Source organism: Rhododendron vialii, chromosome 1a (genome assembly GCF_030253575.1).
Source record: "Rhododendron vialii isolate Sample 1 chromosome 1a, ASM3025357v1".
NCBI lineage: Eukaryota > Viridiplantae > Streptophyta > Magnoliopsida > Ericales > Ericaceae > Rhododendron > Rhododendron vialii.
Window position 1 is genome coordinate 18,764,335 of NC_080557.1, and position 72,089 is coordinate 18,836,423.

General features: G+C 40.3%; 2 protein-coding genes, 1 long non-coding RNA gene, 1 other non-coding gene and 1 pseudogene across 6 annotated transcripts; 3 read left to right on the forward strand and 2 right to left on the reverse strand.

The window, feature by feature from the left end:
• Positions 1-28,375: 28,375 nt before the first annotated feature.
• LOC131297890 (BTB/POZ domain-containing protein At5g17580-like) lies at positions 28,376-30,072 on the reverse strand (annotated as a pseudogene).
• Positions 30,073-32,559: 2,487 nt separating this feature from the next.
• On the forward strand, positions 32,560-32,668 carry LOC131308593 (small nucleolar RNA snoR100). The gene has a single exon (XR_009194492.1). It is a non-coding gene; the product is annotated as a small nucleolar RNA snoR100 (small nucleolar RNA).
• An 11,463-nt stretch (positions 32,669-44,131) lies between these two features.
• Positions 44,132-54,218, forward strand: LOC131297956 (uncharacterized). Of its 2 annotated transcripts, XR_009190427.1 has the most exons (4): positions 44,132-46,034; positions 49,733-51,035; positions 51,068-52,322; positions 52,607-54,218. It is a non-coding gene; the product is annotated as an uncharacterized LOC131297956 (long non-coding RNA). The 2 variants fall into 2 exon arrangements; XR_009190426.1 differs by lacking the exon at positions 44,132-46,034 and having other exon boundaries at positions 49,204-51,035.
• Positions 54,219-61,850: 7,632 nt separating this feature from the next.
• Positions 61,851-67,594, forward strand: LOC131297964 (pentatricopeptide repeat-containing protein At1g08070, chloroplastic-like). Of its 2 annotated transcripts, XR_009190434.1 has the most exons (4): positions 61,851-62,220; positions 62,327-64,130; positions 64,256-64,433; positions 66,732-67,594. XR_009190434.1 is itself a non-coding variant. In XM_058323200.1 (2 exons), the coding sequence occupies exons 1-2, from the start codon at positions 61,950-61,952 to the stop codon at positions 63,919-63,921; spliced, it is 1,866 nt and encodes a 621-aa protein (XP_058179183.1). In that variant the 5' UTR covers positions 61,851-61,949; the 3' UTR covers positions 63,922-65,087. The 2 variants fall into 2 exon arrangements, 1 of the variants encoding a protein (XP_058179183.1); XM_058323200.1 differs by lacking the exon at positions 66,732-67,594 and having other exon boundaries at positions 62,327-65,087.
• LOC131297972 (transcription factor bHLH10-like) lies at positions 65,296-69,178 on the reverse strand. Its single transcript, XM_058323214.1, has 2 exons — positions 68,317-69,178; positions 65,296-67,023 (listed from the first exon to the last, which is right to left on the reverse strand). The coding sequence occupies exons 1-2, from the start codon at positions 68,830-68,832 to the stop codon at positions 66,490-66,492; spliced, it is 1,050 nt and encodes a 349-aa protein (XP_058179197.1). The 5' UTR covers positions 68,833-69,178; the 3' UTR covers positions 65,296-66,489.
• Between the last annotated feature and the right edge of the window lie 2,911 nt (positions 69,179-72,089).

A 72,089-nucleotide genomic window follows, 5' to 3' on the forward strand; every position in this document is an offset into this window, starting at 1 on the left:
GCTAGTCATGTGAAAAGAAAATAGTGAAACACATCTTGGTTAGTAGGTGTTTAGACCACTAGTCATGTGACGGAAGAAGGGAAAAAAGTAATACAAATGATGGTTAGTAGGTGTTCAGACTACTAGTCATGTGACGAGAAAATAGTGATTCCTAGTAGATGTAAAGGTTATTGATCACTTAGTGATAAGAACTCTGAAAGTGTGCATTTGATATATTCAAATCGATTCTAGTCAGTTTAAGTATGGATTAAAGTGTACGAGATAGATCCGAAACGTTCTTGTTGCATCAAATTGGTGTTGCCTAGGTCTGTTATGGAGCAAATCTTACGTACTAGGTATGATCAGTATTTGTTGCCTCGAATGAATTTCTTCCTCACTTCAAGTGTTGGTTAACATTATAAATCTAGAAACTTGCGTGTCGCATCGGTTGGAAATAAGAGGATCTTGTTGGTTGATGAGATGGAAATAACAAAGCACTTCCCACTTCCTAGGAGTGCCTAACTATTGACCACAAAAAAAACACATGGGGGTTAGTAGGTATTTTGACTACTAGTCATGTGAAGGAAATATAGTGAAAAACATGACGGTTAGTAGATGTTTAGATTACTAGTCATGTGACGAAAGAGGGAAAAATAGTGAAACACATGACGGTTAGTTGGTCTTTAGACTACTAGTCATGTAAAGAGAAAATAGTGAAACACATGACGGGTAATAGCGTTTTAGACAACTAGTCATTTGACGGAAGAAAGAAAAATAGTGAAATACTTGACATATAGTAGTTGTTTAGACTACTAGTAATGTGAAGAGAAAATAGTGATTCCTAGTAGATGTAAAGGCTACTGATCACTAAGTGATAAGAACTCTGAAAGTGTGTATTAGAGATATTGTAATCGATTTTGGTCGGTTTAAGTATGGATTAGAGTGTATGTGATAAATCTGAAACGTTCTTCTTGCCCCAAATCGATTTTGCCTCGGTCTATTATGGAGCAAATATTACATACTTTGATAAGTATTTTTTGCCTCGAATAAATGTCGCCCTCGTTTCAACTGTTGGTCAATATTATAAAGCTAGAAACTTGCGTGTTGCATCGTTTGGAAATAAAAGGATCTTGTTGGTTAATGAGATGGAAGTAAAGTAGCGATTTCCACTTCCTAGGATTGCATAACTACTGACCATGAGAAAGACACAAGGCAGTTAGTAGTTATTTAGACTACTAGTCTTGTGAAGGAAAAATAGTGAAAAACATGACGGTTAGTAGGTGTTTAGACTACTAGTCATGCGATAGAAGATGGAAAAATAATGAAACCCTTGACGGTTAATAGGCGTTTAGACTACTAGTCATGTGAAAAGAAAATAGTGAAACACATCATGGTTAGTAGGTGTTTAGACTACTAGTCATGTGACGGAAGAAGGGAAAAAAGTGATACAAATGATGGTTAGTAGTTGTTCAGACTACTAGTCATGTGACGAGAAAATAGTTATTCCTAGTAGATGTAAAGGTTACTGATCACTTAGTGATAAGAACTCTGAAAGTGTGCATTTGGGATATTCAAATCGATTCTAGTCAGTTTAAGTATGGATTAAAGTGTACGTGATAGATCCGAAACGTTCTTGTTCCATCAAATCGATGTTCCCTTAGAGTGCCTATCTACCGACCACGAGAAAAACACATGGGGTTAGTAGGTATTTAGACTACTAGTCATGTGAAGGAAAAATAGTGAAAAACATGACGGTTAGTAGGTGTTTAGACTACTAGTCATGCGACGGAAGAGGGAAAAATAGTGAAACACATGACGGTTAGAAGGTGTTTAGACTACTAGTCATGTAAAGAGAAAATAGTTAAACACATGATGGTTAGTAGGTTTTTAGACTACTAGTCATTTGACGGAAGAAGGAAAAATAGTGAAACACTTGACATATAGAAGGTGTTTAGACTACTAGTCACGTGAAGAGAAAATAGTGATTCCTAGTAGATGTAAAGGCTACTGATCACTAAGTGATAAGAACTCTGAAAGTGTGTATTAGAGATATTGCAACCGATTTTAGTCGGTTTAAGTATGGATTAGAGTGTATGTGATAGATCCGAAACGTTCTTCTTGCCCGAAATCGATTTTGGCTCAGTCTAATATGGAGCAAATCTTACATACTTTTATAAGTATTTTTTGCCTCGAATCAATGTCGCCTTCGTTTCAAGTGTTGGTCAATGTTATAAAGCTAGAAACTTGCGTGTTGCATCGTTTGGAAATAAAAGGATCTTGATGGTTGATGAGATGGAAGTAAAGTAGCGCTTTCCACTTCATGGGATTGCATAACTACTGACCACGAGAAAGACACAAGGCGGTTAGAAGTTATTTAGACTACTGGCCTTGTTAAGGAAAAATAGTGAATAACTTGACGGTTAATAGGTGTTTAGACTACTAGTCATGCGATGGAAGATGGAAAAGTAGTGAAACACTTGGCAGTTAGTAGGTGTTTAGACTACTAGTCGTGTGAAAAGAAAATAGTGAAACACCTGATGGTTAGTAGGTGTTTAGACTACTAGTCACGTGATGGAAGAAGGGAAAAAAGTGATACACATGATGGTTAGTAGGTGTTCAGACTACTAGTCATGTGACGAGAAAATAGTGATACCTAGTAGATGTAAAGGTAACTGTTCACTAAAGTATAAGAACTCTGAAATTGTGCATTCGGTATATTGAAATCGATTCTAGTCAGTTTAAGTATGGATTAAAGTGTACGTGATAGATCCGAAACGTTCTTGTTGTATCAAATCGATGTTCCCTAGGTCTATTATGGAGCAAATCTTACATACTAGATATGATAAGTATTTGTTGCCTCGAATGAATGTCGCCCTCTCTCCAAGTGTTGGTTAACGTTATAAATCTAGAAACTTACGTGTTGCATCCGGTTGAAATAAGAGGATGTTGTTGGTTGATGAGATGGAAATAACGATGCGCTTCCCATTTCCTAGGAGTGCCTAACTACTGACCACGAGAAAAACACATGGGGGTTAGTAGGTATTTAGACTACTAGTCATGTGAAAGAAAAATATTGAAAAACATGACGGTTAGTAAATGTTTAGACTACTAGTAATGTGACGGAAGAGGGAAAAATAGTGAAACACATGACGGTTAGTAGGTGTTTAGACTACTAGTCATGTAAAGAGAAAATAGTGAAACACATGACGGTTAGTAGGTTTTTAGACTTCTAGTCATTTGACGGAAGAAGGAAAAATAGGGAAACACTTGACATATAGTAGGTGTTTAGACTACTAGTCATGTGAAGTGAAAATAGTGATTTCTAGTAGACGTAAAGGCTACTGATTACTAAGTGATAAGAACTCTGAAAGTGTGTATTAGAGGTATTGTAATCGATTTTAGTCGGTTTAAGTATGGATTAGAGTGTACGTGATAGATCCGAAACGTTCTTCTTGCCTGAAATTTATTTTGCCTCGGTCTATTATGGAGCAAATCTTACATACTTTTATATGTATTTTTTGCCTCGAATCAATGTCGCCCCCGTTTCAAGTGTTGGTCATTGTTAAAAAGCTAGAAACTTGCGTGTTGCATCGTTTGGAAATAAGAGGATCTTGATGGTTGATGAGGTGGAAGTAAAGTAGCGCTTTCCACTTCCTAGGATTGCATAACTACTGACCACGAGAAAGACACAAGGCGGTTAGTAGTTATTTAGACTACTAGTCTTCTGAAGAAAAAATAGTGAAAAACATGACGGTTAGTAGGTGTGTAGACTACTAGTCATGCGATGGAAGATGGAAAAGTAGTGAAACACTTGGCGGTTAGTAGGTGTTTAGACTACTAGTCATGTGAAAAGAAAATAGTGAAATGCATGATGTTTAGTAGGTGTTTAGACTACTAGTCATATGACGGAAGAAGGGAAAAAAGTGATACAAATGATGGTTTGTAGGTGTTCAGACTACAAGTCATGTGACTAGAAAATAGTGATTCCTAGTAGATGTAAAGGTTACTAATCACTTAGTGATAAGAACTTTGAAAGTGTGCATTTGATATATTCAAATCGATTCTAGTAAGTTTAAGTATGGATTAAAGTGTACGAGATAGATCCGAAACGTTCTTGTTGCATCAAATCGATGTTGCCTAGGTCTGTTATGCTGCAAATCTAACGTACTAGATATGATAAGTATTTGTTGCCTTGAATGAATTTCGCCCTCAATTCATGTGTTGGTTAACGTTATAAATCTTGAAACTTGCGTGTTGCATCGGTTGGAAATAAGAGGATCTTGTTGGTTAATGAGATGGAAATAACGAAGCACTTCCCACTTCCTAGGAGTGCCTAACTATAGACCACGAAAAAAACACATGGGGGTTAGTAGGTATTTTGGCTACTAGTGATGTGAAGGAAAAATAATGAAAAACATTACGGTTAGTAGGTGTTTAGACTACTAGTCATGTGACGGAAGAGGGAAAAATAGTGAAACACATGACGGTTAGTAGGTGTTTAGACTACTAGTCATGTAACGAGAAAATATTGAAACACATGACGGTTAGTAGCTTTTTAGACTACTAGTCATTTGACAGAAGAAAGAAAAATAGGGAAATACTTGACATGTAGTAGTTGTTTAGACTACTAGTAATGTAAAGAGAAAATAATGATTCTTAGTAGATGTAAAAGCTGCTGATCACCAAGTGATAAGAACTCTGAAAGTGTGTATTAGTGATATTGTAATCGATTTTAGTCGGTTTAAGTATGGATTACAGTGTACGTGATAGATCTGAAACGTTCTTCTTGCCCAAAATCGATTTTGGCTTGGTTTATTATGGAGCAATTAATACATACTTTGATAAGTATTTTTTGCCTCGAATAAATGTCGCCCTCGTTTCAAGTGTTGGTCAATGTTATAAAGCTAGAAACTTGCGTGTTGCATCGTTTGGAAATAAAAGGATCTTGTTGGTTGATGAGATGGAAGTAAAGTAGCGCTTTTCACTTCCTAGGATTGCATAACTACTGACCAAGAGAAAGACACAAGGCGGTTAGTAGTTATTTAGACTACTAGTCTTGTGAAGGAAAAATAGTGAAAAACATGACGGTTAGTAGGTGTTTTGACTACTAGTCATGCGATAGAAGATGGAAAAATAGTGAAACAATTGACAGTTAGTAAGTGTTTAGACTACTAGTCATGTGAAAAGAACTTAGTGAAACACATTATGGTTAGTAGGTGTTTAGACTACTAGTAATGTGACGGAAGAAGGGAAAAAAGTGATACAAATGTTGGTTAGTAGGTGTTCAGACTACTAGTCATGTGACGAGAAAATAGTGATTCCTAGTAGATGTAAAGGTTACTGATCACTTAGTGATAAGAACTCTAAAAGTGTGCATTTGGGATATTCAAATCGATTCTAGTCAGTTTAAGTATGGATTAAAGTGTACGTGATGAATCCAAAACGTTCTTGTTGCATCAAATCGATGTTCCCTAGGTCTATTATGCAGCAAATCTTACATACTAGGTATGACAAGTGTTTGTTGCCTAGAATGAATGTACCCCTCATTTCAAGTGTTGGTTAACGTTATAAATCTAGAAACTTACGTGTTCCATCCGTTGGAAATAAGAGGATCTTGTTGGTTGATGAGATGGAAATAACGAAGCGCTTCCCACTTCCTAGGAGTGCCAACTACTACCACGAGAAAAACACATGGGGGTTAGTAGGTATTTAGACTACTTGTCATGTGAAGGAAAAATAGTGAAAAACATGACGGTTAGTAGGTGTTTAGACTACTAGTCATGCGACGGAAGAGGAAAAAATAGTGAAACACATGACGGTTAGTAGGTGTTTAGACTACTAGTCATGTGAAGAGAAAATAGTGATTCCTAGTTGATGTAAAGGCTATTGATCATTAAGTGATAAGAACTCTGAAAGTGTGTATTAGAGATATTGTAATCGATTTTAGTCGGTTTTAGTATGGATTAGAGTGTACGTGATAGATCCGAAATGTTCTTCATGCCCGAAATCGATTTTTCCTCAGTCCATTATTGAGCAAATCTTACATTCTTTTATAAGTATTTTTTGCCTCGAATCAATGTCGCCATCGTTTCTAGTGTTGGTCAATGTTATAAATCTAGAAACTTGCGTGTTGCATCGTTTTGAAATAAAAGGATCTTGATGGTTGATGAGATGGAAGTAAAGTAGCGCTTTCCACTTACTTGGATTTCATAACTACTGACCACGAGAAAGACACAAGGCGGTTAATAGTTATTTAGACTACTAGTCTTGTGAAGGAAAAATAATGAAAAACATGACGGTTAGTAGGTGTTTAGACTACTAGTCATGCGATGGAAGATGGAAAAGTAGTGAAACACTTGGCAGTTAGTAGGTGTTTAGACTACTAGTCATGTGAAAAGAAAATAGTGAAACACATCATGGTTAGTAGGTGTTTAGACTACTAGTCATGTGACGGAAGAAGGGAAAAAAGTGATACGCGTGATGGTTAGTAGGTGTTCAGACTACTAGTCATGTGACGAGAAAATAGTGATTCCTAGTAGATGTAAAGGTTACTGATCACTTAGTGATAAGAACTCTGAAATTGTGCATTTGGGATATTCAAATCGATTCTAGTCAGTTTAAGTATGGATTAAAGTGTACGTGATAGATCCGAAACGTTCTTGTTGCATCAAGTCGATGTTCCCTAGGTCTATTATTGAGCAAATCTTACATACTAGGTATGATAAGTATTTTTTGCCTCGAATGAATGTCGCCCTCACTTCTAGTGTTGGTTAACGTTATAAATCTAGAAACTTACGTGTTCCATCTGTTGGAAATAAGAGGATCTTGTTGGTTGAAGAGATGGAAATAACGAAGCGCTTCCCATTTCCTAGGAGTGCCTAACTACTGACCATGAGAAAAACACATGGGGGTTAGTAGGTATTTAGACTACTAGTCATGTGAAGGAAAAATAGTGAAAAACATGACGGTTAGTAGATGTTTAGACTACTAGTCATGTGACGGAAGAAGGAAAAATAGAGAAACACATGACGGTTAGTAGGTGTTTAGACTACTAGTCATGTGAAGTGAAAATAGTGATTCCTAGTAGATGTAAAGGCTACTGATCACTAAGTGATAAGAACTCTGAAAGTGTGTATTAGAGATATTGTAATCGATTTTAGTCGGTTTAAGTATGGATTAGAGTGTACGTGATAGATCCGAAACGTTCTTCTCGCCCGAAATCGATTTTGCCTCAGTCTATTATGAAGCAAATCTTACATACTTTGATAAGTATTTTTTGCCTCGAATCAATGTCGCCTTCGTTTCAAGTGTTGGTCAATGTTATAAAGCTAGAAACTTGCGTGTTGCATCGTTTGGAAATAAAAGGATCTTGATGGTTGATGAGATGGAAGTAAAGTAGCGCTTTCCACTTCCTAGGATTGCATAACTACTGACCACGAGAAAGACACAAGGCGGTTAGTAGTTATTTAGACTACTAGTCTTGTGAAGGAATAATAGTGAAAAACATGACGGTTAGTAGGTGTTTAGTCTACTAGTCATGTGAAGAGAAAATTGTGATTCCTAGGATATGTAAAGGCTACTGATCACTAAATGATAAGAACTCTGAAAGTGTGCTTTTGAGTTATTGAATTCGATTCTAGTCGGTTTAAGTATATATTAAAGTGTACGTGACAGATCCAAAACGTTCTTGTTGCCTCAAATATGTGGATCTTGTTGGTTGATGAGATCGAAATAAAAAACCGGTTCCCACTTCCTCGGAGTGCATCACTATTGACCACAAGAAAAACACCTGACGGTTAGTAGGTATTTAGACTACTAGCCATGTGAAGGAAAAATGGTGAAAAACCTGACGGTTAGTAGGTGTTTAGACTACTAGTCATGTGAAGAGAAAATAGTGATTCTTAGTAGATGTAAAGTCTACTAATCACAAAGTGATAAGAACTTTGAAAGTTTGCATTTGGGAGAATGAAATCGATTCTAGTCAGTTTAAATATGGATTAAAGTGTACGTGATAGATCCCAAACTTTCTTTTTGCCTCAAATCTAATTTGCCCAGATCTATTATGGAGCGAATCTTGCATACTTTGATAATTATTTTTTTCCTCAAGTCAATGTCGCCCTCATTTCAAGTGTTAGTCAATGTTATAAAGCTAGAAACTTGCGTGTTGCATCGGTTGGAAATAAAGGATCTTGTTGGTTGATGAGATGGAAGTAAAGTAGCGCTTTTCACTTCCTAGGAATGCATAACTACTGACCATGAGAAAAACACATGAAGGTTAGTAGCTGTTTAGACTACCAGTCATGTGAAGGAAAAATAGTGAAAAACATGACGGTTAATAGGTGTTTAGACTACTAGTCATGCGACGGAAGAAGGAAAAACACTGAAACACTAAACTGTTAGTAGGTGTTTAGACTACTAGTCATGTGATGTGAGAATAGTGAAACACATGATAGTTAGTAGGTGTTTAGACTACTAGTCATGTGACGGAAGAATGGAAAAAAGTGAAACACATGATGGTTATTAGGTGTTTAGACTACTAGTCATGTGAAGAGAAAAAAGTGATTTCTTGGAAGATGTAAAGGCTACTGATCACTAAGTGATAAGAACTCTGAAAGTGTGCATTTGAGATATTGAAATCGATTCTGGTAGGTTTAAGTATATATTAAAGTGTACGTGATAGATCCAAAATGTTCTTGTTGCCTCAAATAATTGGATCTTGTTGCTCTATGAGATCGAATAAAAAAACAGCTTCAAGTGAAGGAAAAAAAAAGGATAATGTGATAAAGCAAGAAACTTGCGTGTTGCGTCGGTTGGAAATAAAAGGATAATGTTGGTTGATGAGATGGAAGTAAATTAGCGCTTTCCACTTCCTAGGAGTGCATAAATACTGACCATGAGAAAAACACATGGTGGTTAGTAGGTGTTTAGACTACTAGTCATGTGAAGGAAAAATAGTGAAAAACATGACGGCTAGTAGGTGTTTAGACTACTAGTCATGCGACGGAAGAAGGAAAAACAGTGAAACACTTAACGGTTAGTAGGTTTTTAGACTACTTGTGAAGTGAGAACAGTGAAACACATGACAGTTAATATGTTTTTAGACTACTAGACATGTGACGGAAGAAGAGAAAAAAGTGAAACACATGATGGTTTGTAGGTGTTTAGACTACTAGTCATGTGAGGAGAAAATAGTGATTCCTAGAAGATGTAAAGGTTACCGATCACTATGTGATAAGAACTATGAAAGTGTGCATTTGAGATATTTAAATCGATTCTAGTAGGTTTTAGTATATATTTATGTGTACGTGACAGATCCAAAATGTTCTTGTTGCCTCAAATAAGTGGATCTTGTTGGTTGATGAGATCGAAATAAAAAACGGCTTCCCACTTCCTAGGAGTGAATAACTATTGACCACGAGAAAAACACTCATCACTATGTGATAAGAACTCTGAAAGTGTGCATTTAAGATATTGAAATCGATTCTAGTCGGTTTAGGTATGTATTAAAGTGTACGTGATAGATCCAAAACGTTCTTGTTGCCTCAAATAAGTTGATTTTGTTGCTCGATGAGATCGAAATAAAAAACCACTTCCCACTTCCTTGTAGTGCATAACTATTGACCACGAGAAAAACATATGACGGTTAGTAGGTATTTAGACTACTAGTCATGTGAAGGAAAAATAGTGAAACATGACGGTTAGTAGGTGTTTAGACCACTAGTCTTGTGAAGAGAAAAAAGTGATTCCTAGAAGATGTAAAGGCTACTGATCAGTAAGAGATAAAAACTCTGAAAGTGTGCATTTGAGATATTGAAATCGATTCTAGTCGGTTTTAGTATATATTAAAGTGTACGTGATAGATCCAAAACATTCTTGTTGCCTCAAATAAGTGGATCTTGTTGGTTGATGAGATCGAAATAAAAAACTGCTTCCTTCTTCCTAGAAGTGCATAACTATTGACCACGAGAAAAACACATGACGATTAGAAGGTATTTAGACTACTAGTCCTGTGAAGAGAAAATTGTGATTGCTTGTCGATGTACAGGGCACTAATCACTAAGTGGCATGAACTCTGAAAGTGTGCATTTTAGATTTTGAAATTGATTCTTGTCGGTTTAAGTATATATTAAAGTATACGTGATAGATCCAAAACGTTGTTGTTGCCTCAAATAAGTGGATCTTGTTGGTTGATGAGATCGAAATAAAAAACCGCATCCCACTTCCTAGGAGTGGATAACTATTGACCACGATAAAAATACATGACGGTTAGTAGGTATTTAGACTACTAGTCTTGTGAACGAAAAATAGTGAAAAACATGACGGTTAGTAGGTGTTTAGACTACTAGTCATGTGAAGAGAAAATAATGATTCCTAGTAGATGTAAAGGCTACTGATCACTAAGTGATAAGAACTTTGAAAGTTTGCATTTGAGATATTGAAATCAATTCTAGTCGGTTTAAGTATATATTCAAGTGTACGTGATATATCCAAAATGTTCTTGTTGCCTCTAATAAGTTGATCTTGTTGCTCAATGAGATCGAAATAAAAAACCGCTTCTTACATCATAGTAGTGCATAACTATTGACCACGAGAAAAACAGATGACGGTTAGTAGTTATTTAGAGTACTAGTCATGTGAAGGAAAAATAGTGAAAAACATGACGGTTAGTAGGTGTATAGACTACTTGTCATGTGAAGAGAAAATAGTGATTCCTAGTAGATGTAAAGTCTACTGATCACTAAGTGATAAGAACTCTGAAAGTGTGTATTTGAGATGTTGAAATCGATTCTAGTCGGTTTAAGTATGGATTAAAGTGTATGTGTAAGATCCGAAACGTTCTTGTTGCCTCAAATCGATTATGCCTAGGTCTATTATGGAGCAAATCTTACATACTTTTTTTTTTTTTGATCCGTCAAATCTTACATACTTTGATAAGTATTTTTTTCCTCGAATCAAGGTTGCCCTCATTTCAAGTGTTGGTCAATGTGATAAAGCTTGAAACTTGCGTTATGCATCGGTTGGAAATAACAGGATCTTGTTGGTTGATCAGATGGAAGTAAGTTGCGCTTTCCACTTCCTAGAAGTGCATAACTACTGACCATGAGAAAAACACATGACGGTTTGTCTTCGTGTTGTGGAGTTAAGCCTAGGATGGCAAAACCGTAAATACGTGACTGTGGAGTTAAGCGACGGGCCCATATGGGTTCGATCCGAAATGGCCTAATGGTCAAGACACATCCCCTTCAGTCATGTGCCGTGTGTTTTTTAGCCGTTTAGGGTCCCGAAAACCCAAATTTGTCGTGTAAGGAAAGATTTTACTTGCTTATAACTTGGGCAAAGATTATCCGAATTAAGCCGTTCTTTTGGGAGAAGTCTTAGAATTTCCTCTATTTTCCAGTTTGCTATTATTCTAAATTTTTCTGTTTTTGGTAATTTTCGTCATTAATTGATTTGGTTTCCAGTTTAGGGCGAATCAATTAGGGTTAGGGTTTTTTTCTCCTATTTAATAAGTTGTAAGCCTTCTGGGCAAGATAGTTGTTGATTATTATTGAATTAAAAAGAGTCTAGGGAGCGTTTCTCTAACTTCTATCGTTCGTGGTTTTCTTGTTGCACGATTATCTCTGTAGTCATACGGCGCCCCTGCATCACATTGTCTGAGATGATGGAGAAGGGAACACCAAACCTTTTAATGATGTTCCTCCGCACGAACTTCTCCACCATCGGTTCGGTAACCTTTGCCAACGGTTTCGCCTCTATCCACTTTGTAAAGTAATCCGTGGCAGCCAAAAAAATTTTTCTATTCCCAGAAGCCTTTGGCAATGGACCCACGATGTCCATCCCCCACTGGGCGAATGGCCATGGGCTTGTAAGGGCCACCAGGTCCTCGATAGTGATCGTATTATTGGAGCAAACCTTTGACACTTCTCGCACACCTTCACATAAGCCTTTGCATCTTCTTGCATGTGCAGCCACCAGTAGCCGCCTGAGAAATTGCCTGGTGGGCTATGGACCGTCCACTAGCGTGTCCTCCGCACGTTCCTTCGTGAACTTTGTAAAGGATCTTATCCACCATTGACGGGTGCACACATAGCAAGTACGGCCCTCTAAAGGACTTATTGTACAACTTTCCCTTCGGTGAGATCCAAAATCTGGTAGACTTGGCTTTGACCTTGTGGGCTTCCTTCTTGTCAGCTGGGAGTGTTTCATCTCTTAGGTAACTCACTATCGGGTCCATCCAACTCGGACCCAACTTGAGATCCAATACCATCTCCTCGGCTTGTTCTATACTTGGCCTACTCAAGTATTCGACAGCTGTCGTCCTCCTGTACTCAGTTGGCATTGTCGAGGCCAAACATGCCAACGAATCCGCGTGTGCATTCTGCCCCGAACTGATCTGTTGCACATGGACCTGCCCAAAATTTCTAAGGAGGTTCTTGGCTGCCTTCGCATAGGCTGCCATTTTCTTGTTCCGGGCATCATACTCCCCCAAAAGCTAGTTAACGACTAACTAGGAATCATAATGAACTCTTCATTTTTTTAACCTTTAATATCTTGGCGCTCCGCAGTCCTACAAGTAGGGCTTCGTATTTCGCCACGTTATTCGATGTGCTAAACCCAAGCCTAACAGCCTGCTTGAGGACAAGTGTTTCAGGGGAAAAGATTACCACCCCTGCCCCAAATCCTCTGTTGCATGTGGATCCATCCACATACATCTTCCACTCTTCGAGATCTTCCTTGGGATAAGTTTTTCTTGTTCGGCTATCACCTTTTTCGCCCTAGGTCCTTTGTTACCCAGCAGCGGTCCTTCTAAAGGTGGTGGGGGCAGCGCTGATGGTGAAAAATCTGCCACAAAAATTTCCAACACCTGGCCCTTAATTGCCGTCCGAGGCTGATAGTCAATCTTGTATTGACTCAATTCTACCGACCATGTGGAGATCCTTCCCGAGAAGTCCGCTTTCCAAAGTAAAGCTTTCAATAGGAATTCTGTGTGCACCTTAATCGGATGTGCTTCGAAATAATGCGGTAGCTTCCTTGAAGCTGTAAGCAATGCCAACACCAACTTCTCGAGTGGGAGCTACCTTGTCTCAGCACTTAGTAGGAGGGTGTTATTCACGTAGTAAACCGGGACCTACTCGGCATCCTTTATTCGCACGAGTGTTGCAATCACTGCATGGTCTGACACGACTAAGTACATTAAAAACAGCTCCCCGGGCTCGGGAGTCGACAGCAGCGGAGGAGAAGCCAAGTGTGGCTTCAATTCTTGGAATGCCTATTTGTAGTCTGATCTCCATTCGTACCCCACCCTCTATTTCAACAGTTGAAAGAATGGCTTGCACCAATTGAAGGATCGACTTTTAAATCGATTAAGTGCGGTCGCCATTCTTGTCAATTTCTGGACTTCCTTCATAGTTCGGGGACTACCCAAACTTAATTAAAGAGATTTGGTAGGGATTTGCCTCGATGGCCCTTATAGTTACCAAGTGCCCGAAGAACTTCCCAATCTAACTCTAAATGGGCATGTCGATGCATTGAGTTTCAGCTTATACTTCCTTAGCACCTCAAAGGTTTCTTTTAAGTCCTCCCTGTGGTCCTTTCTCTCTTTACTCTTTACCATCATATTGTCAATATAGACCTCCATGGTCTTACCGAGTTGCTCTTGAACATCTTGGTTGCCAACCTCTGGTACGTAACCCCTGCGTTTCTCAGGCCAAACGGTATCACTTTATAACAAAACAGCCCTCGTGGTGTTATGAACGTGTAGACACCCCAATCTGGGTCTCCCAATTGATTTACTTCATTTTTCCGTTTCTTGTTTCCCCAATGATGAATCGGATCGAAAAGCAGTCTTGAGAATGGAAAGGTTTGAACTTGGAGTGTTTGTAACCCCTTTTGAACATTTTTAGCCCCAAAACCCTAAGTCAAAACCTTAACCCTGGGTTTGACCAGTGTGCGTTGCTCTGGTACACGCGCGCTAGTCAACTTGCTAGGTGGTGGACTTTTGACCAGCGCGATGGTTGGTTGCACACGCACGTGCCTATCTGGTTCATGCACGCGTTGATCAATACATGTCCCTTTCACCTTTTTGCCAGCTGGATTTTGTGATGATCAGGGGTCTATTACACCCATAGTGCTCAAATTTCAGTTTTTTGGCCGATTTGGGGTGTCTCCCCTCTCAACCTCTCCCATCACCTTTTGGGGTGGCCTTAGCCACCAAGCAACCTAAACCAGCCTTGGTGGCTGGTTTCCCCACCTTGTTTGCCACCAACTATCCTCCTATGTATACCCCCATTGGCTTCGCAAGTAAAAGGTTAACAATTTTCAAGCAAAACTCTCTACACCTCCTAACCTTAATACTCAAGCACACATTCCACCACTACTCAACAATATCAAATCCCATTTTCAGTCATTAATCCTCCTTTTTCAAACCATTTTCAAACACTCAAGCAAAGATCTAACCTTTTTTCTGCTTACTTTTTTTGATCTCTAAGGGGGGCTGGCAGGGCCGTGATGGGTAGCGCTCGCAGATCCTCGTGGGGAAAGGGGTGATAGTTATTTCTTGTTTTTACTATGTAGTAAATCACCTAGATGCATGATAAAACTTGTTTACTATTTTATGTGTAAACATTATTAAAACTAGCTCAATATGCCTTTCTGTTTCTTTGGGATGCCCCTGGGTTGTTTTTAGATATGTTTTAGATGCTCAGATATGCAACACCAATCACTGGAAGTCCAATTAGAACAAGTGCGCGCCCGTCCAGGATATGGGCGCGCCTGTGGGCCTTATTCTTGTGACTGGCTTTGCATGGGCATCTAGGCTTTTGGCCTCTGTTTTAATACCCCCCACTGTTTAGGGGTTTATTTCAATTTATTATTCGTTCTGTTTTTGAATTTGTTTATTATTTGTACATGATAAACTGCTTGGTTTGGCCCTAGGTGAGCACTGGTCATTCCAGAGCCCATAAGAGGATAAAATCAAACCAGTTCATGAGAGGTCAAAACAAGTGCGTGCATATGGATTAGGCGCGCGCAGGTCAGCTTGCATCACGTAGATCCATGCATGCAAGCTGGCTCCTATTTACGTCAAATCCAAGTAGTACACTGTTTTGATCTTTTTAGGCAATGTTGGATTTTATCCTGTTTGTTTGCTTAACATCTCATCCATCCATACAAACTATGTGATCACATCTTTCAAATTGTTACAGCTGAAATCCCTATTAAACTGTTTCCCCTCCCTAATTGGCTAAAAATTGATTAATAAGAGAAGCATCGCTATAATTTTCACAAAATGCCTAAGTAGAGACTGATCTCCGGATTGGACGAGAGGGGTGCCTCAAGACCCTTCCCCTCTCGTAAACTGGCTCCCAAACCCAGATACGATTATGACGTATTGGTGCTTTCGTTTTTTTCACATCAAAACAGCATGTAAGGTGTTTCGAATTCGGTTCCTTGGGTGTTGGACCTTCAAACCCAAGTGGCGACTCTCTGAATTACGAGCGCTCGTCCAGCTTAGCGCTCCCTCGATCCGGCTTTAAAAAGAATGGAATCTTTTTAAGGGCACATTGCCCACAGAACGATGTCTTCTCTTGGTCGGGGCCGTACATGGCTGTTTGATGATAACCTCGGTACACGTTGAGGAAACTCATTCTCTTGTATCCTGCAGTTGCATCTCCGAACTGGTCAATCCTCGGCAAAGGAAAATTGTCCTTCGGGCAGGCCTTGTTCAAACTCGTGAAGTCCATACCTCCCTGATTGCATCGGCCTCGAGGAGTCTCTCAACCTCCCTTATCATGGCTTCCGTAGGCTGTATCACAGACCTTCTCTTCTTCTGGACCACGGGCTTATGCTGGGGATCCGCATTCAAATGGTGACAGATCACTTCGGGATCTATCCATGGCATCTCCTATGGCGTCCATGCAAATACACCGATGTGTTCTGGCAAGAACCCGACCAATTCCTGTTCGTCCTGCTCGGCTAGGGTCTTGCCAATTAGGAAATACCTTTTTGGGTCATCTCCAATTCTAACCTTTTTCAGTCCTTCTACTATATTCTTGGAGTATCGGCTAGTTTGGGGCCTTGACCAACTTAACTAGGTGCGCTTTTGGAAATTTCTACACAATCTGGACTAGGCACTGTTGGGTTGCTTTCTGGTTTCCTCAGATGCACTCAATGCCATCTGCTCCCAGATACTTAATCATTTGGTGGTAGGTTGAGGATATTGCTTTCATCCTATGCAACCATGTCCTCCCAATGATCGCATTGTAAGTGGAAGGCACATCTACCACCAGAAAGTCCGTGGGCCACCTTCCCAATGTGCCACACTGCATCTGTGTTGAATCTGATCAGCGGCGTAATTGATTCTACAAGCTCGGCTTGATCTAATCCCATTTGCTTGAATGCTTCGTAGTGCAACTCCCCTGATCCACGAGGATCTTCTTAACATCATAGTCTCCCACACGTAGGGCGACAACCGATGCGTCATTGTGGGGGAGTTGTACTCCTTTTAGATTTTCGTTTGTAAAGCTAATCACATCTTCTGGCTCACCGTCCAGACTTGCCCTCTTTTTGCCGAGTTTCATCACATGGCTCTTGTGCTCGGCTTGCCTCCTTAGGATTTTAACCTCCCCACGAGTATAGGGAGCAACTAGGCCGTGTATCATCTGAATCACCCCTAATGGTGGCTGCTCCCCGGTTGTTCGGTGCCTTCCGCAGCCTTCTCTTCCAAAAACCTTTTGTAAGTCTCGCAGTTCTCAGTCATGTGACCCCAATCCTTGTGTTAACTGCACCGCTTGTTAGTTTGCTCCAAGTCTTAAAATCCCCCGGTATCTTATCTGTCAGCCATTTAAACCATTGGTGATTCTTAATTCGAAATAGAATCCTGTAAATAGGGTCCTTAAAAGACCATACTCACAGCGAAGAACGACCTCGGGTCTGGAGCGGGTTTGTTATCTTTCTTGCCTTGTTCGTAATCCTTCTGCCCATTGTCCTTTGTCTTTTCAAAGACTTTTGCTTGAGCTGGGCTACCTTTTTTTGTGGCGCCCTTCGGTTGCTTGGCAGGCCGCTTCTCTCCTTCTTGCAGGTTGTCATCCTTTGCCCGGGCGTGCTGTTCTATTCACTCCATCAACTTGGCCAGTGTCTCGACTGGGTATATGTTCAAGTTTTCTTGTAACTTGCCCCCATGACCTGCTAGTCTTGAAGGTGGCCAAGGCGTACTTCTAGCTGCAATTCTCAAACTCGTTGAACGCCACCCAAAACTTATTGGCGTAGCTCCTCAATGTCTCGTCGGGCCCCAGCTTCATGGAGTACAATACCTCGAATGTCCTCGGAGCTGCTCGGCTAGTTAGGAATCAAGTAGTGAACTCCTCAGAGAGTTGTTTCTAGCTTTTGAAAGTAAATGGTTCCAAGCAAAGGCCACTTTCCCAAATTTGAGGGGAACATTTTGCACATGATGGTGTCATCCCCGTCATGCATGAACATGGCCTGCCGGTAGTGCCTTAGTGCTATTTATGGGTCGCTAGCCCCGTATTCGTCTCGTATGGTACGAACTTACTATGCTTTACCTTACTGGGAAGTCTCGCATCCTGCAGCCACGTCGAAAAGGGGAAGCTGCCACTTTACCGAGGGCCTTCTGTGTCTCGAGCGGTTGATGTCCCTTGCGCCTCCAGACTTGCGCTCCGCTTCTCTTTCCCAATTTGAGTCAGATCTCTCGTACCTGTCCTGATGGTGCTTCCTTGAATGTTTCTCGTCAGGGGTCTAGCTCCTCTCACGTGGGGAGTTCCTCCTTTGCCTTTCGGGAGTTCGATCCCTGCTTTGGTATTCTCGCGTATTTTCAGACCTTTACACATAGGTCACTCATTTCTTCAACTCTTGTATCTTTCGTTCGCACTTTTTCATGTGCCTAGCACACTCCTCCAATTTACGCTCCTTCTGTTTAAGACTATTGTTGTAGTCCCAATTGCTCGTGGAACGTTTATCAAACTTCCCGCGTCTCTCCTCTATGAGACAGAGATTTATCCTTTGTCCTTTTGTTGCCACCTGACTTCTAGCTTCCCTTCCCATTTTTGTGGACTTGTAGCTCTTGCGGAGGCTTGCTCAGGTCCCCCGTTCCCTTCTGCTTTTCCTGCGGCGGCTTCTTTGGATTACGCGGTAGGCTTTTGTCCCTGCCTTTGCCTAGATCCAATCGTGGAGTTTTATGGTCCGCCTCCGTTATGACTTTGATCCCAAAGAGTTCGTTTCCCACAGACGGTGCCAATTGTAAGGGGAAAATCCTCTTATAGTTGGATAACACTCTTTGAGATCAAACAACACGTGACAACTTCGCTAGAACCTTAAAACCTGCAACACAAACACGGGTGAGCGTACCTTTGCCTCTCGTCGGCAAAGGCCCTCTAATGCCTAAGTTAGTATTCATACTAAAACCCTAATTTTGTAAGGAAGACAATAAATAACGTAACTGCATAAAGCTTACCTCTCTCTTTAGGGTTACCTCGTATTTATAGATTCTATGCAACTTGTTCACCAAGCATCCTCGTTGCCCTAGGTTTCCTATCCCATATAAGGAAGCCTAGCCTTGTTGGGGCTCTTTCCCCCTCAATAAGTTGGAGTCCTATTCATGTTAGGAAACCTTCTCTAATATGGAATTCATTCCACATTAGTGCTCTATGGCAGAATATATCTTTCCCTTACTCGCATGATCAGCTCCTATCATGAGGAGTTCACTCCAAAATAACTTAACCGCCCTATTTCTCTGGTCGGCTAAGCATGGGTCAATACTTCATGATCGTACCCTTTGCTCGACAGTCATGTCGAACACCGTTGCTTACTATTGTCCATTGATGACCTTGCTCGGTCGTACACACCCTTACGCGGTGTTGCCGTGCTTCCATGTGTACCTTCTTCTTTTGCACTCCTCGTGGTGCTCTCGTGCTTCGTAAGTTATCGACTTTTATCCTCTGCGATGCACCCTCACGTGGTGTCCCTAATGTTCCCACATTTACGACACTTGCTCGGGGAAAACCCCACTACAGCTGTGATTCTCTATCTCGTTGAAGGCCTCCCAAAACTTCTTGGCGTAGCCCCTCAATGGCTCGTCGGGCCCTTGCTTCATGGAGGATAACACTTTGAATGTCTTCGGAGCTGCTCGGCTGGTTAGGAACCGAGTAGTGAACTCCTCAGAGAGTTGTTTCCAACTTTTGATAGTGTATGGTTCCAGCTTATGGAACCATGCCAAGGCCAGTTTCCCTAAACTGGAGGGAATCATCTTGCACATGATGGCATCGTCCTCGTCATGCATGAACATGGCCTCCCAGTAGTGCTGTATATGGGCTATCAGGTCTGTATTTGTCTCGTACGGCACGAACATACTATGCTTCACCCTGCTCGGGAGCTTCGTATCCTGCAACTGCCTTGAAATGGGGGAGGCTGCTATCTTGCTAAGCTCCTTGCGCACCGCATCTCATGCGGTCATAGTTTCCTCCCTACGCTGTCTAGCCTGTGTTCTTCTTCCCTTTCCCAGTCTGAGTTAAACACCTCATACCTGTCCCAGTGGTGCTTCCTAGACCTTTTTCTTTCCGGAGTCAAGCTTCTCTCTCTTTTTATGTGGAGAGTTCCTCCTACGTTTCGCTGATGTTCGACCCCTGCTTCCATACTCCTCACGCGTGCTTACAAACCTTTCTTTGCAGGCTGCATGCCTTTTTAACTTAAGTATTTCTCACTCGCACCTTTTCATGTGCTGAGTGTGCTCTTCCAGTTCGCGTTCCTTCTTCTCGAGACTATCTTCGCAGTCCCAAACGCTCACGAACTGCTAGTCAGGCCTATTCTCATGATTCAACCGAGATTATCTTTCCCATGCTTACTTCCACCTGATTTCTGGGTGTCGTCCCCATCTTTGCGGGCACGAAGCTCTTGCGGAGGCTTGCTCAGAGTTGCCGTGTCTTTTAGTTTATCCTGTAGCAGTTTTTTCGAAAAGTACGGTGAGCTCTTGTCCCTAAGTGATTGGGACATAAGGCTCAGTTTGGTTTGGTTTACGGTGAGCTTTTGTACCCGTCTCTCCCCAGATTCCCTCGTGGAGTCTTAGGGTCCGCCTATGTCATGTTTTGATCTCAAAGAGTTTCTCCGTTTCCCACAGATGGCGCCAATTGTAAGGGGAAAAAATCCTCTTAATGTAAAACTACACTCTTTGAGATCGAACAGCATGTGATGGCTTCACCGGAACCCTAAAACCTGCAACACAAAGACGAGTGAGTGCACCTTTGCGTCTTGTGGGCAAAGGCTCTTCGATGCCTAAGTATTCATACTAAAACCCTAATTTCATAAGGAAGACACAATATCACAACTAGTTAAAATGTCCTTTCTCATTAGGTTGACCTAATATTTCTAGATTTCGTGCAACTTGCTCTTCAAGTATCCTCATTGCCCCAGGTTTCCTATCCTGTATAGGAAATCTAGCCTTTCTGGGATTCTTTCCCTTAATGAGTTGAAGTCCTATTCACGTTAGGGAACCCTTTTATATGGAATTCGTTCCATAATAGAACTCTATTTCTGCGTATCATGGCAGAATATATGGCTCCCTTATTTGTGGTATTTGCTCCAATCACACAAGGAATTTATTCTAGAACATTTTCTGCTGCCCCAATCGCTGGTGAATCGCGCTTGGGCCAACATCCCCATGATTGTGCCCTTTGCTCGGCAATAGTGCCAAGCACCGTTACATACTGCTGCCAATCACTTTCCTTGCCCTTACGCACCCTCACGTGGTGCTACCATGCTACCACGTGTCTCTGTTTTATGCATTTCCAGTGATGCTCCTGACCTACCAAGTGCCTCCCTCGTGGTCAGCTTTTATCCTCTGCGGTGCTACATATACGCACGTGCTCGGGCTTGACTTAACTAGCTTAGGGAAACCCCACTACACCCAGGTCTATTATGGATCAAATCTTACGTTCTAGATCTAACAAGTATTTGTTGCCTTGAATCAATGTCGCCCTCGCTAGAAGAGTTGGTCAATTTTATAAATTTAGAAACTTGCATGTTGCTTCAGTTGGAAATAAAAGGATCATGTTTTCTTAATGAGATGAAAAAAAAGAAGTGCTTCCTACCGGTGTATAACTATTGACCACAAGAAAAACACGAAGGTTAGTATGTGTTTAGACTTCTAGTCATGTGAAGGAAAATAGTGAAACACATGACGGCTAATAGGTGTTTAGACTACTAGTCATGTGAAGAGCAAATAGTGATTCCTAGTAGATGTAAAGACTACTGATCACTAAGTGATAAGAACTATGAAAGTGTGCATTTGAGATAATGAAATCGAAAAACTGTTGTTCTAGCAGTTTAACGAGACTACTGGCCACAATATGTAGCTTCTACTATATGGTTACTGGCTACCAAGAACAGAACTTGTCAAAATGTTTTTAGACCAAGTATCTTTGGTGGGTCTAAAACATATGTTGCTCTCATTCAAAAGAAAGGCCCAATTCATCTTATAAGTCCATTATTGATAAAGCTACTCACTTGTTCGAAAACCAAGAAAACACCGTCATTGGCTTCGAAAAAGCCACCCACGGAGAAGAGGAAGGGTCCAGTGGGTACGAGCCACTCACTGGCCCTTCTTCAGAATTCCAAAGATAAGGATGGTAGTGGGGATTCAAAGTCCTCGAAGAGAGATAGGTCATATGAAGATGTTCTTGATGTAAAGAGGCAGGAAATAGAGGAATACCCACGTTTGATCAAAAGGCGTGAGAGGGACACGCATGATATCGAGAAAAATAGAGCTCACTCCGAGAAATCTGGGAGCTTACAAGAAGAGTCCAAAGGGAGAGATCGAGCAGTGGAAAAATACAAGAGGGCCTCACCACGAAAAGAAAGGAGTAGAAACCGTACTTCAAATCGGAGAAGGACTTCTTCGCGGAAAAGGACTAGGAGAAGAACCCCAATCCCCGAAAAAAGGGGGGGCGAGGAGACACCACAAAGACATATGTGAAAGATTTGACTCCGATTGGGAGAAGGAAGAGGCACGAAAAACTGATCCCTGAACAGAAAGAACTGTATTTGCACGAGAAGTAGCACGAAAAGCCTTGAGTAAAATAGCTTTTTCCCCTTTTTCAAGAAGGCTGCAGGATGCAAGGTTGCCGAGTAGGGTAAAACCTAACCCATTCATCCTTTATGAGACCAATACGGATCCAGTGGCACTTGTTAAGCATTACCAGCAAGCCATGATCATACATGTCGGAGACGATGCTATCATGTGCAAGATGTTCCCTTCGAGTTTAGGAAAAGTAGCTTTGGCCTGGTTTCACAAATTAGACTCCTACTGCATTCGAGGTTGGAGGCCACTTGGTGAAGAATTTACTGCTCGATTCCTTACAAGCAGAAGGGCACTGAAAACCCTTGAGACCCTTTCGGCTATGAAGCAGGGGGGAAGATGAGCCGATTAGGCAGTATGCTAAGAAGTTCTTAGAAACTTTCGATGAGATTGAAAGTTGTAGCGAGGAATACGCAATGCAACGTTCAAAACTGGTTTACATGTTTGGGGAGAGTTACGCCGATCATTGAATATGAACCCAGTTGATACTGTGGCCAAAATGATGGAATAAGTTGAGCAACATGCCAGGATAGAGAATGACATACTTCGGAAAGAAGGCAAACTAATAGCAAAGCAGGCTAAAAATCCCACGAAGAGGACAGATAAACCAGAGCCCAAAGAGGCCAGCTCCCAATCCCAAATCCATCTTTAGGGTCACCACAGTCTTTAAAGAACCGATTTACAGGATTCTTTATCGAATAAAGAATCGACCTTATTTTAAGTGGCCGCCAAGATTGGGTGGGGACAAAGATACAAAGAGGGCTACAAACTAGCACTGCAGCTACCACAATGACTGAGGATTGCAAGATGTTCAAAAAGCACCTAGATGATTTGGTGGCACAGGGATATCTGAAGGAATATATACAGGAAGGACCTAAGGAAATTGGAGGGGCAATAGAGTTGGACTACGAGCACGTCCTGAGCCGGCTCAGTTGTCCTGAAAATAGATTTCTTGGTAGTGGACGTGCCATCTTCCTACAATGCGATTATAGGAAGAATGTGGTCGCACAAGATGAGGGTAGTTTCCTCTACGTATCATCAAATGATGAAGCTCCCTAGATTGAATGGGATAGAAAAGATTTGAGGCAACCACAAGGTGGCGCATCAATGCTTGATCTCCATAATCAAGAAAGCTCCAAAGGCCCATCTAGTCTAGACCATCGAGGATGTCGGGGGGATCCGGCTGAGAAGGTAGTGAAGGTCTAAAGAAGATACAGGTCAACGAAGATGATCCAGAGAATTATTTTCTAATTGGGAAGATATTGGCCAAACACGAGGAGGTTGAACTGATTCAGTTCTTGAAGGAACATGTGGATGTGTTTGCTTAGAAACTAGAAGAGATGCCAGGGGTAGACCCAAACATGATCTGTCACCACTTAAACATGGACCCTTAGCATAAGCATGTGATTCAAATGAAAATGAGGTCAACCGTACAACACGTGGACACTATTATTGAGGAAGTTGATCAATTATTGGAGCCCATAGCAATTCGGGAAGTTTACTATCCAGAATGACTCTCCCATACAGTAGTAGTAAAAAAGAACAGGAAGTGGCGCGTTTGCGTGGACTTCACCGATTTGAGCAAAGCTTGACCAAGGGACAACTTTCCTCTCCCAAGAATAGATCAGTTAGTTTATGCAACCATTGGATATAGAAGGATGAGTTTCCTCGACACATATCGAGGTTACCATATGTTCAGCCCTAACCAGGACAAGACCTCTTTTATAACACCATGAGAGCTGTATTGCTACGTTGTCATGCCTTTTGGTCTAAGGAATGTAGGGGCAATATATCAGAGGCTAGCCATAATTATGTTCACGAAAGACCATGGATGTATATATCGATGACATGGTGGTGAAGAGTAGGGAAAAGCAAGGCCATATCGCAAATTTGAGACAATCGGTTGACATTTTGAGGCAATACAAGTTGAAACTCAATGCCTCGAAGTGTGTGTTTGGAGTGAGTTTTGGGAAATTCTTGGGCCACCTTGTGACCATGAGAGGGATCGAAGCAAATCCCGATCAGATAATAGCTTTGTAGAAGTTAGAAGGGCTGAAGACCACGAAAGAGGTCCAGAAGTTAACCAGCATGGCAGCAGCCCTGAATAGGTTTATCAGTAGTTGATCATCTGATAGATGCAGACCCTTTTTCCAGCTGCTTAAGAAGAGGGTGGGTATGAATGGGGAGTAGATTGTGAGCAGGCTTTCCAAGAATTGAAGCAATATTTGGCAAAGGCACCCCTTCTATCTACCCCAGTGCAAAGGGAACCCCTGTACATGTATTTGGCAGTTTTAGATCACGCCGTGAGTGTAGTGCTCCTACGAGTTAAGGATGTCGAACAGTCTTAGTATATACTATATAAGCAAAACTCTTCTGGATGCAGAAACTAGGTACTTATCATTAGAGAAGTTGGTGTTAGCACTGAGAATGGCCTCACGAAAGTTGTCGCACTACTTTCAAAGCCACAAGATTGTGGTGTGCACAGAGTTTCCTTTGAAATCTCTCCTCCGAAAAGTAGACTTTTTGGGAAGGATATCCACGTGGTTGGTAGAGCTCAGTCAGTATGATATAGACTATCAGCCATGAACTGCAATCAAGGGGCAGGTGTTGGCTGACTTCCTTGTAGAATTCACCCCACCTATAGCACTATTGCCCCCTCCAATAAAAGGAGCAGATGGCCACACCCTTTGCCGAACAAAAGGAGGCCTTTACCGAACAAGACCTTGAGGAATGAAAGTTGTTCGTTGATGGCTTAACATGCAACATGGGTTCAGGGACAGGAGTCGTGATCTTTCCCCCTGGTTTGTAATGCTGGAGCTGTCTGTTCGGCTGGGTTTCAACGCGTCTAATAATGTGACAGAGTACGAAGCACTCTTAGTAGGATTGAGGAGTGCCAGGGCACTCAATGCCAAGAAGTTAAGGATTCATTGTGATTCACAGTTGGTGGTAAATCAACTATTTGGTGAGTACGAAGCTCGAAATGAGAAGATGGCAACCTACGTGGAAGAAACCAAGGACTTGCTCGATGCCTTTGATAAGGTATACATCGGACAGATCAATTCTGGGCAAAACGCCCGTGCAGACTCTCTAGCATGGTTGGCAACAGTTGTTCCAACTGAGTTCAAAAGGAAAGTGGCCATGGATTATCTGAGTGAGCCAAGTATTGAAAGAGTTGTGGAACTGGTCTTGGACGTGAAACAAGGACCAGTTGGATGGATTTGATAGTGGGTTTCCTACGAGATAGGACACTCCCCAAAGACAAAAAAGAGTCTCACAGTTGTAAAGACCAAGTCAGCAAGGTTTTGGTTGTCCCTATAGGAGAAAGTGTATAAAAAATCCTTCACAGGCCCTTATCTACTTTGCGTGCACCCTGAAATGGTGCGGAAATTCCTCCATAAGATTCATGAAGGTACATGCGGGAGCCATGCAAGAGGCAGGTCCATTGCACACCGTGAAATTTCCCAAGGATATTGGTGGCCGCATATGCAAGATGATGCAAAGTTGTATGTGAAAATTTGTAAGAAGTGTCAAAAGTTCTCACCTATGATCTGAACACCTGAAGATCTGGTGCCACTAACAAGTCCTTGGCCTATTGCGTAGTGGGGGCTGGACATTGTGGGTCCACTCCCCAAGGCCTCAGGGGCCCAATTCCAGAAGAAGTTCAAATCTTTTGGTTTCCAATACGGGATAAGGAATTATTATTCAACACCTGCAATGAACTATTCTTGATGGGATCAAGAAGAAGTTGGAGAAGAAGAAAGGCAGGTGGCCCGATGAGTTGCCCTTTGTCTTATGGGCCCATCGAACAACTCCTAGGAGGTCTACGAGAGAGACTCCATATTCATTGGCCTATGTACCAAAAGCAGTTATTCCCCTTGAAATAGGATTGCCAACCAACAGAACTGCATTGGTCGAAAGTGGGGGCAACAATAAAGCTCTGCCCATGGAATTGGACCTTGCCGAAAAGAAGAGAGAAAAGGCTTTAGTGCACCTGGCCTCCTACCAGGACAACTAATGAAGAGTTATAACAAGAGTGTGTACCCACGAGAATTTGTTGTTGGGGATTTGGTACTGAGGAAGGTGCTTGGCAACACTAAGGTGAAGAATGAGGGCAAGTTGGGGGCCAACTGGGAAGGTCCCTATAGGGTCACTGAGGTTGCAGGTGTTGGGGCGTACAGATTGGCTGACCTAGACGGGAACTTGGTTCCAAGGCCTTAGAATGTCCATAATCTGAGGAGATTTTATGTTTGAAAGCATTACTAGTATTTAGTAAGTTTTTTGAAATTTTGATATTGTGATTGTGTGGGAATTACAAATAATATTCCTTTGTTTGGTTTTCGATTTCAAGTTAGTTGCAAGGGCTTATGAATAACAGCCCCTTTAGTTTGAATTATGAATAAAATTCTCTTTTGCTCGTCTTGCTTGAATAAATTGAGTTTTGTTCGTATTACACATGAATATATGGTCCCAAAAAGAAAGAAAAGTCTTTTTGCTTCCATATTGGGGAGCAATGAGTAGTGCTACCATAGCAGAAGTTTGATGTTTAGATGAGCAGGTACGAGAAATCTGTTGAACATGTGAAATTCGTCCGAATATAAGAACTTGGATGTATACGGAAAAAAAACACACCAATTCTCTAAGTATGACAAAACTTAGATGAATATGTGAAATCTAAGTCTGAAACACTTAGAATTTTCCAAGTTCGAAACACTTAGAAGTGTAAGAGTAAACACTCAGATTATCCAAACGTGAGACATTCAGATATGTACGAATACACGAACAGATTCCCTAAGTATGAAAAACTTAGATGGACAGCCAATTTTCTAAGTATGAGACACTTAAGTTCACACTATGCACGGATTGAATTGCTATGTACGAAAACTTAGATGGACTTAGGTGCATGTGTGTGAACAAGCACCACATATGGGAAAATCCAGTCATACCTAATTACCGTACTATAAAGTTTAGAGTCCTAGCAAACCAACCAACCGTAAGCCACGAAGGGCCACAAAATAAAGTTAGGTGCCACAATGGGCCAAAACTTAAAAAGTACCATGCTACGAAGGGTCGAATACCTAAGTGAAAAGTAGCATGCCCTACAGGGCCAAATTAAGGTCATGCAGGACCTGTTAAAGCTCTACAAGTAAAGTTTTGTGAAAAGAGAGAGTTAGGTCAAATACTTTTGCTCCAGGGTGAGATCTTAAGTCACAGGGGGCGCAATCTATTCGGCAGCATTCACTGTGTTACCCTCTGCAACACCTTCTGCATTTGGACCGCCTTGCTTCCTTACGGCCATGGCCAGTGACGTTGTGCCCTTCCTACACAACAGGTGAATGCTTGGATGGGGTAGTGATCGACTCTGTGGGGGTACCATCAGTGCTAGCAAAGTTCTCGATTTGATCTTCCAGATCATACTCCAAGTTCTGCTCCAAATCCCCTGAAGGTTGAGCTTGCTTGCTCGGCAAATCATTCTCCACCCAAAAAGGGGAGTCATCAGCAGTTCCCGACTTTATCAAACATGCCTCCCAAGCAGCAGCCCAGATTCAGTCTTGGATGCTCGACATCTGAGCCTTGTAATCCTCAATAGTAGCATCAAAGCCTAGTTTGTACCCCTCCTCTTGAGCAGACTTCTTTGCGACCTCCATCCCAGCCAAGGTCTGGTTCAAACTGTCTTCAGCACCTTCCAATTTCACTTTCAAATCAACAGCCTCAATTTTGAACGTGATCCTTTCCCCCTTTAGCCTTGTAATAGTGCTTCCTAGAAGGTTAACGAGACTACTGGCCACAATATGTAGCTTCTAGTATAAGGTTAGTAGTCACTAAAATAGTGATTCCAATTAGAGGGCTACTGGTTACTGAGAATGGAACTTGTCAAAATCTTGTTAGACCAAGTATCTTTGATTGGTCTAAATATATGTTGCTCCGACTCAGAAAAAAGATCCAATTTATCTTATAAGTCCATTATTGATAAAAATTTGTTGCCTCGATTGATTTTGGAACATATGGATTCGATGTTACCTCGGTTTAATATGGATTAGAGTGTAGGTACTAGATACGAAACATACTTATTACCTCGAATTGATGTTGACTGGGTCTACTTCGGATCAAATCTTACTTACTAGACAACCGCTAAAGGTTATGCTGCAAAATTAAATACTCAAGATTCAAATACACAGATGATAAATCCCTGGTGCAAAACACAAAAAAGAAAACCTATTCTATTAGTTGGTGGTCTAACATCACATTAAAGGAAGGCAAAAGCAAAACAAGAAAATAAATGAATAAGTTAAATTGAGGTAAAATTGATTTGCACAGTCAATGTCTTGGATGAACTTTCTTGTGCCTCTTCACATGGCAATCACAGTTGATCACACTGGTGGTGCACCCAAACTTCCTCTTCATTTCCCTCCACATTCCAGCTTTCTCCTTCCTTGGTTTGCCACAACAACAACTCTAAATCTCTGTCTTGATCATATCGCACTCTCTCTCCAACTCCATCACCTTGCTTCCCATTCTCTCCATCTCTATCCTCACTTCCTCCTCACAACCACCTGCCACCCCAACCGCTTCTTCCTCTTCATCTCTCGCCGCCACCTTTCTCAACCTATCGTCGCAACCCTCCCTTCCTTTGTCAAAGTCTCTCTCAAGCACAACTGCCCCACAAAAAGTACTTGCACCACCACTCGCAACGGAAGCCTATCGTTTCGTGAAGCGTGTTCGCGAGCTTCTAGGGACAATTTATGGCAATCCAAAATGCTACACATGTCTTCTCTCTCCGACTCTGTCAAAAACCTATGCTTATCCAAGTAGACATCAATCGCTCTGTATAATCCGTCAAAGCTCCTTTGCGTTCCTACAGATGCTGAAATCGACATCTCTGCGAGTAACGTTAATGTTTTTGTGTTCAAATCCACGTCACTTGCAACCTCAACCAAGAAATCTTCAACCAGTTCAGCTACCGTGATTAGTCCCGAAATGTCTGAACGAGCATAGTTGCAGTAAAAACTCTTTCAAAATCCTCTTAACGCATTCCTTGTCGTATCCCACTTCTTTGGCATACCGTCGGGATGGTATCAGGAGGTCTTTGATTGTCGCCTGGTCTAGTTGTTTTCCAATCCTAATCTCAAGCCCTTGTTTACATTTGAGCTAGCTTCCAATATTATAGTAGAATTCAGCATTTCAAACAAGAGTGTGCAAAGGAGTCCTTGCTCGTGAGGCAAAAGTCTCTCCGTTGCTTCAATAACTTCTCTCCGCGAGTTCCTTCTGTAAATCAATACATGATCCCCTCTTGTGCTGCTAGAGAAAACCCCCTTTTTTTTGCGTATCGACAGATAGATGCAGCCACATATACTGGTGGGACTTTTCAATGAATCATTCCCCTAATGATGCGCTCATAAAGCTGGAGAGAGAGTGTATTTAAATCCTCTTGACTGCAGATCAAGAACAAAAAGCCGCCTCCTTGCGTTTGGCCTATACCTATTTTTCATTTCCTCACTATTACTACCATCAAAACATTATTGTTGTTTGGATTCCTTATCGGTTCCCCAAGAAGGTGAGGGTTAACCAGTGCCATCCCAATAATGGACTCAAAACAGGCATCAACCAAGCCTAGTTTCACAGTTTCTTGAAGATCTTTTTCTGAGGCCCTCAGGGATTTAACTAAATCATTCCAGCTAGGGAGGATTCTCTGTTGCAAGTACATTAAAGCTTTCTTTGGTAGATTATCGGTGCTGTGTTTTTGGGTCATCCCAAGGTAGTTAGCTAGGCATATGAGGGGAAGACAATTTTCAGGTGACAGTTTTTAGTTCAAGGCCATGGTAGAATCTCACTAAAAGCTCACAAGTTTTTGGATCAGTAGGGATGTCCATCAGTAAACGAGAGATGTCTCCATTTGGATTCTCTTTGAGTAACTTGAATATTTTGCCTGATTTTGCAGCCATAAGTTCCTGGGATGTCATACAACAAAAAACTTTTCCAAAAATTGCAAAATTATTGTAACGGGAAACAACCATTTCCCCATTCCTCTCTGCCACCAAAAAAAAGAACGAAAAAGAAGATGTGGAGGTAGTTTATTCTTACTCTGTCCAAAATGAAGGGTACACAGCGTATATGCAGCTGGATATTTAAAGAGAATTTCGATTTTGACAACTTGAAAAATGTGGAAAAATTAGGTCTTAGACCTAAGTTGTTTTGAGAAATGAGGAGGGGGAACTTGTATTTACCAAGAGGATGATTTTCCCAAGTTTCTTGAAGCTCCATAGGTCGAGCTCCCTTTTTGGTTGGCACTTTCATGACAAAAACACACATTTGAGTGTATTGTTTTGGTTGATAGAGATTCTGTGCTAGGATGTGAAAAGGAATCTCAATTTTTGTATTCGAGTGCGGCAGATGGTAGTCGAGTTCTTATTGGGCCGGTTCGTGAAAGAGTTGGAAAACAGGGTATTTTGCTCAAGCATAATCAAGTTCTTATTGGGTCGGTTCAGTTTTTTGGCTGAAATGGATTTTAGGGCTTTAAACAAATATCGAGTCATTAGGTCATAAATAATTTGATCTCGAGATCTCATTTATTGTTTACTCCTGACGAGCGCAACAATGTTTTTTGAAAAGCTCTTGCTTACATCACAAAACATATTTACGAGATTGGTTTCGTGAAATCTTGAAGAGCATTAAAGACCTCCGGTGTCCTGGTGTTAATCTTTCAACTTCAAGAGGGTAAGTTCATCAACAATCTTTGATTTGCATTCTTTCGTGGAGTTTGAAAGAGTTTTTGGAAGGCTTGAGGATTCAGGATTCAGTGATCATGCAAGGGTACGATGAACGTGGATTTGGCAAGTAGTTCTTAGGACTCGTGGTGAGGATACACAGTCATTATTAAGTTTACTTGTAATCGTACAAAGGTTTTAGTGCATGATTCCTTCTTGTGGTTTTTACCCGTATTGGGGTTTTCCATGTAATCTTTGTGCACATAAATTGAATTGGGTCTCTAGGCCTACCCTCTTTGATGCCATTTGACTTTGATTTGGGGGCATGGTTTCTCAACAAAATAGATATAGGGGGCCACTGTTTTAGTGGTATTCTGAGAGCAACCGCTTTGTGCATATTGCCAAAGGTTAAATCTGTCTCCAATCCTTCCCCGCCCATACCCCCAATGATTGGGGACTACATGGGTTCTACATGGGTTCTGCTGTTGTGGTTGAAGTTATCTAGTGAAGAGGTAATTCTATGTCTAGCATCAACCTAGATATTTCATTTGGTATCAGAGCGGGTCGCTATATTGTTGGAATTGTCTAATTCATAGCAGATCCTTGATTTTTAATGGAGTTGAATACAAATCATCCTCCAGTACTAGATCATTCTAACTCTGATCACTAGAAGGAAAAAATGGAGGCCTATCTGAAGGCCATTGATGAAGACATTTGGGCTACTTGTGAAGTGAAATATGTACCGCCAACCGAAACCATTGAAGGAGTAACTGGACCTAAGGCTGGTGTGAAGTATTCACCATCTGAGAAAGCATAGCATGCAACAAACAGTAGGGCTTTGAATGTATTGTTTAACCATGTGGATACAAAGGAGTTTCACTGAATATCCGCATGCAAAACCGCCAAAGAAGCTTAGGATATTTTCATAACAACCCACGAAGGAACTAACACAGTAAAGTAGGGTAAGTTGCAACGTGTCACCAGCAAACGCATGAAGGAAGAAGAGACTTTTGACGAATTCTATGCCAAACTCAACCATATTGTCAACACCAGCTATACCTTGGGTGAGCCTATTGCTCCTTTTCGTTTTGTTAAGAAAATTTTGCGATCTTTTCCTGTATGTTTTAAAACTAAAGTTGATATCCTTGAAAGTATGAGAAAATTACCTGAGATGTCAGTAGAAGAAATAGTAGGTCATTTTCAGAATTATGAACTTAGTCATTTTGATCAAGATATATTTCTTACGAAAACTACTACTAAAGGGTCAGAAAAACAAATTGCTTTTTCTAGCAAAAACAATGAAGCTAATGATTCAGACAGTGATGAGAATTACGATATGGAAGCTATGGCTTTGTTTACAAAAAATTTCAGACGTATCTTTAAGAAAAAGAACAATGAGAATGAGAATAATGGTAAGAAAGGAAAAGGAAAATTTGAGTCCTCAAATAGTACGGATCGAAAAGGGTTAAAGGGACCACCCTCGGGGCCAAAGTGTTATGAGTGTCATGATTATGGACACATCGCTCAGGATTGTGCTAACAAAAAATCAAATCAGAAAGTATTCAGTGTGAAGACATGGGATGATGATTCGGATAGTGAGAAGTTGAATAGTGAAAAAGATGAGGAGAGTAATGAAAAGAATTTCCTAGCTTTCATAGCCAATCATCAAGAAAAGGAGAAAACTAAGGTAAATTGAGGAATTAGGGAATGCATGACAATGACATCAAAGAGGAGGCTGTGGATTTTGATGAGTTAAAAGAGGCTTACGACAACGTGCATACCGTTGCTCTGGACTATCAATGAAGGAAGCATGGTAATGTGCACAGAAATTGAATTAGGTCTCTAGGCCAGGCCCTCTCTGACGCCATTTGGCTTTGATTTGGGGGCATGGTTCCACAGCAAAACAAGTATAAGGAGATCACTATTTCAGTGGTATTCTGAGAGTATCCACTTTGTGCATATTGCCAAAGGTTAGGTCTATCTCCAATCCTCCCCCGCTCATACCCCCAATGATAAGGGACTACATGGGTTTTGTTGTTGTAAAAGGGGCTTACGACAAATTATATGAAGAAAGTTTGAAACTCACCAAGCAAAACATCAAACTGGCTAGTAATAGTGAGGCAGCCAATGTTGAATTGGCTAAAGCCTTGTCTTCGGCAAGGGAGCTGTCAGAGACTCTTGAGTGTATTACTCAGGAGAGTAATCAACTCACGGGTGTAGTGGCTCAACTTCGGGAGAAAGTCAACATGTTTGAAGAGCAAAATGTGGTAAACAAAGTTAAAATAAAAGAATTAACTACTGAATTGACTAATGCTAATATCTTCTTTGAGTGCTTAAATGCAAGTTCTAAATCCTTTGATGACATTCTGGATATGCAAAGGTCAGCCAGTGACCGATCTAGACTTGGTTATCAGGCTTCAGTGTAAAGTCTAGAGAAAGGCAGTAAGTTGTCTGAACTTAAGCATCAGGAGACGACATTAAAGACTGCTTGACGGATTCCTAGACCTAAAATAATGGGTTGTCCCAAGCGTAGGGCTAAGACCGACGTAGCACAATATCCGATAAGTCCAGAGTCAAATCCACAGAGACATTGATGTGTGCTTACTAAAAACTCGGGTTGTTACTAATTAAACTGGCTCTTAGGTAGCCACCCTTTGTCGATTGATTGAGATTAATAAAAACCTAGAAATTGATCGTACTTTTCAAATAATCAAAATGAGGTACGGTCGTAGGATTCATAGCACTCATAACCAGACCGGATTAACTTGCTCCATTCAGTGTTCTTAAAAACATTCAACTTTAGATTGAAAAAGATACCCCACAAGCCCCTTATGGTCGCCGTTTACCCATGCGCAAGGGAGAATGAGTTTTGGACCCCCATTCCCCTGTTCACATGAGCTCCGACAATGCCCAGGTTTGTCTCACGAATGTTCTTAATTAACCTAAAATTGCCCTTTCAATTTTTATGTCAGAAAATAGGAGCAGAACGTATCCAATCTAGCCACGGTGTGCTAATCACCCCACGACCCTACCCCGACGACTACTCACTCATCATTAAGCAATAAATAAAAGAAACCCTAATTCAAGACATTCTTCTATTACGCGAGATGAAAAATAAACAAGAAATATCAACTAATCAAATATCAACAAATAACTTTTATAAAGAACTGAAATTAAAACGAGTTACCAGAGTGCAAGTAATTGAACAAAACTTGAAAACTAAACAATATTGAATCTCGCGGCAGCCCCGTTCTTCGTTTCTACCGTTCGAATCCCCTTGCCTCTGTTTGTGCGTGATGCTTTTATATGCTACAGTAGCCGACAAACAACTCCTTCATGAGTGGACCAAAAAGTCTCTTGCAAAAACCTTTTTTTTCCAAACATGGCCTACTGCCGAGAAATTGGCTTAGGCCCCATTCTTTTCCTAGGTGAAAGACTTAGTCAAAATATCAAAAATATTACTCCTATTGGGCCCACCAAAACATGCATCACTTCTGTGCTATTTTGCTACCACTTTCACTTCCGAAACTATGTGCGCAGTAGGAGCAAAACTAGTAAGGCCCAATCCATAATCAATTCTTTTAGCTCTATCCACGTAACTTTAATTTACGGTTTTAACGTATAAAGCCTCCAAACGCCTACAATACAAAAGTCAAGCATTAAGCTCCGACTAATGATATAAATAGACTTAGCAAGGATAAATTAGGGGGCGTTAATGTGAACATTTACGCGCCTATCACACCTCTCAACTTACACTTTGCTAGTCCCGAGCAAAGAAAATAAAATGCAACTAAAGAAAACAAATTAAAACTGATAGTTCTTTTAAACCCCCATGCGACCCCGATAGGACGAAAAGTCTCGTGAGGGTTTTCAGCAGTGATCACCCACAAAACACCAAGAATCCTTTCACATGAAACCCGAAAAGAAACTGCAATGCAACTCTTTGATACACCAATGCCAAGAACACAGCATATGCGAAAATAGTTCTAGAGGCAATCAAAACATAGAAATAGATCATGGCACCCAAGCTTAGCGTGTGTGTGAGCAAGGACCTTAACAACAAGTGAACCACAACCAAGTACTCTCTCCGGACCGAGTCTCGGCTTCAATTCTCACCGTTTTATGCACTCAACAAAAGAAAACGCTCGAAACTTGGTGCATTTAATGAAACTCTCAATGTGTGCGAGCAGAAGTTATGCAATAAAGAATCAAAGTACCTTGCACACTTTAGACACAAAGAGAAAGCTTTTTAAGGTAGACACATGATCCATCAAACCACAACCCATTGCCCCTTAGATCAAATAGGACTTTTATTCGGCTATATCGTTAGGTAAAGAAAAGTGCTTCAAAGGTTAGGATAAATCATAAGCAAGTGTCTGAAACTAGGCCAAAACAACGTAGGGCAAGTATAACAATGTGCGCCCTCTTTCAACTCTTTTCAACTCCACCATATCCCTCATATTCTTCACCCTTCACACAATTCCACGATGAAACAACTTTTTTCTTTCTTGCAACAAGTATATTGGTGTCTTCCTCTCTTTTTTTTCCATTCAAGTTTCAACCTCTTTTTTTTAGCATGGGGAAGAACACCGCAACTCGAGTACAACATTCTCGAATACACTTACCCTATTCTCTTAAAAAATCAACCTTCACATGATTAGCTTGTCATTCTCAAGACACAATATGGCTGGTGAAGCTTAACAAGAAAAAGGCTCATGCAAGAGGCTCAATGTGGCTCGCAAGGATAAGTATTTAAGAAAAAGAAACGAACCGGCTCAATTAGCAAAGATGGCCTATTATCCTCTCCTCGGGGCAATACAACCAAGTAACGGTCCAATCCCAAAGAATAAAATAGCAGGCATGTATTACGTCTCAACACTTGACGACAAAAGAAAATGAGATCAACAATGATAAAGCCTTTTTTTTTTTCGACAAACGAAGAATTTATGTGACACCACTCCAAAGAAAGGTAAGGCACTAAAGCTCACATAGGCATAAGTCACCACTAATCTAGCCATTGAAAGCACTCATGTCACAACTCACAAGCAGTCAAGGTCCAAGCTACTTACAGTGCAAAGATGCTAAAAGTGAATGCCGGGATAAATTTCTATCTCCAAACTAGCAAAAAGAACTATGATGCAACATAAATATTCAAGGAATGCTCACAAATTCTCAGCACAAGCAACCAACAAGTAAACATCGCAATCTCCAAGTCTCAATTAGAAAAGATCCAACAAGTATTTCCAATTTTTTTCAAATGTTTTCCCCCTTTTTTTTTCTTTTTTTTTATTTTATTGAATCTAACAAAATAAAGAACAAAGTGATACCTCCCCCCAACTTGAACTATTCAATGTCCGCATTGAAAGCATGAAAAATAAAGATAAGACAGAAACATAAAAGAGAGGAGAGATATCACCTCGAAAAGGAGGGGCTAAGCAGAGTAAACTATAGAGAGAGGGAGATCCCCCAACTTGGATTGAATAACTTGCAAAATGTTAGCCTACAAGAAAACAAGAAAAATAACTAAAAGAAATAAACAAGGTAAGAAATAAAATGAAAGACAAAAAATCATCCACTTTCTTCACGCGAAAGACACGGGTACTACTTTTCTCCTTGGCCAAAGACTGTGTTTCCCTATTTGCTGGAAGGACAGTATGCATAAGATTCAACGATATCTTGAGAAGTGGTGCCATTATCTAATAGGTTGTCACTTCCTCTGGGGCTGCCAGATTCCTTACCCACCGCTCCGTTTGTGAATCAATCTCCACATAGTTTGGACATTAAAGTCAGATGGTGCAGACAGAATTCTCGCTGCTAACTACGCTCCTGCCGTCATACCCAACCTCCTAAGTACTACATACATAGCTTCGACCAGGTGGCTATATCAGACCATTATGCTACATTTTTTTCATTTCCCAATTTTCTTTTTTTTTTATTGCTTAACAAGAAATAAAAGAACAAGTATACAAATATTGTGTCCAAAACCCAAGTCAATGATGGGTACCCCTATCGCTAGGAGCCGGGTCCACTTCTCAGTGAAGAGAGTGGTACGCAAAAGCTACCCGTCTGAACTTAAGACAATGAGGCGCCCAGCGGCTCAAGAATTGGGTTCCAAGCAACGCCACACACATCATCTACCGCAGACATCTCTATCAAACTCCCTACCTCTGGATAATCTAAGAATGACGCCTCCTCGGCGGTTAAGGCAATCTCTAGAGGATCCTTATACAAAATACTATCGACATACTCTTGCACCAGCGTGTCGATCAAATTCACCTCATACACTTCCTTATCATCCTCTACTCGGCTATCTACATTAAACATATTCACCTCCATTTTCAAGTCCCCAAATGATATTTGAACTTTTCCAGTTTTGCAGTTCATGACGGCACTGGAGGTGGCTAAGAAAGGACGACCAAGGATAATAGGAGTCTTCTCGAAGACCTTTGGTATCAGGCACGTATCCAGGACAATGAAGTCGACTGGAAAAAGGAAGTCGTCCACCTAAATCAGAACATCCTCCACCACCCCCTTCGGAACTCTCATACTCCGGTCAGCCAACTGTAGCGTGACTGGTGTGGCTCTCAGATCGCTTAGGCCAAGCCTCAAGTACACCGAATATGGGAGCAAGTTGACACTTGCCCCTAAATCCAATAAAGCCTTATCAAACTTCTGGCCTGCAATAGCTATAGCAATGGTGGGACAACCATGGTTTTTGCACTTGGTGGGGATCTCGACCTAAAGAATGGAGCTCACTTGCCCCGTTAGAAGCACTTTGTCCTGACTCTTAGTTCTCCGCTTTGAAGTGCATAGATCCTTCAAAACCTTTGCAAACTAAGGAATGTCGTCAATGGCTTCCATCAAAGAGATAGGAAACTGAACTTTCTTAAATAACTCAATCATCTGAAAGTTCACATTGGCCTTGGGTTTCGCCACCAAGCGATGGGGATATAGAGCAATGGGTGGCGACGGAGTCGAGGCAGCTACAGGAGCAGGCACCTCCACTTTGGGACTCCGCCTCTTTCTCCTCCTTGGGAAAACTTCCCAAGTTTGGGACGACTACTAGTGCAACTACTGGCACTGGGGGTGGCACCAATTTTTGCTTGGGGGGTAAGTCCTTGTCAATCACCATCCCACTTGTGAGAGTGGCGATCACCTTAGCCTTTTCCAAAATTGGATTCAAATTGCTCGGGCCTGAAGAATCACCCACAAAATGAGTACCGGTGGCATTAACTAGAGGTCGAGAAGGAAACTTTCCCTTCTCCTACTGGACTTGTCCAAATGCCGCCGTCAACTAGGTCAATTGGGTCCTAATGTCACCAATTGCCTGCTTAGTCTGCTCAGTGAAGCTAATTTGAGACTGCATGAAAGCCTTCATTATCTCATCAGTCTGCAGGGGATGGTTAATGCTTAGGGGTGGTCCAAAAGAAGGACCGAACCCCTACTGATTCTGAGGTGGGTAGCGGAATTGGGTCATTTGGCCTTGAGGAGGCCGGAATTGCTGAACTTGTGGCTGAGGTGGTGCCTGGGGTTGCACCGGGGCTTTTTGATCCCTCCAACTCAGAAGTGGGTTTTGGGCCCACCTTGAATTGTAGGTATTTGAATACGGGTCCCAATGCTAGCTAATCGCGTTCATCTCAACTTGATACTTGTGGTATGCGTCTTTAACAATGGGAAACGCGGGGCAGGCAGTGACTAAATGCCCCAGACACTCACATAACGCACATACCTCCTCGACTCTCACCTCATTCACCTGATGGACTTGCTTAAGCTTTAAGTCCTCTAACTGTTTAGCCATCTTGTCCAGCTGAGACTGGATATTGTGCTCTCGCACGCTTAAAGGAAAAATGTTGGACCCACTAGGTCCCTGTGCAGCCATGGCCCTATCACTGAGGTCGGAAGGTTCCCAGCTTTGGTGTTTCTCGACCAACTCATTTAAAAAGTCCCACGCATCGTCCGGGGACTTATCTAGAAAATCCTCCTCTTTACAGAGGTACTCCATCTTTTGGGCCGTCCAAATATTCAAGCCCAAATAGAAAAAATGACACCAATTGGTGTTTCATGAACCCATGATGCGGTAAGGACAATAACAAGTCCTTGAACCGCTCCCAACACCTTAAAAACGACTCGCCCTCTTTCTGCTTATACGACTGAACTTGGCGAGTCAAGTACTTCGATTTACTCTCCGAAAAATATTTCTTGTAAAATAAATCTCGGTTAGCAGCCCACGTCATGAAAGACTCTGGCTTCTGCATCCGCAACCACTTATTCGCACTATCTTTGAGTGAAACCGAGAAAAGCTTAAGACAAGCATTCTCCCACTGAGAAGTGGTGGCAAGGGTGCGCATCAACCCCTCGAAATAACGGACATGCTCATACGGACCCTTATTCTCCTTCCCATAAAACTGGGGAAGGGCATTGTGGGTTCCAGGTTTGACAGTGAAGACATTGCGTGCCTCCACCGTCTTTGTTGGCAAAACAATTGGTTCGAGAGAAGTGGTCCTCTCCTGATGCATGTGCTCATGCATCGACTTCTGCTCTGCCATTGGTGTTTCGATTACTAAATTGACAAAAAGGTTGTCAATATTAAAAGACTCAATACTGGCTAACACTTTCGAAACTACGAGGATCGACTCTCTATCTATGGCGACTAAACGCTTGGTGTTATCCCGGTAGTACTTGGGCTTCAGAGGTGATTGATTTCCTACAATGGAGGATTGCTTAACTCTACCTATGATGACTCAAAAAAAAGAACTAAAAAGAAAACAAATAACAATAAATAAATAAATAAATAACTACCCAAATTCTTAACACATGTTACCGTCTCCGGCAACGGCGCCAAAAATGCTTGACGGATTCCTAGACCTAAAATAATGGGTTGCACCAAGTGTAGGGCTGAGACCGATGTAGCACAATATCTGGTAAGTCCAGAGTCAAATCCACAAAGACAGTGATGTGTGCTGACTAAAAACTCGGGTTGTTACTGATTAAACTGGCTCTTAGGTAGCCACCCCTTGTCAATTGATTGAGATTAATTAAAACCTAGAAATTGATCGTACTTTTCAAATAATCAAAAGGAGGTATGTGATAGAAAACAGAGAAACAGAGACGGAAAATACTGATATTATTTCTGAATGAATTACAATGAGGTGAGTACATCTTTAAATAGAGTAAAGCTATGCCTAAGAAAGGAAGATTACAAGATTTGATTACGATATGATTACCCTATGATTACGCTATGATATGATTACGATATGATTACCCTATGATTATGCTATGATTTGATTACGATACATGTCCTAAAATAGCATATTACAAGAAGATACAGAATATATATTCTAGATACAGAATATATATTCACACCCCCCCTCAAACTCAAGGTGCGAGGGCAGAGAGCATCGAGAGTTTGTCAAGGAGAAAGCGGAAACGAGCAGCTGTATGGGTCTTCGTGAAGAAATCAGCCAGCTGCAATGTGGAGGAGACGAAGGGTAAAGCAATGGTGCCAGACTGAAGATGCTGACGTATGAAATGGCAATCAATCTCAATGTGTTTCGTGCGCTCATGGAAGACCGAGTTGTGGGCAAGCTGAATAGCACTCTTATTGTCGCAGTAAAGAGGCGTAGGAGTAGTAACAGAGACCCCCATATCGGAAATAAGCCAACGAAGCCAGACGATTTCAGAGGTAGCATGGGCCATGGCACGATATTCAGCTTCCGCGGTGGAGCGAGCAACAACAGATTGCTTTTTGCTTTTCCAAGAGATAAGAGAATCGCCTAGAAAAACACAGAGGCCAGAGGTAGATTTGCGGTCATTGACATCACCTGCCCAGTCAGCATCAGCATAAGCATGGAGGGTTAAGCTTGATGTAGAAGAAATCAGAAGGCACTGATGAAGGGTACCACGAAGATAACGGAGAATACGTAAGAGGGCAGCCCAATGCGTAGTCCGGGGGGCAGAGACAAACTGACTAACAATGTGAACTGCATAAGAAATATCTGGCCGAGTAACAGTAAGATAAACTAAGCAGCCCACCAATTCGCGATATTCCGTAGGATCCTCAAGGGGGACACCATCAGAGGCAGAGAACTTGGCATGGAGTTCAAGGGGAGTATCAACAGTCTTCGTATCCGTGAGACGAGCACGGTGAAGAATATCAGTAACATACTTCGACTGTCCCAAAAGATACCCCTGAGGAGAGGAAGCAACTTCAATACCAAGGAAATAACGTAGCGGGCCCAAGTCTTTCATTTCGAACTCACGGAAGAGATGACTTTTGACTTCAGCAATAGCAGTAGAATCAGAACCAGTGATGATCATGTCATCAACATAAAGTAAGAGAAGTACCAGGCCATGAGAGGTGCGACGGAGAAATAGAGCAGAGTCATGCATGCTGGGCGTGAAGCCAATCTGAAGAACAACATCCTGGAAGCGTGAATACCAAGCGCGAGGGGACTGTTTCAAGCCATAGAGAGCACGACGCAAGCGACAAACCATACCGGAAGGATGAGAGAAGCCAGGAGGAGACCGCATATAAACTTCTTCAGAGAGATTGCCATTGAGAAAAGCATTCTTTACATCCAACTGAGAAAGAGGCCACTGGTGCACTGCGGCCACTGAGATCAAGGTGCGAACAGTGGTCATTTTGGCAACGGGGGCAAAAGTTTCCTCATAATCAATCCCATACTCCTGAGAAAACCCTTTAGCAACTAAGCGGGCTTTATACCGTTCTAAAGAACCATCAGAATGAGTCTTAACCTTGTAGATCCATTTGCAACCGATTAGATTCTTACCATCCGGAAGTGAAACCAACTCCCAAGTTTGATTGTGAGCAAGAGCAGTAAGTTCAGCTTGCATGGCATCCATCCAATTGGGATCATTGCAAGCTTCTTTATAGGACCTAGGCTCAAAATAAGTGTGAATGCGGGAAAGGAATGATTGATAAGAGGATGAGAAACAAGTATTAGTAAAGCCATATTTTACCGGTGGTTGACGATTGTCGCGGACGGGATACCGGCGGGCAGGCGGATCAGGATCCGCAGAGGCAGATTGGGGAGCAGCTGTAGAAGTTGGACGACGGGTGTAGACCTGGGTGATCGGAGCACGACGAGGTGATGCTGAGGGGGCTGTAGAAATATCAGATACCTGAAGAGTGGAGGTGTACTCTTCGGGAGGCACATCCAGATCCATAGGAAATGGGTCAATATGGATCAAGTCTTCTTTGGCTACTGGAGCAGTGCGAGGTGGAAGAGTAAAATAGGGAAGACGCTCTAAGAAGACAACGTGCCTTGAAACATAAAGCTTTTTGGTCACAGGATCATAACACCGATACCCTTTTTGATTAATGCCATACCCTAAAAAAAACACCTAAGACACAGCGGGTGCTGAGCTTAGTGCGGTCTTTCTTGGGGAGGAGAACAAAACAGGTAGAACCAAACACTCGAAGAAGAGAGTAATTAGGAACCTGACCATAAAGCCGCTCATAAGGAGAGCTACCAGAAAGAAGAGGGGTGGGCATCCGATTCAGGAGATAGGCTGCAGTGAGAACAGCTTCTCCCCAGTAACAGGACGGGACGGAGGAAGATAGGAGTAGAGACCGAGCAGTATTAAGAAGGTGACGATGTTTTCTTTCAGCTCTATCATTTTGGGCAGGAGTGTCAGTGCAAGATGATTGGTGGATAGTCCCAAGCGAATCTAGGAATTTATGAAACTCTGAAAGTGAATATTCCCCACCCAAGTCAGACCGAAGAATTTTAACCGATGTAGAAAACTGATTTTGAACCATGGCATGGAAATTCTTATAAATCGTAAAGAACTCAGATTTGTGTGTCATTAAGAAAACCCAAGTATACCGACTAAAATCATCCACAAAAGAGACATAATAGACAAAACCACCATTAATAGCAACCGGAGAAGGACCCCATAAATCAGTGTGAACAAGCTGAAAAGGCGAAGTAGAAATAGAGGTACTTTTATTAAAAGGTAAAGCTGACATTTTTGCAAACTTACAACCACTGCATTCTGAAATATTACTGACTGAAATATGACCCAAATGACCTGACTTAACTAAAAGTTTTAGACGTTCACTAGACAGATGTCCTAATCTAGAATGCCAAAGATAAAATGGAGACGACTTATGATCTAAACAAAAAGATGACGCAGCAGTGGAAGAAGGTTTTATTGGGAGATGCAAGTGCTCCAAAAGATAGAGATCACCAACTCTACGGCCTGCCCCAATCTGCTTCTTGGAATCCCGATCCTGCACAACACAACCAGAGGAAGAGAAAACAACATCAAAACCAGAGTCGGATAATTGGCTGATTGAAAGTAGGCTCAAAGACAACTGAGGAACATAAAAGACATTAGGAATAGATAGTGAAGGTGCAGTAGAAGATAGAATGGAGCCAATAGAAGCAACATGCATGGGAGAACCATTGGCTGTGGCAATACTAATAGGAAAAGCAGGTGGCACACAATTACTAAGAAGAGACATATCAGGAGTCATATGATGAGAAGAGCCAGAATCAAAGATCCAAGTGGTGGGTTGGATACCTGAGGTGGGAGAACCACGCAAACCTGAGTGAGTGGTAGTCATGGCAGAAGCTTGGGGGGAACCCCCTCGAATGGCTTCCATGTAAGCCTGAAACTGTTGAAATTGCTCATAATCAAACTCTGGAGGTGCACTACTGGAGGCCGGTGCTGCCAAGGCTGCAGGAGGGCGAGAATGCTGTTGTGGTGCCTGAGACTGATGCGGGGCATGAGGACCAGTGGACTGAGTAACATTTCGTCCTTTTGGCTTGGGACGGTTAGGGCATTGATGCTTCCAATGACCCTTCTGATGGCAATAGTTACACTCATCTTCAGGAATTTGAGGCCTTGGCTTGGCCGCAAATTGGACAGGATGAGATGCTGGAGTGGGCGAGTGATGTGTCGGATATTGGCCAGATGGAGCAAATGGAGCAGCAAAGACAGACTGTGAGGGAGGTGCAAGATTAGCCACTTTGAACTGCGTTTCCTCAGCGATAAGCTCATGAACAGCACCGTCTACTGAGGGCAATGGAGACCGATGCAAGATAGCCCCACGAAGAGGCTCAAACTGAGGCCGAAGGGCCATGAGAAACTGAACAAGTCGTAGTTCCTCACGAAATCTGACATAACTATCAAGTAGCTGCAAATCTGAAGGTTCCATGAGAGCTAACTGATCCCAATAAGTAGTCATTTCGTTATAAAATTCTTGAATCGATTTATTGTTTTGGGTGGTATTTCGGATGGACATTTCAAGCTCATATCGTTTAGCAAAATTTGATTCAAGATACAGAGCTTGTAGATAATCCTAAACTTTCTTTGCTATGTTATATTTCGAAAAATTCATGCCAATACTTGGTTCTACGGAGTTGTGAAACCAAGTCAAAATCTGTGCATTCCCTGTGTTCCATTTTCCCAAGGCAGTGGCATACCCTGGGTCTTTTGGATCAGAAGGAGGTAGCGTAGAACCGTCTACGTATCCCCACATTTCTTTACCAACAACGAAATTTTTCATCACATGAGCCCAATAGGAGTAGTTGTTACCGGTCAAACGAACACTAATAGCCTGATTTTTATCGCCAGACATGATGCTAACAGAGAAACGCAGTCAAAAAAGAAAACAGAATACCAGAGTACCAATCTGCCTTAGACTGGTTCGTCGGAGTTGTAACAGAGGTTGCCGGAGCTACTGCAGTGCCTGCAAGTGCTGCTGGAGGTTGTCGGAGTGTGGGTAAGTCACCGGCGGTTGGAGAGGGATGGGTGTCGGCTGCTGTGGGTATTTCTTGTGATTTGAGTTGCTGAAAAACAGAGAGATAGGGAACGATAGTAGCTGACAGAGGGAAGGAGATTTGAGGATAGAAGACTGATTGGAAAACAGGTTAGGGTTTCGGAATCGGCTCTGATACCATGATAGAAAACAGAGAAACAGAGACGGAAAATACTGATATTATTTCTGAATGAATTACAATGAGGTGAGTACATCTTTAAATAGAGTAAAGCTATGCCTAAGAAAGGAAGATTACAAGATTTGATTACGATATGATTACCCTATGATTACGCTATGATATGATTACCCTATGATTATGCTATGATTTGATTACGATACATGTCCTAAAATAGCATATTACAAGAAGATACAGAATATATATTCTAGATACAGAATATATATTCACAGTATGATCGTAGGATTCATAGCACTCGTAACTAGACCGGATTAACTTGCTTCATTCAGTGTTCTTAAAAACATTTAACTTTAGATTGAAAAAGATACCCCGCAAGATGCGAACCCTTATGGTCGCCGTTTACCCATGCGCAGCGGAGAATGAGTTTTGGACCTCCATTCCCCTGTTCACATGGGCTCTGACAATGCCCAGGTTCGTCTCACGAATATTCTTAATTAACCTAAAATTGCCCTTTCAATTTTTATGTCAGAAAATAGGAGCAGAACGTATCCAATCTGGCACGGTGTGCTAATCACCCCGCTACCCTACCCCAACGACTACTCACTCATCATTGAGCAATAAATAAAAGAAACCTTAATTTAAGACATGCTTCTATTACGCAAGATAAAAAATAAACAAGAAATATCAACTAATCAAATATCAACGAATAACTTTTATAAAGAACTGAAATTAAAATGAGTTACCAAAGTGCAAGTAATTGAACAAAACTTGAAAACTAAACAATATTGAATCTCGCGGCAGCCCCGTTCTTCGTTTCTACTGTCCGAATCCCCTTGCCTCTGTTTGTGAGTGATGCTTTTATATGCTACAGTAGCCGACAAACAATTCCTTCATGAGTGGACCAAAAAGTCTCTTGCAAAAACCCTTTTTTTCCAAACATGGCCCACTGCCGAGAAATTGGCTTAGGCCCCATTCTTTTCCTAGGTCAAAGACTTGGTCAAAATATCAAAAATATTATTCCTCTCTTGGGCCCACCAAAACATGCATCACTTCTGTGTTATTTTGCTACCACTTTCACTTCCGAAACTATGTGCGCAGTAGGAGCAAAACTAGTAAGGCCCAATCCATAATCAATTCTTTTAGCTCTATCCACGTAACTTTAATTTACGGTTTTAACGTATAAAGCCTCCAAACACCTACAATACAAAAGTCAAGCATTAAGCTCCGAGTAATGATATAAATAGACTTAGCAAGGATAAATTAAGGGGTGTTAATGTGAACATTTACGCGCCTATCAAAGACTTCTGTAAGTGCATCAACATCTCACAGGCAAGGAAAAGAGGTAAAGTCTAAAACCGGTAGCCTCGTGCTTCTGTTAAGTTGCTTGGTTATAATCCAAAGACTATTGTTGGACGATTTGTTCTAGTATATCATTATTGTGGCAAAAAGGGCCATATTCGCCCTAACTATTTTCAATTGTATGGATATCCTGCACTTCATCATATACATAATAGCAATACTGAAAGATATCATATGAAAAACAACCATTACAAGCACTTGCCTGAATATGTTAATCACAAGTATTCAACTAGAAAAGATCAAGTAAAAAATCATAATACTAAGGCTGGGCCTTTGTGGGTTAGGAGTGTTGATTTGCATTGCATGGTCATTCATATTGCTCTTAAAGTGCGCAACACCCACATGTGGTATTTAGATAGTGGATGCTCACGTCACATGTCTGGAGACAAATCTCTCTTTTCTACTTTAGAAAAATATAATGGCGGTTTTGTTACATTTGGTGCCGGAAGTAAGTTGAAAGTGATAGAAAGAGGGAGTATACAAGCCCTTGTGGTATGTGCACTCTAGAAAATGTTCTATTCGTTGAAGGATCAAAAGCAAATCTGATTAGCATTAGTCAAATGTGACCCTCATCATGAAGTTAGATTTTCTAAAAATGATTGCTTTTCTAATATGAATGGATCAAATGTTATGCATGGGACTAGGACCTCCAACAATTGCTATGGCATTATCCCCTTCGCGGACATATCCTGTCATCCCGTCAAATTGGATGAAGTGGAACTATGGCATTAACAACTAGGACACATCAACTATAAAGATCTTTCTATCAAAACTAAAAAGGAGTTAATTTGTGGTGTTCCTAAACTTAATCATCCCTCTAATCATGTGTATGGCCCATGTCAAATTGGAAAGCACACCAAGGCTATTCACAAAAAGACTAGTTCATTGGCTACTACTAGACCTTTAGAACTTTTTCATATGGACCTGATGGGTCCGTCTAGGGTTGAGAGCATTGGAGGAAAAAAGTACATCCTTGTTATCGTGGATGATTTTTCAGGCTTCTCTTGGGTTACTTTCTTCGAGAAAAATCTGAAACTATCTCGGTTCTTAAAGCTTTTGTCAAAACTGTGCAAAATGAGAAAGATATGAAAATAGGTTGCATCATTCATGTCTGGTCTGACTGTAGATAGCCCAATCTGGGCTTCCAGATTAGTTTACTTACGGTTTTTGATTCCCCAATGATGAAATGGATCAAGAACGCCCGGGAATGATAAGTGTTTGAGCTTTAAGTGTTTGACACCCCTTTTGAACCTAACCAAGCCTAAGCCACTTCAAAAGAGCCAAAAACCCTACTGGCACGCGCTGATTTGAAGCCTACACGGGTAGATCAACTTGACAAGTGTTGGTCAATGGCCAAAGCTTGACCGTTGACCAATGCGTGAGTTGGTGGTACACGCACGCCAAGGCGCAACCATTCTGTGCCAGGGCGCAACCATTCTGTGCCAGGGCGCAACCATCGCGCACCGGGGTGAACCATCGTGCAACGGACTGACTCCCGCGCGCGACGGTCAAACTGCAAGGTGGTGGTCAACAGTCAAAGCTTGACCGTTGACCATCGTGCGCCAGGGCGCACCATCGCACGACAAACTGACTTCATCGCGCGACGGTCAAACCTACCACCAACTTTTCTTGAGGAGGAAACTCAGCCACCAATGCAACCTCAACCAGGCCTCGTGGACTGGCTGAACTCCTCTGTTTGTAGCTCATACCTACCTCCCTCTCTCCCTATTTATACCCCCATGGTTCTTCCATTGAAAGGGCTCCAAATAAAAAGAGTTAGAAAAGCCCATATACCTTGGGTTACAAAGCCAATCAAACATACATCCAAGAACAAAGCTTGTTCTTCCACCTCAACCTTTTCAAACACCTCAATCAAACCTCAAAGCTCAAATTCGTTTCAAACTCAACCAAAGGTAAAGCATACCTACTGTTTTCTATTCTGATCCCTGAGGGGGGCTGGCAGGGCCAAGGCTGGTAATCAATACCTCTCCTGGTCCTAAAGCTGGCAAGGTTTCAAAAACCGTCGAGGTAGGAACCAGTGCACGATGGACCCAGTCACGCGCGCGACTATACTAGGTCTCGCGCGACGGTCCTCGTGGGGATTGGTGTCTTGTTGTTTTTGTGTTTATTTACATATTTACGTATAGATCACTGTTAAGCATGTTAAAAACCAGTTTACTACTTTCCTTTGTTAGAAATTGCTAGTTTGTAGTTAATTTACATTTCTGCTGTTATTGAGTACCCCTGGGATCATTCTGGACCTGTCCCAGAACCCAAAAATATGTAAACCACACACTGGTTAAAAGGCTCAGACCATCGCGCGCCAGAGCGCACCATCGCGCGACGGAGTGCCATAGTCGCGCGACAGTCTACTTCTAACCAGTGGCTGGCCTTGCACGGGTAACTTGGCTTTAGGCCATTATTTTGTCCCCACACTGTTTATGGGGTGTTTTGTTAATTTGCAGGGCTCTTTTAGCCTTTAAACTGCTTAGAATTGTTTATCAACTGCTTATCAACTGCTTGGTTTGTCCTGGGTGTGCACTGGTCCTTCCAGAGCCCAGAAGGTTTGAGAGTAAGAGCTAAGGGTTTGAGCTCACTGGCACGCGCTTGTCTTGTAGTGTCGCGCGTAGGAGTGAACAACATGCGGTGACTTGTTCAGTGCATGCTGGTTTCTTCCTGCGCACGTCACTCCAAAACAGGGGCTTCTCATTTTGTTTAAACTCCCACAGCAGTCTGTTCTCATCCTATACTAACTGCTCATCCATGCTATCATTCACATCCTGCAAACATGTTACAGCTTTAAATCCCCATTAATTGTTTCCCCGCCCTAAATAGCTAAAGAATTGATTAATCAAACAAAATCGTAAATGTTTTCGCAAATGCCTAAGTAGAGACTGATCTCCGGATTGGGCGAGAGGGGTGCCTTAAAACCCTTTCCCTCTCGTAACCTGGCTCCCGAACCTAGATATGGTTATGACGGACTGGTGCCTTCACCTTTTTTTCAAAAATCAAACAGTGCAGTGAGCGTTTCAAGTTCGGTTCCTTGGGTGTCGGACCTTCAAACCCAAGTGGCGACTCTGAATTGAGCGTTCGTCTGCCAAATAAAGCATGCTCATCGATCCGCCTCTTTTTTCCGGGCACGCTGCCCACACTGACCATGGTAAAGAATTTGAGAACATAGAATATGCTAGCTTTTGTAACGAACTCGGGATAAGACATGAATTCTATGCTTTTAAGATTCCGCAACAAAATGGAGTTGTTAAGCGCAAAAAAAGGGTTATTTAGGAGATGGCACGTGTCATCCTTCATTCTCAAAGGATTGCCCTCAGATTTTGAGCCAAGGCAGTGAGTACTGCTTGCTATATTATAAATAGAGTGTATCTTCGTCCTGGTCCAAAAAACACTCCATACGAGCTATGGAAAGGGAAAAGCCTAACATGAAATATTTTAGAACTTTCGGTAGCAAATGTTATATAATGAGAGATTGAGAGAAACTTGGCAAATTCGATTCTCGAAGTGATAAGGGTATCTTCTTAAGTTATTCCCAAAATAGTCGTGCTCTTCGTGTTTATAATCGGCGCACTTCCACTGTCATGGGATCTATTAATGTGGTTGTGGATGACATGTCATATACAAATATAGATACCAGTAATGGAGATGTGTTTGAGCTTTTTAAATTTCAGGAGCAGACTGAATATAGAATCTCAAGAGGATGTTGATAGTGATGGAAATTTGAAGAGGAAGAAGACATCAAGGTGGAGGAGAAAGGTGAACTAGTAAAGGAAATTGCTAGCTTAAAACCTTCGGCAAGGATCAAGCTAAATCACCCTGAGGCACAAGTAATTGGTAAGGTCACTGACCCTATGAAAACTTACAAGCAAGTTCGAGATGAGGTAAACTTTATATGCTATGTGTCCTTAATAGAACCAAAAAATATTAAGGAAGCATTACTTGATGAATGTTGGATCACTGCAATGCATGATGAGTTACATCAATTTGAACGTAATGATGTGTGGAAATTGGTTCCTAGACCGGTTAATACTAATATCATTGGAACAAAATGGATTTTCAAGAATAAAACTAATGAAGAAGGTGTAGTGGTTCGAAATAAGGCTATACTTGTTGCTCAAGGGTATACTCAAGTAGAGGGAGTTGATTTTGATGAGACCTTTGCATCAGTAGCCCGTTTAGAATCTATTCGTCTTATGCTTACGGTAGCATGTTACTTTTAAACTTTTTCAGATGGATGTAAAAAGTGGTATTATTAAAAAGGAGGTTTATGTTTAGCAACCAAAAGGTTTTGAAGATCCTCACAAGCCGGATCATGTTTTTCATTTAGAGAAGGCTCTCTACGGTTTAAAACAAGCTCCTCAAGTATGGTATGAATGATTAACCTATTTTTTAATTCAAAATGGTTTTACCAGAGGAAACGTCGATAAGACCCTTTTTGTTAAATGTGAGAGTAAACATATTCTTGTTGCACAAATTTATGTTGATGCTATAATCTTTGGCTCTACATCTCAATCCCTAGTAAATATTTTTCTGACACAATGGAAAGTGAATTTGAGATAAGCATGATGGGAGAATTGTCAAATTTTATTGGTCTTCAAGTCAAACAGGTTGATAAAGTTCTTTATTTCTCAATCTAAGTATGCTAAAGGAATTGTTAGTAAGTTTGGTCTAGAATTTGCCAAACATGCTCGAACCCCTATGAGCACAACCACTAAACTAGCTCGTGATAGTGAAAATGCCGACGTTGATAAGACATTGTATCGGAGTATGATAGGAAGTCTTCTTTATTTGACTGCAAGTCGTCCTGACATAGCATTTAGTGTCAGTCTTTGTGCTCGTTATCAGGCCTATCCTAAAGAGTCGCGTCTTTCTGCGGTGAAACGTGTTATGAAGTATGTTAGTGGAACTCTTGGTCATGGGATTTGGTTTACTCGAGATACTACCGCTAGTTTGGCTGGGTATTGTGATGCCGATTAGGTACGTTGGGCGGGTATTGTGATGCCGATTAGGTAGGTTGTGCAGATGATAGGAAAAGTACCTTTGGGGGATGCTTCTACTTAGGAAATAATCTTGTCTCATGGCTTAGTAGAAAGCAAAATTCTATATCCTTATCCACAGCTCAAGCTGAATACATTGCAGCGGGTAGTGGATGTACTCAATTGCTTTGGATGAAACAGATGCTTGCTGACTACGGTATTTACCAAGAAACTATCGCTCTCTACTGTGACAACACTAGTGCTATCAATATCTCTAAAAACCCTGTTCAACACTCTCGTACTAAGCATATTGATATCTGTCATCACTTTATTCGCGATCTTGTTAAGGATGGTACCATTCAATTAGATTTTCTAGATACTGAACATCAGAGGGCTGATCTATTCACTAAACCCCTAGATTATCTTCGTTTCGACACTCTTCGCAAGTCTATTGGAGTGTGCTTTATTGATTAAGCTTTGCCTTGTCTTTTGGTTCCTATTGCATGTTGTTTTTTTGTTTTTTTCCCTCTCTTTTTTGTCTTCTAGTCTACGGTCCTTCCAGTGTTGTTCTTAATGTATCTATTTATGATAATACCAAAAAAAAAAAAAAAAGACGTTGCATTCATTTTCTTTTAGCATTGAGTTCTTGTGTTGCTATGTTTGAATCATCTCTGGGGATTAGTTAGCTGCTACTATTGTTTATGAACATGGTCATGATAACCTTGCTTGAGCACATTCTATCTCTCTCTTCATTAAGTTCTCACGGAGGTGGAGTGTGTCTTCTATTTTTCCCCCGAGATTGACTTTTTAGCCTTTTTTAGATATTCACGTTGGAGTTGAATAAGAATAAATTAAAAAAAAAGAAGAAAGGGATAACAAGGAGGTTATATGTATGGTATGTTATCTCTCAAGCTTTTCACTTAGTAACTGAGCCTCTAGCCTCAGTAAGTAGTGAGTTTTTGTGTCAAACGGTGGAGAGTTATGAGAGTGCCTTATGTGGTTGGCTTAGGTTCGTAGCCTTTTTGACTCGAGTGATTAAGTCCGTTGGGGTGTTCTATACATCTAGTGCCCTAAGGCCATCTAGTTTGGGTGTCGTTGATTAAAACCTCGCTACAAGGGTTAATTAGAAAGCTCAAGGGACTGAGGCATTGCACAACCACATTGTGTACTTTAGTAGATGTTGAGGGGGAGTTTCGGTTGTTTGAATACCCAACTGGCTTGGTTTAACTTCTCTAGGGGGAGTTTTCTAGACCTCTCATGCATTTGCAAGAAACCAAGTTGGCTTTTGGTCAAGAATAAAATTAATCAAACACAAAGTGGGTACAAACACAAAGTAAGTTAGGATCAAGAATAGAGAGAACACAACACAAGGAATATATTATTGCTTAAGTCTGAGGATACATTGGTGAAAGTCTCCTCTTTTATAGAGTGAAGAGAGGCCTGGAAGGTTCCTAGATACATCATGACTACTATTATTACTCATGGGATATATCATCATAGCATCTTGAAAAGCTAGACTAATAATTTCACATACAGAAACTACATATTTCACCACTTCCTAAAAGTAGTAAGCTACTTTATGATGGGCTTTGACGTGATCACACACTCACTCTTGTCACCGTGTCATGACCATTGGTGCATTCTGTATCTTTATATTTCAAAATGATAAGGTTTTGGCATGTGCCTCTGCATGGTTTGTTATGTGTGTGTTCATCGATTCTTGTAGCCGCCTCCTAATTTTGTGTATGCATCTTATAGTGGAGCTTTGGCTTGGCTTTCTTGATATATTTTCTTGTGTTCTCGGTTTATTGATTTATGGTACATTTGGTGTCTAAGTTTATCCTTGATACATATAATATATTATGTGGGTGTGCTTCTTGATTTCCATAAAAATAACAGACACATTAACATAAACTTTTTTGGTTTGATCAGTTGTGTGAGAGGATGAGACGTGCTTTGCATATTTTCTGTGTTTTCTAGACTTCCGCTGGCGTATTTCGAGTCTTCACGAATTCAGCCTAACTCTCTTCAAGCAGTTCCAACCTTGGTTTATTGACATGGCTTGGCTTTCTTGATATATTTTCTTGTGTCCACAGTTTATTGAGTTATGGTACATTTGGTGTCTAAGTTTATCCTTGATACATATAATATGTTATATGTGTGTGCTCCTTGATTTCCATAAAAATAACAGACACATTAACATGTTGTGTGAGAGGGTGAGACGTGCTTTGCATATTTTCTGTGTTTTCTAGACTTCCGCTGGCGTATTCCGAGTCTTCATGAATTCAGCCCAACTCTCTTCGAGCAATTCCAACCTCCTTGCAATCCTCCTCAGTACTACTACTTTATGGTTTTGTTGTGCTCGTACCTGTTAGGGACCCCGGCTATCTTATTATTATATTTTTGTGTGTGGTCTCGTTCCGTTTATTATTTACTTAGCGCTTAGTACTTTTGGGATATCGGTTACCTGGCGGTGCCTTTTATCTCTAGCTTATGGTCAACAGTTTTGGATGGTGCATACGGATTGTGGTTAATGCTTCCTGATGCATTAAGGTGCTTGATGTTCCTTCTTTATGGCTAACTGATATTGGTGTCCAGATACCCGTGCTGGTTCAACGTTTGTTTTTGCAGTACTGTAAGCTCATTTAAGTGAAGTATTGGATAGTGGTGATTTTGATTTTTAAGCAGCTTGTTTCTGGATCCTAATTACGCCTCAGGTTATTGGTCTATTGGTTCTCCCTTCACCATTGTTTACGAATATGCCTAAGGTAGTACATGGTTTGTTGGCTGCTATGGTTTATTTTCTGATGCCTCTATTATTACTGCTCTCTCTTCAGTAATTTTTTTACCCTTTGCCCTTCCGTGACAAAAAGGGGGAGTAATGCTCATGTGCTAATGCTAAGAGTCTGTGAGTGTCATTGTGTTGGTGCAGCTTTGACAGGTCTCTAGCTCAGTTTGTATGTTTTTTCTTTGGGTGTGTTTTGTCATAGAAGTGCCAAAGGGGGAGATTGAAGCTCCATAGGCCGAGCTCCCTTTTTTGTTGGCACATTCATGACAAAAACACACACTTGAGTGTAATGTTTTTAATCGAGTTGTACTTTTCTCTTACACTTTGATAGAGAGTCAGTGCTAGGATGTGGAAAGGAATCTCAATTTTTGTATTTGAGTGCGGCAGATGGTAGTCGAGTTCGTGAAAGAGTTGGAAAACAGGGTATTTTGCTCAAGCATAATCAAGTTCTTATTGGGCCGTTTCAGTTTTTTGGTTGGAATGGGTTTTTGGGGCTGTAAACAAATATCGGGTCATTATTTACCCAAAACAACAAATATCGGGTCATTAGGTCATAAAAAAATGACCCAGCACCGCTTTTTATCTTGAGCTCTCGTTTTTTATTGTTTACTCCCGACGAGTGCAGTGTTTTTCAAAAAGCTCCTGCTTACATTGCAAAACATATTTACGGGATTGGTTTTGTGAAATCTCGAAGAGCATTAAAGGCATTTGGTGTCTTGGTGTTAATCTTTCAACTTCAAGAGGGTAAGTTCATCAACAATCAATCTTTGATTTGCATTCTTTCGTGGAGTTCGAAAGAGTTTTTGGAAAGCCTGAGGATTCAGGATTCAGTGATCATGCAAAGGTACGATGAACGTGGATTCGGCAGGTGGTTCTTAGGACTCGTGGTGAGGTTACACGGTCATCATTAAGTTTACTTGTAATCGTACAAAGGTTTTAGTGCATGATTCATTCCCTTAGTTTTTACCCGTATTATGGTTTTCCACGTAATCTTTGTATTTTGTGCAATTGTTTATTTGTGCTTTGTGGTTGAAGTTATCTAGTAAAGAGGTAATTATATATCTAGCATCAACCCAGATATTTCAGTGTCCATCTTATTGTTATTCTCTCAAAAGCTGTTTAGTCCAGGGCCTTGCTATTCTCTCAAGAGCTGTTTAGTCCAAGGCCAAGACAGGGACAGAGTTGTGAGGTTCTCAGTCTTGCTAGGGAGTTAGTTATGCGTTGCACAACAGTTTAGTCCAGGCCGTCAAGACCGAGGCAGAGTTGTGAGGTTCTCAGTCTTGCTATCTTCTACTATTGATCAGTCCTGAGCGATTACCAAGTGGGAGTCCCTCGAAATGCAACACTGGATATGTCGGTGAACGAAAGAGAAGCAACAATCAGGTATATGTGTACATTGGGACAGGTCATTTTATGTACTATTGGAATACTTGCTGCCTGAAGTCCTTGTAAACTTGTATTAGTATACAAAGCTTATAACGTCTCCCCTTCATTGCAACGGCAACCAAATATGTCAAATATAATCGTAATGAGGTGGTCATTGTCAGTCACATTGAAGCATTTTAGTCTTCGCGCAGTGGGGGTAAGTATCGATGTGCACAATGCCGGCTCAAAAGTTTCTTTTTTTGTTTTTTGAATGGAAAATATTTTTATTAATCTTGAAATTGTTACAAGATTAATAGGAGCAAGGAAACAAAATCATATTCAAAGAATAATTTTCTGTCAAATCTGAGATCCCAAACCTACAATTGGCAAGAAACCAATCAAAGGATATACCTGTTTGGGACAGAGCCCACCTGAAAAAGCCGAAGTCTAAACACCCATTATGAGTCTAAAACAACCCAAATCTGTACATATTAAGCACATAAAAAATAAAAGGCCTAACTGCCCAAATCAGAAAAATCCACATAATAAATGGGCCAAGCCTAGCCTGAAAGAACCAGCCTAGCCCAAACATTACATCCTAATCCTAACTCAACCACGGATCAAAAGTTTTTGGCGCAGGAGCAGTAGTTTGAAAGGAGATTTTCCTTGAAAACTAGCGGGGAGCTCGTGCTATTCGCGAAAAGTTGTTCCACAATAAATTTTATTCTCAACAGAAAAACATGTGTTGATATATAAGATATTAATTTGTTGTTCGAATAGTGAATACTTTTTTCCGAAGGGATCCCAAATAAAGAATACTGGCAGCAAATCCGTAATCCACATGCTAATTAATTTGATTTTTTTTTTTTTACTAAAACTTATAATGTGGTATTAAAATTTGGCATTTGACAATGAAAAAATATAGGAGTGATATGTCCAATAAGTTTTTTTCAACGATAAAAAAACCTTGTCTCTAAACCGCTGAGCAACAAATGACGAGCGGGGTGGTAGTTCAAGTGGTTGAGGCAGTTGGGCTAAAACCCTTCCCCTCCCACCACCTCGTGAGTTCGAGTCTACTTATGACCAAATGGTTGGGTTGCGGAGGCCTCATGTCCACTTGCATTTTGGTGGGGTTGCATTTTGATGGGGTTCTGGTGAGGCAACCAGGTCAAATATTTTCTACCTAGAGGGGTCAGCTAGGGCTCAAATCCAAGCATTCAAGGGTGGGTAGAATCCCCCATTATCACGCACAAGGGAAATCAACTACAAATGAACGACTTGCTCTTCATTTGAATAAAGCCTCATCATTCCTGGAATGGTGATCATTAGTCATTAGTAGATGCCATTTTCACGACCACATAATGGTTGTCTTTAAGATTAAAGAGAAGGTTTCATAAACACTAGATTTGGGTACAAAATGGGTATAGCATTGGAAAAGGCATACCCAAATAGAGCTTTTGATCCAAAATTTCACTCAAATTTTGGTTGCAAAATGGGTAAGGACCAGAGATGCTATAAGAGCTGAACTCCAAAGGTCGCGTAGAGTTACATATTTTATCTGGCACGCATCAATCAATTAATGATAGTAAAGCCAAACGCATTGAATTGAAAATCAAGATGGTTCAAGAACATAAGACATGGGGTAAGTTTTGATAGATTAGTTGTCATTGACGAAGCTTAAATTTCAAAATAAGTAAACTGTACTTAAACATAGACCAAATTACAAACAGAATCTTAAATTATTACAAAAAGATCGAAGCTGTAAAAATTAACCTGAATCACCTGATTAAGGTAGGAAGCAAGCACCGTCGATACTTGTCCTGAAAAGTGGTGAAAAAAATGTCCGATATTACTAATTTTAATAGCAACGCAACTACGGCCACCCACCGGCCAGCATCGACCGGGAACCGACGGGCACGCGAGCCCCCACTAAGAGAGCTTATTAATTACTCCGTAGAAAGAAGAAAAACGCATGCAAAGAGAAGAGAGAGAGAGAGAGAGTAGGAAATATCCATTGGTGTGATAATATAACTCTAGCTGAATGCATGGAGGAGAAAGAAGATGAGAGGTAGAGAGAAAATTTTTAAGGCTCCGTTTGTTTGGGCGTAAAATATTTTCTGGTAAAATATTTTACTTATTTTTCGGTGTTTAGTTGTGTAAAAAATAAGGAAAACATTTTACATGTAAAACATTTTTTCTTAATTGGATGAAAATGCCTTACCCTTAAATTTTCAGTAAATTATTTTTCGAAATGAACCCGCTACCTTCTACTACAATTTTCACTACTCAGTTTCCTCGATCATCATTCCTGACCCACGTTCAATTCTAATATTCTTATATATCTTCACCGTTTAAGCCCCTCCTCTCTCTACACTATTTTGTCGATTTTTGAAAATATTTTCCAATTGTCAACCAAACGCCGAAAAATAAAATTTTGAAATTTGTTTTCTGAAAAAATATTTTACATGGAAAATATTTTACATCGAAACAAACGAAGCCTAAATCTCATCTACAACAAACTTCTTTTTGAAACCATACGTACCCCGTAAATCATGGGACATCTAACTATTAAGATTGCACTAAACGTTTAAAACTCATCTGAATTTCAAATTTTAAAATGCTAGAGCTAAGATTTTATTTTTAGAATTATTGTTTAAAGAGTTCGACAAAAAATTAACATTCTGCCAAGGTATTACAGCATATTAGTGCCACGTGGCCATCTAAAGAGTTATTCTCACCAAAAGCACTTTTTTTTCGAGCACTCCATAAGACTAGCAATAACCCGTGCAATGCATGGGATTTTGAACGGCTTCAATCATTCGTGTGGGATTTGGAATAGACTCCGTGTGGCCGTCAGTACCCCATTGGTTTCAAGCACCTACACTTTTTGTTCTCTCTTTCTTAATTATGACTATCCACAAGCAACTTGTAACGCCCCGATTTTCAAAATAAAAATCGGAGGCATTAAATATAATTTTCTGAAAGTTTACTAAATTAAAGTTCAAAAATCCAAAACGGATAATTCAACATAAGATTCATTTATTACAAACCAATGTGGAAATACTAAAAATAGTTTTTGTGGTAATGAAATAGACAAAATATTAGAGCTGACTTCTAAGCTTGATACAGATCCCAAGTGTACTCTGGCTCGGCTCCCACCTCTAGATTCTCTTATGTATAGAATTGCTCGCCTTCGGGGTTTTGTGTCTCTTCTTGGTTTTCAGCAAAATCTGGCACGGATGCCAGACAATCCATACCTGAGTGATAGAGTTCACCCTGTAGTATAATCCAACCCAACTATCCCTCTTACTTTATAGCTAGCAAGTAACAAGATAATAATGATGCGAAGAAGTAAACAGAGATTTTTCACATAAATCGATTTATTACTATCCATTAACCCTATGTGAGATCTAAGATCTCATCCACGAGGTCCTTTCCTCCCATAACCACTAACTATGACCGTGTCATGGGAAATCCCCTCCTTGTTTGTCCTGCACACGGGGTCCTAAATGAGTACACCTAAATTATGTACTTAGCATGAATTCATTTAAGACCATAACAAGGGGCACGATTACCCTTTGGAACTTCCCATGGCGTACCATACGTTAGGGTCGCCATCATTCCTAAGCCACTAACTATGACCGTGTCATGGGACAATCTCCCCTTGCTGGCCTTGCCAGGGCACGATTACTCTTTGGAACTTCCCATGGCATAACATACATTAGGGTCACCACAATAACATTACCGGGCCCCGCCGTTCACCCTTAGCCATGGCCAAATCATAATCCACAATCTCACAAATTCAACACTTTACCATTTTTTCATTAACTTAGCATCGTCTAGATGAATTCTATTCGTATACCACCCCATGTCTCTAGGGTTCAATCTAGCATTCAAATCAAGTATTGGAACAATATACAATTAATCAAAATAGTAATTAAAACAATAACAATCAATGCAATCTCATAACTTTTTATGAATGGGCCGGCCCTTAGTCTTGTATGGCCAAGATGTTATTAATAAAGCAGAAACTTTTATCAATAAAAGTTTTCAAAATAAAATAATATATATATATATATATACACACACACAGGCTCGCATTAGTATTGTAAGAAATTAGATTTAACAACTAATTAAGTACAATAAATAAAAAAATTATATTAGAATAATTATCATGACCTTAATAGGAGTCATACGGTCCTACGCAACATAATCGAGTGTCGAAAATTGAGTCCGGAGGGTCGCGAGATTAATTAAAAAAAGATATTAAGAAAAGTTGCTGAAAGTAAAATAAATAGATAATAAATAATCTAATAAATAAAGTATGTTGAGGTTAACAAGGTTTCATCTTCGGAGTGTAAACTGTCTAAAAAAAATTACTCGAGCATTAATAACATAGCTTATGAGGTCACAAAGATTTTTCATTTGCAAAATCTCTAAAGATAACGGATAAATAATTCATAAATAAGTAATTAATAAAAAAAATTACGATCTTATCAAGATATGATCTTTGAGGTGTGAGGAGTCTAGGAAAAATAGTCCGGGCGTCAAAAATCGTGTCCGGAAGGTCGCAAAATGAATTCAAATCAAAACAGCACCTGCCGCATGGTCTGGCCGGGTTGACCTTGCGTCCCGCAAGGTTGGAAGGCCTGGTTCTTGCGGCTGGGCCGCCCGAAGGTCGCGGCCGCAGGGTCGAGGCTGGAGTTTGTTTTTTTGTTCGTTTGTCTTCGGTTTTGTGCATGGGTTCGCATGGGCTATATCTAAGGCCTAAAAATACATAGTTATACATAGAAGAGTGGTTGAAATGGATTATAATACCTTGGTTTGGATCGAATTGATTCAAAGACCGAACTTTGGATTTTGGAGAAGATGACCACGGTTTTGGCGATCGGGGGACCATGGGTTCGAATTGAATGAAGTTTGGTGATGCTTTGGGGTGTAATAGGTGATTGGAAACATTGAATTCGATTTTGGTTGGGTTTAGAATACAAACCCACTTTTCTCTCTCTTTCTTTCTCTCTCTAGAACTCCACAGCTTGGAGCTTGGTTTCCTTCGGTTTATCACTTCTTTTCAGACCGATGGAGTGTGGAGAGTATCGTGGTGTGCTCGTGGGTCGAAGTGATGGGGTATTTATAGGTGAATTTTGAAAGGAAAGGATAAGATGGAATTAATGAAGTTGAGTTCATGGAACTTAAAAGGGACGAATTGGAACTGTTTTTGGGGATCAAGAGGAAGTAGGAAAAAGATATGAACGAATTGAATTCGGATTAAGCTTGGTGGGGAAGAAATTTTTCGGTTTGACCCATGGGGGATGAATTTGGTTTTTCTTGGAGAAAAAGTAAAAGGAAGGAGTAATGGCTAGAGAGAGATGGAGCTATGGGAGGGAGAGAAAGATTGTAGGAGAGTGAGGTGAGGGAGACGAAGGTGGTGTGTGCATGTACGTGGGAGAAGAAAAGGGAAAAAGATGCATGCATGCATTCATAATTGGAGAAAGAAGGGAAAAAAAAATTATATATATATATATATATATATATATATATATGTGTGTGTGTGTGTGTGTGTGTATAAATATTAAAAAAATACTATTATTATTAATAATTCTATTTTAAAAAAATTACGAAACAAGAGATTTTTTAATTCTCCCCCTCTTTCCATTTCTTTCCACAACTTCCAAAAATATAATGAGGGTTTAAGCCTAATGAAGTCCAAAACTTCTTCCTCCTCTCGTTCCTTATTGTTAAAAATTAAATTGCAGGAGATTTAATAAACAGTATCTTTCGGAAGTTCAGGTTAGATAATTGCACTCTAAACTATTTGGAAAAATTGTAATTAATTCCAAAAATATTGGGCGGAGACAAATCTAGCGGTTATATATAATTTCTCTCTAAAGCTAGTTACGGTAAACGTACTGTCTACCGTATAAGTGTTACGTAAATTTCTTTTTGTTTATGGTTACGTAGCTGTAGGTTTATTTTACATATTGTTTGGTGTAGTTACAAATAGGTGTATGGCATAGGTGAGTGAAGTTATATATATATATATATATATATATATATATATATATATATATATATATATATATATATATATATACTCCTAAATTTTATAGTTCATGGATTATCCATTTCTAATCATCCAATTCGTTATGTATTTTTTCATTTATTACGACTTTTTATGGTAATTGTTACGCAATATACTTGTCCATTCATGAATAAGTGTGTACCAGCCAAATATTACATGAATTATTATCAGTCAGAGTATTTTAAGTAGCAAGAAATTTTGCTCAAACTACTTGTAATCAGTGGTGGAGGTGTGTAGGGGTCCGAGAGGCCTCGACCACCCCCGATTTTAGAATTTTACTACTATTATACATAGTATAACTACTATCTATAATTAATATACAAATCTCTGAATAATTTTTATTTGATCTGGTCAAAATTTAAGAATTCTATATTGTTGAGATCCTATTTCGTTAAAGTTTTTATTTTTTTTATTTTTTATTTTACAAGACAGATCATTCTCTCATAATATATTATTTTTAATTTAAAAAATAATTATTTATTTAAAAAATACTCCATTTATTTCCCTAGTCGAACGGGTACATTTTTGAATAAAAAACTTTCCTTAAGTCGGTCCTTCCATGTAAAATTCTTGCTCCACCAACTAGTTGTAAGGGTGGGTTTCTCCCTCCTTCCCATACTCTTTCTCTGTGGAATGTGTCCATTAACATCTTATCCCTTTCAATCAAACCCAGAAACAGCATGAGCTTCTCCTTCGCATCTTCTCCTTACTCTTGTTCGAAAGTCTCAAATGCCTCTCATCTTCTTGATCCCCAAGAGTTCTCAATCGTCAATAGGCTCAATTCCTGCAAAGCCACACGAGAACTAAAACAAATCCACTCCTACATCATCAAAACAAGCCCAACTCTTCAACCCCAACTCCTCTGTCCAAAATTGCTCTCTTTATGCGCCAAATTTCCTGACATAGACCTCAGCTATCTTTATTCCGTTTTCACCCAAATTTCCAATCCAGGTAACTGTGGCTCTTATCTCAATCAATTGAAGCAACCAAACAAATTCTCTCAACTTATCTTCAGTATGTGCTTCTCCTATTAATTCACGAACATATTAATTTCCAGGTGTTAGTTTGTACAATGCTATTATCCGGTGCTTTTCGGGTTGCAAGAACAAGAACGGCTCTTTGCTTGCGTTATCTTTTTATAGCGAATTGCTGGCCAAGGGTTTGATTCCTGACAAGTACACGTACCCTTTTCTTCTCAAGGCTTGCGCCGAATCCCGTGCGTTGAGGGAAGGTCAGGAGGTTCATGCCCGTGTAGTTAAGAATGGGTTTGCGTTGGATTTGTATGTGGTCAACACATTGATTAGATTATACGCTGTTTGTGGGGCTATTGAGTCAGCGCAAAAGATGTTCGATGAAGGTCCTCATAGGGATTTGGTTTCGTGGACTACATTGATTCAGGGTTATGTTAAGATGGGGTTTTGGAAGGAAGGCATACTGTTGTTTTTTGATATGTGTGATGCAAATTTTCAGGTTGATGAACTGACAGCGGTGATTGTCCTTTCTGCGTGTGCTAAGTTGGGAGATTTGACTTTGGGTAGGAGGATACACCTGTATATGTGCGACCAGAAGGTGAATTTTGATGTCTTTGTTGGGAATGCATTAATCGATATGTACTTAAAATGTGGTGATGCTGATTTTGCTTGTAAAATTTTTAATGAGATGCCAGTGAAGAATGTGGTTTCTTGGAACTCCATGGTATCAGGATTGGTGCAGAAAGGGGAATTCAAAGAGGTCTTAAATATGTTTAGGAAGATGCAGAGACGAGGTGTCAAGCCGGATGATTTCACTATGGTTGGCGTGCTCAATTCTTGTGCTAATCTGGGCATGCTTGAGCTGGGGAAATGGGCTCATGCCTACGTGGATAGAAACCGCATCAAAGCAGATGGGTTTATAGGGAATGCATTGGTGGATATGTACGCAAAGTGTGGAAGCATAGATGAAGCCTCGAAAGTATTTAATGGCATGAAATGCAGAGATGTCTATACATACACGACCATAATTGTTGGGCTAGCAATGCACGGACAAGGAGAGAGAGCATTGGATCTTTTCTCTCAGATTCCTAAGATGGGCATAAAACCGAATGGCGTGACATATTTAGGTGTCCTTATGGCGTGCAGTCATGCAGGACTTGTGGACGAAGGGCATAAGCATTTTTCAGAGATGTCAAGAGTCTATGATCTTGAACCCCAAATGCAGCACTATGGTTGCATGGTTGACCTATTGGGTCGTGCGGGGTTGGTAAATGAAGCACAAGAGTTTATTAGTAATATGCCAATTGAACCTGATGCTTTTGTTTGGGGAGCGTTACTGGGAGCTTGTAGGATCCATGGGAATGTTGAGCATGGCGAGATTGTTATGGAAAAACTTGAGAAATTAGAGCCCGAAAGAGATGGGACCTACGTACTCATGTCTAACATATATTTCTCTGCAAATAAGAGGAGAAATGCGTTGAAGTTGAGAAAGGCAATGAAAGAAAGGGAAATAAGAAAGATTCCTGGGTGTAGTTCTATTGAACTGGCTGGGGTGGTTCATGAGTTCCGAAGGGGTGACAAGTCACACCGGAAAACTAAGGATATATATAGTATATTGGACGAATTGACTAGTCATTTACAGAATAGTGGCCAGTGGGTACATACTGATGAATTATATTGAAGGAACTGATTGGAGGAGCAAAAACTGATAGCTTAACAAAGAGATAAGGGCATGATGTATTTCTGGTGGGTATTCAGGAGTTGATCTCTCCTTCCTTCCAAGTTCCATCTGATATCAGAGTCAGCATTAAGGACTAAGCAGAAGAATCATGGCTACTTAGAGATGAGCAAGAGTTCTTGTAAAGTTTGACTAAGAAGATTTGAATAAGTGTATATCTTTATGTGCACTTCTTGTAGTTCATTAACAACTTGCACATTTACCGTTCTCAAATATATCAAAGTGTTAAAATACCCAATTTGTTCCAGACATTGATCGACATGTAACTTCCATGCAGGAGCGGCGTCAAACTCCCATATGATGATGTTTTGAGCTCGTGTTGCTATGTACTGTACTGTTCTTTTTGCTGGACATCCCCTTTTCCAGAAGCAAATTATAACTAGAAGTTTATGGAACAATGCGACAGCTACATGTAAAACAACTACTTGCTATGGAAGCAGCCATTCCAGTGACAGGTAAGCATGAAAACATTAGATCATAAAAATTCCATGCCTTCGCATCATTTCTAAAAACTACACATCATGTATCAAAGAAACAAGAAATTGCTTTTATAATTCATCGCTGATGGCATATTTCTCACGCGATTGAATTTTGAAATTTGAACATAGCCTGTGTAGGCTTGGTGCTTTGGTTATTGTCCATTTTTAACTTTCTTCCAGTTATGGTAGGTAATAAAGTAATCTAGTGATGACACACATGCCTTGATGAAGGACTACTAGAAGCTTAATAAAAAAGACGCAAGACACCAAAATGCCCTCAGTTATAGGAAACTTAGATTGGACATCATATTACTTGCGCAGCTATTAGAATATCAGAATATTAGAAGTTTAGAACAGAATCCCACTTCCTTTTATGGAAGACATTGTCACCCGGTTAACAAGACCATTTTGATCGTACTTATAAATATTGATTTCTTCTTTTCTTAGTGCCTTCCATATATAGGTTTCCACTTAGAGATACACTGTAGAATGAAGAAGAAAAAAGAGACGAGGGAAGTACACAACTACCATGCCTCTTAGAGTAAGTCGAGGTCTTTTTTTTTTTTTTTGATTGCCAACAAAAGCTGTATTTTGTCGGTGTTAAAGCAAAATTGCAAGACAGAAAAGAAAGCATGATTAGGCACTGTAACAGAGATGCCAATAGCTTATTCCGAAAAAAAATATTAGAAGATAGAAAAGAAAGCATGAATAGACATCTATAAGGGAGATGCCAACAGCTTACTCACAATGCGATGCACAAATGCAAACCTATAGAACTGGTTACCGAAAGACCAACAAGTGAGAAAAAACTACAGTCAAACATTGATACCTTTTACCATTCGAAATCTTCCTGCGATGTACAAACACCAAAACACACAGAGATACTTCCAACCAAAATGCATTCAAATTCTCTAGAACACTTCCACTCTAACAGCCTGGGTCTTTCATTTTCTTCCTTCATTTGCTACTTTAGTTGTTTTTTTTTTTTTTCCCGGGATTGTCACTCTCTTCTATACAGATTGAAAATGACACCATTTCTTTCTTCTCTACAAGAGGCTGATCAGTTTGATGCCGACAAAACTTATTTTTATCCAAGGAGCGTATTTATGCAAAAACTCCTAAGACTTTGGAAATAGGATTTTAAACACCCAAACATGTAAAAATCTATTGAGAACAAGTATTTCACCACCCAAAGAAGAGAGTAGATTAATGATTATCAAGATAATTTTTTTTTTTTTGATAAGCAATTATCAAGATATCACTTTGGTGTTAGCAAACAACTGCTATGATGATAAGGAATGAAGAGACATTTTCACTTGGCACGACTTGTAGTTAAAACCACAAAATAAAAACCTGAAAATCAGAGTAGTTGCTACTTGATCTATTCTTTGTCCTTCTGCCATATTTGACACTAACCTGACATATCAGTCATTTAAAGAGGGGAAAAGGTATCCACTTCATAAAACCCTTCTTCTCTTGTAATGTACAACTACTGGTTGGTTGGAATTGCTGGGCACTGTTTGTCCACAACCGCTATTATTTTGTTTGCTATAGCACTAGCATAGACACAAGAACCTTCACATATCTGCAATATGATCAACACCAAAACAGATCGTTAAAACTCTTTTCGAAAATACGAAATAGAAAAACCACAGGAATGTGAAATGTGGTCCAACAATATTGGGGAGTGAGAAACGATAGGTGATATACGAGTGAGTCAGTGACTAGGGTACCATCAAGATTTATTTAGAATCTCAAAATATTAGTTGTGACTACGTGACTTCAAAGTGCTAATGCTGCATAAAATTCCATACAAGTCATTACAAAAGACAATAAAAAATGTTGAACGATAAGATACAATTGTATGAAAACAGTTTGTATAAATTAAGAGAAGCACATTTTTAAGCAGTATTTGCGACTTATTTTAAGAGCTGCTGAGATATGTACAACTTTCTTAAAACATTCGTCTTTCTGTTCTCGAAACAAGTTTTCTGTCTCATGATTTATTGTTTGGTATGGTTATCAAAGCCCATCAAATATGAAATGCATAAGTAGGACAGAAAAATGCAATTCTATGTCTGGTCAAAATTCTGATCGGACAAACATGTAGGAAGGGATGGTATTTAAAGTGAGAATGATTTTCAATGCGAAAATAGTTTAAAAAAAAAAGATTATCCACCTTAGTATTGAAGAGGAGACAGTAGTTATCACCGACAAGGCCACCACCAACATGTTGAATGTCCATCTGAAGCTCATCAAGGGCTTTTGAAACAGGCAACAAGCAGTTGATTTTCTTTTGCGGATGGGCGAATTTAATGGTTACTTCATCATCAACAATCCGGACATTGATCTCAAAGTCTTTGAACTTTCTCTGAAGCCATGAGCTCCTCAATCCATTGTAGGAGGACTGGTCTTGATGATAGGGACCATCACTTTCTGTCTTGTGCCTTTTGATCCTCTCTATGCTGCATCTCTTCCTCTTCACCAGCATTTTTAGCCCATTGACAGTTCTGAGAAGCTCTTTGATGTACCCAATGGCATCTCCCACCACTGATGCTCTATCAGCCTTTGGTGTACTCCAAACAGAAATTGTTGAAAATGAAAAACAAAAGATAGCCAACTTCACATTTTAGTATGTATATGTGCATCACCAAGTTCTGGAATTCCTTAAATGGGAAGTGACGTGTAACCATGGAGAGGGAGAAAAGGAACTAAGAGCATCGCTGGTTGATGTTACAATGGCGACGCCAAAGCCAAAATTTGGCCTTGTACGTTGCCAAAGTACTAGCATAATTAATCAAGAATGTGACAATCCAGCTCCAATGGTGCAAATATCATTTTTTTTTCTACAATGAAGGCAAAACTGTTTAGATAGGCTTTTAGATCCCATTATGAGAGAGTGATTAAGGTGATGAGTTATGCCAAAAGCTAGTAACTAACTATGTTTGGTGCCAAATTTGTCCTGAAGGTTTGCAAGGCCATAATTTGGCGACATTGAACTTCAGTACAGAATTTGAGTTTGTTTTTTGTTCTATTCTGAGAAGTTCTTGCCAAAATCCAAATTCTAACTTTAACACTTGTTTTGGCTCACCGTTTGTAAGATACTCAAAAGCATGTGCATTAGTAGCAGTTAGTGTTAAATATGAGCAATGCTACATACCCAAAAAAAAGCTTTTTTTATTTATTTTTAGCAGCCGTTCCCCCAAAAAAAAAAATTACAAATAACCTTGTATAGAAAAATCAATATTTACTCATATTCATTTTAGAGATGGCACTCACAACACTAATTTGATTCTCGACCACCCATTGCTTTGTCTTTGTCATTTCTATTGCAATTTTCTTCATTACTTTCTTTACCGATTGAAGAAACAGAGAGAGAGAGAGAGAGAGAGAGAGAGAGAGAGAGAGAGAGAGAGAGAGAGAGAGGAGGAGGAGGAGGAGGAGGAGGAGGAGGAGGATCACCCTTGCTTGGGTGAGGGTAACTTTACCCACATTCGGTGATGCATGTTACGGATTTCAATTCGATAACCAAAATTGCTTATTTTATATGAATTGATTCATTAGGAGATAATGCAAGAATTAATCTCAATCGAATATAGGTAAGTATTTGATCGAAAAATCTTTTTGTTGAGTTTAGAAATACATAGAGCAAAATTGGGTTATTTCATCCATATTGAATTTTTGAGAGGTCCATAAAATAAGCGGTCTAAACTTCTAACTTATCAGATAACTGCCTTCTCCTTTGCTTCTCAGTATTCAAATTGAATTGGGTTATCCTCATTGAATGTGGATAAAGTTACGCTCAGCTAATGCGAGGATGAACAAAATTGCTCTCAACTTTGTAATGAGATGGGAATACCTTGGTGGGGTTGGGAACCAAATTTCTCAAAACTTCATACTGATCAGATAACTGCCCTCTCCTTTGCTTCTCAGTATTCAACTGTCGATTGCTGCCCTTCCCATTACTCTTCCTACCCCTGCAACTCCAATCCCCACCATTGAACTCAAAAACTCCATTGTCAAATCCATACCCACCACCACTTCCTTCTCTCTCATCCACCACTCCTCCAAACAAAGAACCAGTATTCATATTGTAGCCCCCATTGGGTATTGGAGACTCAAACATTAATCCCCTAAACAGAGGAGGTTGTGGTGGTGGAAGGTTCAAATGAAATAGAGGGTCGAAATTAGCAGAATTTGAATCCAACGCACTGTGAATATTCGACGAAACGTCCCCCAGAAATCCTAACGTGGGTAGAAAGCTCAGGGAGTTTTGGGTTTGGTCCATATAAGAAAACGACAAATTGGGTAAGTGAAGAAGGTTAGATTCAGTGACCATGTCTTGCATCAAAGGGGTGTTTCTCTCAAAACCCATATGGTGCAGAAGCTCTTCTATTTACATGCCAGCGGATGCTTCTTGTTGGGGATTTTGATGGAAAGACAGTTCTTCCATAGAGGAGAAGGTAGGGGTGAAATTGGGGACTGTTTGGGAAAACCCATTTTCTGGTAGTCGCATAACATTCTCTTGATACATGTTTGGAATGACAGAAATTTGGTGTTTCTTTGTGTCCTTTATACTCTTCTTGGTCTTTGTCTCCAGAAAAGGAACAGAAAAATGGCGAAAGGCCAGTGAGTACTTAAAACTACGTACACATCATAAAATGGAAGCCCCTCAATTCATATGATGTACATAATTTGTGCCACTCGTCTCAATTGAAAGAATAGTCCAATATATGTGGAAGATATGTATTTATACACATGTTTAGAGGGAGAGAGAGATTATTTTTTTTCCGGTTTTGCCAGAGCTGGGAGGTTAGTTAGTTAGTTAGAGAGAGAGAGAGACCCCTCCATTCTGTTTTGCCAGAGCTGTGAAGTTTGTCAGAAGATTCCAAGGAATTGGGCCCACTCACAATCGAAGAAAACAGACCAGCAGCATGATTTGTAATGACCCCTCTGAGCGAATTTTCCTATGATGCTCCAATTCTTATGATACTTCAATATGGTATTAGGACAAGAATTCCTCCGTAAATCTCAACCATTAGATCGGAAATTAGTAAACATCAACTATTTGATTAAAACCACACATAAAAAATGAGTTGAAATTGCTAAAAACGAGATGGTTTTGCAATTTTTCCTTCAAAAAAAGAAAAGTCTATGGGTACATACATCGCGTACATATACGTTTTGGATCCATATTGGGTTCCAAAAAAATGATCCGAGCCACTCACTTTATTCAAAATGATTTGGCTAGGGTTCCTGTGAAAAAAATTCTCAATCCAATATCGGCAAAAATGTTTACAAAAAATCTAACTTTGCTTCATAATCCATGCCTAATTTGTGAAGAAAAGTTGGATGTTTCGTACATACCTTTACCGATTTTGGATAGCGTTAATTTTTGATAGGGGCCGTAAACAACCCATTTGATACAAAATGAGCAACTCGGATTAATGTTTTGGGACCCGAGATGGGTCAAAAATGCGTATGTACGTGATGTATGTACCTATGTACATGTACCTCTAGCAAAGCTCTTCAAAAAATTATACTTTTACTTATCATGAAAAAAGACTATACAATGGAGTATGTTTTATGATCATACTTATCATAACGTATGGCAATACTTATTACAAACTATGAAAGGTGTGCACAGGTCCCTCTTGCATCCCCTAGGATTGTTTTCATGTGACACAAAGTGAAATTAATTGTGGTCTCATTTGACGATCCAATTTGTTCATATTGTAGGTTTTGATTTGGTCTATTATCCATCCAAAAAATCAATTTTATAGGACGTCAAATTCCACCTAACCGAAGCATAATTTTCCTGGGAGATTCATGGTCATTGTCTTGCACCTTATTTCTTCTATGGCCAATACGTTTGGATCAAGCTCTTATCAATGTCCAATCTATTTAATTTTTTATTTTGCATAATGATAAACACATCTTGATTTACAAAATAAACTGACCAAATTGTCAAGGTACCATAATTCATGGAAAAATACTTGTTTTTTTTTTTAATCATAATGGAAAATAAACTACATATATACAAATTAACACACATACTCCCTCCATCCATTTTTAAATGTCCCGTTTCGTAACTCCAACTTATTAAGAAAACATCATCATTACACATTTCACATCAACTTTTACCTCTACTTTCTCTATTTACCCTCTATGAAGACATCATCATTACACTTTTACTCACTAACTTTTCAAAATCGAATCTACTTTTACGGGCAAAATGGAAAATATACCAACTTTCACCTACTAACTTTACAAAATGGATACTTATTAAGGGACAACTTAAAATGAAATACTGAACTTTAAAAAGGGGACTACACAAATAACACACTTAAAAAGGGGAATTGTGTGGGTCTTTCTCGAGTGCAATTTTGTTCACCCTCCTTATAAGAGGGTGAACATTACCCTCCATCTTGTTGGTTAAAATGGTGTAGGTTTCACCCATGCAATACACTTTTTGGTAAATATGACGTCATTTTGTGGTGGAATTCACACCATTTCAACCAACAGAAAGGAGAGTAATGTTCACCCTCTTAAGTGGAGGGTGAACAAAACTCATCTCGTATTTCTCCCTTGGTGAGTGACTCTCCAGCTTTGTGAGTATCCCTAATTGTGTGTGACTCTTACATCATATTGCACTCTTATGCTCCTTCATCCTTCTCAATTATATCCTTTTATCATTATTTGCAATACCACCACAAAAAAGTTTTGACCTGCATTAACTGTGTTTAGAGTAGGTTCCACCAACTAAAATAAGTACTTACTTATTTTTTGAATTAAAAGTGATGTATTGTGAGAGAATAATATGTCTCGTAAAATAAAGTCTTAGCGAAGCGGAGCCTTAGACTAATGCGAATAGATCTCATTCATGAAAAAAGTACTAAAAATTAGTTTGATAATTGTACCACTTTAGAACGTAACCGTTCAGCCATCCTATTAGGATGAATTTCTTAAAGTCAATGAAAAGGGGAAAAAAAACCCCATAGAGAAATATCTGTTTTGTAGGAGATGGTTGGGAGTTCATGTAGAAAATGAGTTCATGGAAAGATGATGTTCTTATTATATTTAGTGCCCCAAGCCCTCAAGTTGCTTGGTGCATTTGTTTAATGGGTCTAACATGTCGTTCAACAATTAATATTTAGTACTCCATTCATCCCACATTGTTGTGTCCGTTTCTTTTTTAGCACGTCAAAAAAATTGTCTATATCTCACAATCTATAATATTTTTTATGATTTCGAAAACTTTGTTTAATAAAATTAATTAAAATCTATCAAACAAGATCCATATTGAATATAATAAAACACTATAGATTGTGAGATATAGACAATATTTTGAGACGTCCAGAAAAGAAACCAAACACAACAAAGTGGGACGGAGGTATATAGGATATGAACTTCTCAAGGTTTCTCTTTAGAATTAGACACGTGTATTTTGTAAAGTTTCTCAAGAAAACAATCATGCCAAAAATCAAGTTGGTTGATTATGCTTAATATGATGTGAGACCACATTCATCTAAAGAAAAGTTCGACAAATTTGAAAAACCCTATTTCGACTTTCGACTAGGTATATAAAGATTTGCTATGTATGAACTATTAATCTAAAACCCACCAATCAAT

Bases quoted from the DNA above. Each gene is read 5' to 3' on its own strand.
- LOC131297972 (XM_058323214.1), bottom strand. From the start codon at position 68,832: ATGGGTTTTGAGAGAAACACCCCTTTGATGCAAGACATGGTCACTGAA. The intron at 67,024-68,316 runs GTATTCCCATCT...AGTACACCAAAG, and splicing joins TGGTTCCCAACCCCACCAAG to GCTGATAGAGCATCAGTGGT.
- LOC131297964 (XM_058323200.1), top strand. From the start codon at position 61,950: ATGAGCTTCTCCTTCGCATCTTCTCCTTACTCTTGTTCGAAAGTCTCA. The intron at 62,221-62,326 runs GTAACTGTGGCT...ATTAATTTCCAG, and splicing joins CACCCAAATTTCCAATCCAG to GTGTTAGTTTGTACAATGCT.